This window comes from Zingiber officinale, chromosome 2A (genome assembly GCF_018446385.1).
Source record: "Zingiber officinale cultivar Zhangliang chromosome 2A, Zo_v1.1, whole genome shotgun sequence".
In the NCBI taxonomy this organism is placed as follows: domain Eukaryota; kingdom Viridiplantae; phylum Streptophyta; class Magnoliopsida; order Zingiberales; family Zingiberaceae; genus Zingiber; species Zingiber officinale.
Window position 1 is genome coordinate 154,708,331 of NC_055988.1, and position 59,352 is coordinate 154,767,682.

Below are 59,352 nucleotides of genomic sequence, written 5' to 3' on the forward strand. Positions count from 1 at the left end.
CACAGAGAAAAGTCCAAGTGGGTCAAAGGGATTGACCGGACACTTGGTAAGGGAGTCCTAGCAGGTCAAGGGAGTGACTAGATGCTAGGCATGACATACCAACAGGTCAAGGTTGACCGGATGTTGGTTTGGGAGGCATTGGGACTTGGTTTTGGACAAAAATCAAGTGCTGGATCGATCCGTGGATCGATCCAGGCTCTGGATCAATCCAGACCTGTCCCAGCGAACAGAGAGCCTCTGGATCGATCCGTGGATCGATCCAGAGGTCCCAATCGATCAGTGGATCGATTGGGACGCGGCTGCTTCGCGCGATAAGCGCTGGATCGATCCGTGGATCGATCTAGGCGCGTTTCCAGAGCACAGAGGCGCTCTGGATCGATCCGTGGATCGATCCAAAGCCTCCCCGATCGATTGGGAACATTCGAATCGATCGGGATCCGACCGTTGGCGTCGTTTATAGCTGCAGGCGTTCGATAGCTGCGGCATCTCTTCTCCGATTCACTCCAGAGCTCTAGCCAACTCCTCCACAGCGCTCACAAAGCTCAGATCGCCAGTTCTTGAAGGATCTTGGAAGCTCTCCAAGTCAAGAGGCGGATCAAAGCCAAGAAGAGAAGCTAGGGTTAGGGTTTTGTACTCATTGTGAGCTTGTAAGCTTGTATTTCTTGTATCCCTTCCCTCTCTTCTTGTATTGAGGATTGTAGGGCTTCTCCGCCCTTGGTAGTTACCACAAAGGAGAGTTTTATTTAGTGGAGGGTGTGTGTGTTGGTGTGGATCCTTGGATTAGTCACCTCTTGTGAGGTGGATACCAAGTAAAACCAACCGTGTTAGCGTTGTGTGTTTGTTTCTGTATTTTCCGCTGCATATCTTTGAAGGAACAAGCAACGCCGAGCACCGAGCGAAGCGCGACGAGCTATTCACCCCCCCTCTAGCTACTTTTGGTCCTAACAGGATGCACCCTTAATCAAGAAAGTGGAAGCTAATGCCAAGGCAACCTGCACCCTCCAGTGTGGCCTATCAAAAGAAGAACTCAACCGTGTCGGCCCCTTCAACAGTGCCAAAGAATTGTGGGAGAAACTAATTGAACTTCACGAAGGGACATCCGACACCAAGGTAAGTAAAAGAGACCTAATTTTTAATAAATTATTTAACATCAAACTGCAGGAAGGTGAAACAGCTGCCCAACTCCATGCCCGGATTCAAGACCTGCTCAATGGGCTTCATGCAATTGGACAAAAGGTAGACAACCGGGACATAATAAGGTATTCTCTAAACGCATTTCCAAGGAACACCTTGTGGGCATCCATGGTAGATGCCTACAAGGTCTCCAAGGACTTATCTATCATTAAATTAGATGAACTGTTTGCAGAACTCGAACTTCATGAACAGACTAATGCATGCCCGACCGAGAAAGGGTTGGCTTTGGTTGCAGGAACAGGGAGATCGCGTGAGTCAAAAATCAAGCGAAGAACCGAACCTGAATCAGAAGAAGAACCAGATTCAGAAGACGACGATGAACTTACCACCGAGTTCGTCAACTTAGTAAAGAAGCTCTGCAAAAAGAAGGGCTTCAACAAAAAGGATCTCAGAAAGGCCATCCAGTCTAAAGAAGTCCAACCAAGCTCGAAGGCTAAATTCGAAGTGACCTGCTACGGATGCAATCAGAAGGGTCACATCAAGGCAAATTGCCCGAACCAGAAGGATCCAAAGAAACCCAAAAGAAAGAAGGCATTGAAGGCAACATGGGACGAGTCTTCTTCCGAGGAATCCGACGACGAAGAACTAGAACAGACGAACTTTCTCGCCTTAACAGCCCGGGACTACACCAACGGATCCGGAAGTGAGGACGAATCAGAAACTGAGTCCGAAAGAAGCCACGGATCTGCATTCGTTTCAGAAGGACCGAACCTCTCTGTAAGTAAAAATCGTTTATATAGCTTAATTAATTATTTAATGCATAAAGTAGCTAAGTCCAAGATTCGAATCAAAACGCTTCTAAAGGAGGTAACACTCCTTAAATAAACGCCAAACAACGAATCCTTAACTGATCGAGTCCAGACTGGAACCTCAACTCAAGTTCAAAAACTTGAGGAAGAGAATTCCAATCTAAAAAGTCAGGTAAAGGATTTGGAAACTACCCTAGAATGATTTTCCTTGGGATCCAAGAACCTTGACTTGATTCTTGGAACACAAAGGGCAATCTACAATCTAACTGGACTAGGATATAAAAAGAAATATAAATCTTACCTATCCTTAATAAACAAACCAAATAGAAAAATGGTCCAAGCATGGGTACCCAAGTCCAACCTGATCAATCAAGTTGGACTTGGACACTATTGGGTTCCTAAGGATCAAATACATTACCTCAATAAACCTTATCGAGGCTATGATCCAGGGGGAGCCAAATCAATAAAAATTCAAAATTAATCAAAAAAAAAAAACTCAAATTTAAAAATTCGAAATTAATCTAAAAAATCAAATTTTAAAATTCGAAATTAATTTAAAAACTCAAATTTAAAAATTCGAAATTAATCTAAAAACTCAAATTTAAAAATTCGAAATTAATCTAAAAAAATCAATAAAAATTCGAAAATAAGCTAAAACTCAAATTTAAAAATTCGAAATTAATTTAAAAACTCAAATTTAAAAATTCGAAATTAATCTAAAAACTCAAATTTAAAAATTCGAAATTAATAAAAAAAATCAATAAAAATTCGAAATAATCTAAAACTCAAAATTCAAATCTAAAATTCAAAATCCAAAATTCAAAATCCAAAATTCAAATCTAAAATTCAAAATTCAAATAGAAGGAGGGTCCAGAATAACTGGCAACTCCGAAATCTATTTTACCCGACAGGGTAACCAAACTTAATCTACCCGAAATGGGTAAACAAGAGTAGATTACCCGGATGGGTAAATAAGGATAGATTAAAAAGGGTTAAATTTTAACTTGAAGCACAGTATTGGTGAAATTTTTGGATGATAGTACGTTGGGAAAACTTGGGCATCGCATGTCTAGGAAGATATGGCTTCGACCTGGTGCATTTGACCAAGTGGAACTAACCGAAGCTACCCTTAAATGGATCCTAACTAGTTAGACCAAGGTTTAGTATTAAGCTCAATGGGTAGGACTATTTGGGAAACCTCGAAGGCATGGTTACTTTAATGAGCTCCGTGTGACTCACCATAGCCCAGAAGTTTATCCAAAGAACGCTTACTTGTTGAACCCAAAGCTAAACCCGAATCTAACATAAAGTTAAACAAAATCCTATAAATTGAACTAATTCATCTCACAGAATAATAGGAGCCCCTAATTGAAAACATAGATCGGGTGAGATGACTAAGCAAACTCAATTTTAAATCTTACTTAAGTTAAGTTAAACATTTTTCAAAATTAAATTAACTCAAAAATCTCCAAACTACTTAACTTAAACATTTGTAAAATCAAATTAGATCAAACATTTTTATTAAACATTTTTAATAAATTTAATCAAATTAAATGTTAAATTAACCAAAAAAAAACGAACGAAACAAGGTCAAAAACCGGGGGAGGGCGCCCCCGGTATTCGGACTCAGGGCGCCCGCAGAGAACCCGGGCGCCCCGCCTCACACGACCCTGGGCGCCCGGAACAGGTCCGGGCGCCCGGACTCTCTTATATATAGGGGGCAGGAGGCGCCCCCTACCCTTGCACCCAAGTCTTCCTTAAGCTTCTTCTTAGCTTCCCTGCGTAGACTTTCAAAATTAAAATTTTTTTCTGCGGTTGATACGAAGTCGTGACTCAACCGAGATCGTTAGTTCTAAAATTTCAAACAATGGCTCCTCGGTAAAATTTCTATCCCCTCCTAAACTTTATTTCTTATAATTTTTTCTTAGTGTAATATTAGTTTGAAATTTAGGAAGCGTACTAAATCTGGTGCTGGGCCCTCTACACCTAGCATTGACCCTAGGTTTCCCACCGACGAACTTAGGATTAAGTTTATGTCAACAAATTACATGGCCATTAGAACCAAATGTATAGATAGATCGTTCTTTCTACGCTCTTGTATTCCAGTCTCCGAGGCTATAATCCACTATAGGCTGCGAAACCTTGTTGAGTGCACCAGCCCAGTAAACATAAGTTTATGTACCGAATTTTACAACAACCTAGTGAAACTAGACGACTACTCCTATACCACTAGGGCAGCTGGCACGAATATCACATTATCTCCCACTACCATTCGTGAGTTTCTAGGGTTACGAGAGTCATCCTACACCTTTTTATGCTATCCTCCTAGGGAGCTACCTTTTGGAGATCCCTACTCACATATTACCCTCGATACAATCTATTCGTACTTCTTTGAGGACCAACGTGATCCCACTGAGACCCAGTTTAGGTCACTTAACCTTAGAATCCAGGACTACGCCCTTTATAGGGTTCTAGTGCTTTGTATTCTACCGCTGACCACTCACGACATTGCGGTGATGCGTCCATTTCACTCCTTTCTTCTCTATGCCTTGTGTCATAGGTTAGACATAGACATCAGCCTACACATCTTTTCCACTATTATTTATGCAGCTGGATACGTGACCAGCAGACGAGTACATATGCCTTACTGTCACATTCTGACAGCTTACATGTCCTCATTGCACATTGATGTCACCGGAGGTGACATCCGCCACATGACCGAGTTTGACATCATAGGAGCTAGGAACTTTTCCCTAGCAAATATCCATATAGACGATGAGGGTACCATGTCCTGGCGTAGGGGGGCACAGCACCAGCAGGCGGGGGAGGCAGAGCAAGATGAGTTCATGTTGGCACTATTTCCTGAGGAGGCTGCTCCGGCCCCACCACCACCTCGAGCACCACACCCAGCTCCCCGCACTCTAGCTGATCGAGTTTCCGGACTAGAGAGGGCTATGTCGAGTCTCCAGCACGAGAGCTCCGAGTTTCATCAGTCCATGCGGCGAGAGGTCTCTGATCTTCGACGAGAGGTCCGACAGGAGGTCTCCGACTTACGACGAGACGTACGGCAGGAGCTCTCCGACCTACGCCGAGATCTACGAGAGGACGATCGGGCTCGTCACACTGAGCTCTTGACACTACTCCGGTCGCTGGGTTCCGGACCACCTCCCTCATCATCTCAGTAGCTCCGACTGTAGCTCTATTATGACTCTAGTACAGCATGTAGCAGCTCTATTATGACTCTTTTATCTATGTCGACTGTTTAATCTAATAGACTGTTTTACTTCAGACTTGATTGACTATACCTTAATCTAATAGATCAGTCTTTTAATAACATTTTTAAAATTCTAGGCAAAACTTGATTTTTCAAAATCCCTACTTTACTAGACGTTCAAAAGTTGGATTTAGCCTAGGATTTCCCCTAGAAATCATGTTCCCCCATGACTCAGCTAGAGCATCTCACAAACACCTAGGTATACCTTGATTGTGTATGTAAAATATAGAACGGTGTGAGATGCATAGGGTATAGCCTGGACTCGAGAATGCTTATTTCTGTGCATCAATATGAGTCTGGGCGTTAAATACGTGATTAAAAGTAATCAAATCAAGTCTTCCAACCTTAGTCAAATCTAACTGGATCTATTGACTTGACTTGACTAACCAAGTGAACACTGTTGCCCTCTAGGCAATCAGCAAGTAGCTAAACGGTTAGACAGTTGGTGAAGGAAATAATAAGTCTCAGCATGTCTGTACTTAAAAGATCTGATACCTGATCAAAACAAATCTTGACTCATGCTTGGACTTTAAGGCTCTGATACCTTACTAAAACAAATGGCAAGCTATTTAAAAATAAGGTCATCGCTTCTCCTTTGCCTTAAGTATTCTTGAAACATGCCTTAAGCAGCTTTCTCAAAAACTTTCTCCAAATTTAAAACTTTCAAGTGTTCTCTACTTTAAAACTTTAAATTTTTTTTTAAGTATTACTTTCTTTAAAACTTTTAAAAACTTTTAAGTTAAAAATCTTTAAAGCAGTATTATTTAAAACTTTGAAAATTTTCCTAGGAAATTTTCTTTAAACACCTGAATAGTTTTCTTGAAAATTTTTGAAGTTGAAAATCTTGTTTGAAAATTTCTGAAGCAAAAATTTTTTTTGAAAATTTTTGAAGTTGAAAATTTTTGCTTGAAAATTTCTAAAGTTGAAGATTTTGGTTGAAAATTTTTGAAGTTAAAATTTTTGTTTGAAAACTTTTCTGTGCAAATTTTGAAAGCTCCTCAAAATACACTAAGTTAAAAAGAACTCCTGGTTGCTAATCTCTTCAAACAAAATCAATTGATAAAATTTTGAAAAATATTGCTATTTTAAGGTGTTGTCTTTCACTTGCTCCTTGCCTAAGTTAAAATGGTTTCTGCTAAATTTTATTTTGAAAAATTAAGTTTTTCAAACCTAGCTCATTTTTTATATATGGAAAAGGGGGAGAGTAGAGAAATTCAAAGAAAGATTCAAAGAAAGAAATAGAAATTCAAATAGAAATTCAAATTCAAAGAAAATAGTTTAAAGGGAGCTTGTATTAAGGGGGAGCTATGTTTATCTTGCTATCACGCTTATCCTGTTTCTTGTGCTTATACATAACTGCATATTTTTACTTAACATTGAATTTCGGTTGCCATTATCAAAAAGGGGGAAATTGTTGGTGCGGGAAGCATCCGACGATCGAACCTTAGTTTTGATAATGGCAAAGGATTCAAAGTTAAGTTAGTCTGTGATCTAACATGTTTGAATGAGTGTTTCAAGAAAGTCCTAGCTGCGGTTAGGCAGGTAAAAAACCTAAGGGGTGGTAACCTTAGGTCCTAGGGGCGGTAACCCTAGGTGGAGGAAAATCCTAAGGGGCGGTAACCTTAGGTCCTAGAGGGTGGTAACCCTAGGTGGAGAAAAACCCTAGGGGGCGGTAACCCTAGGTCCTAGGGGGTGGTAACCCTAGGCGGGAAGTCCAGTCGGTCTGGAGGACCGGACTGGCATCAGGTAATCTCTCCTGAGGGGAGTAGGTGAGGACGCGTTCCCCGTAGAGGGAACAGTAGGCGTCGGGTCGACCTAGGGTTTCCGGTTGGGAATTCGAAGTCAGACTCGGACAGTCCGAAAACTGTCGTTTATTCCTTACTGTGTTTTATCAGATTCTAACACTATCTTGCAGGGTATTTTGCTCGGACTAACCTTTGTTTGCAGGTGAGGAACCTGCTGGAAAAAGGTGGTCCGGGCGCCCGGAACAGGTCCGGGCGCCCGGAACAGGTCCGGGCGCCCGGGACCAAACTTTATCCCCTGCGCGACTTCACCACGTGGAGCAACCTAGTTGGCTGGCCACGTCACACTCCAGGCGCCCGGAAAGGTCCCAGGCGCCCGGAACCTCATATAAAAAGAGGGTCGAGGGTGCAACCAAAGAACAACGATTCAACAAGCTTTCCTTCTGCTGTGTGCTGCTCAAGAAACGACTCTAAAGTGTTGTTACAGTCGCCGACGACCTAAAGCTTCAGTTATTATTTTGTTGTCGGTATTATTTCAATTCCAGTTGTACTTATTTCCTTGTACTTATTCACGATATTATAGTTGTTGCCCACCGGAAGAGATCAAGGATCGCGGACCTTCGAGTAGGAGTCGCCTTAGGCTCCGAACGAAGTAATTCCCTGTGTCTCTGTGTTTGACTGTCTTTATTCCGCTGCTTATTACTCTATTAGTTTCACGTACGATTTACGGATTTCGAAAAATGAAATAGCCACGAGCGCTATTCACCCCCCCTCTAGCGCTTTCGATCTATCAGATAGTCCTTTATGGTATGCATCATCCATAATAGTTGAGATGCATATTCCCCTAGGGCTATGTACTCAGCTTCAATAGTGGATAAAGCAACACAGTGGTGCTTTCTGCTTGACCAACTTACTAGGCATTGACCTAGAAATTGACAGCTACCACTTGTGCTTTTTCTATCTAATTTACACTCGTCATAGTCTGAGTCTGAGTAGCCGATTAGGTCAAAAGTGCAAGTTCTAGGGTACCAAAATCCTACATTTAGAGTTCCCTTAATATACCTAAGTATTCTTTTAACATTTGTTAGGTGCGACTCTTTTGCATAAGATTGGTATCTTGCATACATACCTACTACAAATAGTGTCCGGTCGACTTGTAGTTAGGTAGAATAGACTTTCTATCATACTTCGATAGTATTTTAAGTCTATTGATTTTCTTTCTAAGTCAGAGTTAATTTTAACATTTGTAGCCATTGGACTATTTATATTTTTTGAATTTTTCATTTCAAATTTTTTAATTAATTCCTTGGCATATTTTGTTTGAAAGATATAAATTCCATCTTTGGTTTGTTTAATTTGTAAGCCTAATAAAAAATTGAGTTCTTCTGCTAGGCTCATTTCAAATTCAATCTCCATTAATTTGGTAAATTCTTTTAAAAATTTAGTGTTGGTTGAGCTAAAAATTATATCGTCTACGTAAATTTGGGCTATAAAAATATCTTTTACTAAGGTTTTAACAAATAAGGTTTGATCTATTTGATCTTATTTAAAACCTTTAGATATTAGATAATTTGATAGTTGTTCATACCAAGCCCTAGATGCTTGTTTTAGTCTATATAGGGCCTTTTTTAGCCTAAAAACTTGGTTCGGGTGGTCCAAGTCCTCAAATCTAGGGGATTGACTTGCATATACTTCTTCTTTGATAAATTCGTTTAAAAAAGTGGATTTTATATCCATTTGGAATAACTTGAATCCTTTGCATGCTGCATAGGCCAGCAGCATCCTAATGGATTCAAGTCTGGCTACGGGGGAATAGGTCTCATCATAGTCTAATCCTTCTACTTGACTGAACCCTTTAGCTACTAACCTAGCTCTATTTCTTACAATTTCACCCTTATCATCCAATTTATTTATAAATACCCATTTAGTGTCAACTATGATTTTGTTATTGGGTTTGGGTACTAGTCCCCATACTTGTTTTTTTTTTCAAATTGGGCTAACTCCTCTTGCATTGCTAACATCCAGTCTAGGTCCGGTGGGGCTTCTTCTATAGTTTTGGGTTCAATTTTTTATATGAGAGCTATCTGACTTAGGTTCTTATAAGATGATCTAGTTCGAACTTCTAGGGTTGGGTAATCCAAAATTTGGTCAGATGGGTGATTGGTACTTGTTCTTGATGGTCTTATGCTAGAGTCAATAATTGGTTCTTGTGATTGACTAGATTTTATTTGAATATCTTCATCATCTTCTATGTTTCTTGAATTAATATTTTCTATGTTTTGATTAATATTTTTATTTATTAAGTTAGGTAAATTATTTTCTTCATTAAAAATTATATTAGTTGTTTCTTCAACTTTTAAGGTATTTTTGTTATAAACTCTATGGGCCTTACTAGTTGTGGAATACCCTAAAAAGATTCCTGGAATTGATTTTGATGTGAATTTTCCTAAGTAGTCCTTAGTGCTTAATATATGAACTTTACAGCCAAAAACTTTTAAATAATTTAAGTTAGGAATCCTGTTGTAATATAATTCATATGAAGTTTTATTTTATATTTTATTAATTAAAATTCTATTTTGAATGTAACAAGCTACATTAATTGCCTCATCCCAGAATTGATTATTTAAATTGTATTAATTTAACATGGTTCTAGCGGCTTCTTGTAGGGTTCTATTTTTTCTTTCTACTAGACCATTTTGTTGGGGGGGGGGGGGGGTTCTAGGGCATGAATATTCATGTTTATATCCATTAATCACGCAAAATTTAATAAATTTTAAGTTTTCAAATTTCCCCTATGGTCACTTCTAATTCTTTTAATTTTAATATCTTTTTCATTTTCTACTAAGTTACAAAAAGTTTTAAAGATTTCATAGGTTTTATTTTTAGATTTTATAAATTTTACTCAAGGTTTTATTACTAAGCAATATTAATTTTTGCTTAGTAACTTAGCCCCATGTGAGTCAAATAGGTCTAAGTGTAGAAGCTCAAGTATTGAGTTAGTTCTACTTAAGTTGGTTGATTTATGAGTTGACTTGGTTTTTTTACCTTGTTGACATGCATTACAAATTGAATTTTCAGTAAATTTTAATATGGGCAAGCCTCTGATTAAGCCATTTTGACTCATTTTTGAAATGAGTCTGGTATGAGTGTGACTCAGTCTTCTGTGTCACAACTTAGTTTCCTCTTGTTGTGTCAATGGACACTTAAGTGAGGAGGTTGATAGATCAATTGAATAGATATTCTTTTTCCTAATTCCTTTAAGTGTGATTTTAGGATTTTCAACATTTTTAATTAAGCATTCAGATTTTGAAAATGTGACTAAGTACCCTGAGTCACATAATTGGCTAATACTTAGTAAATTAAAATTCAATCGATCAACCAATAAAACTTTTTGAATATAGAAATCGGAACTTAGTTGGATATTACCTATTCCGATTACCTTGAGTGTTCCGTCGTTGCCGAATGCGACAGACCCTAGGTTCTTGAATTTCATCTTAGTGAATTTTAATCTATCTTCAGTCATGTACCTAGAGCATCCACTATCTAGCATCCATTGATCCAAATCTTTATGTTCCTACACATAAAGTATTTGATTTGGTTCAATTTGACGGATAGAAAGATAGTTTGATTGAAATTAACTTTTAATGTTCCATCTCACCCAGGCTAGGTTATCAAACATGGTATCCCTATGAGTGATTGTGAGATAATTTTATTGAGTTAAACAATTTTTAGTTCGGAATTGGTTAGATTAAATTAATAAATTAATTGATTAGTTGATTTATTAAGTTAAATTGATTAATTAAGTTATGTTAACATTGATTTAATAAATAAGATGAAATAGATAAGTTAAAATTGATTTATAACTTTAAAATTGATTTAATTAAGTTAAAATTGATTTATTCAAGTTATGTTAATATTGATTTAATAATTAAAAATTTATTTATTAATTAAGTTAAGATGATTTATTAATTAAGTTAAGATTAATTGAAATTTGATTAATTGTTTTTATTTGAAATTGTTAATATTGATAAGTTGAAATTGATTAATTGATTTTAATTAATTCTAAATTATACCTAGGTCCATGTCACCCATTTCTAAGTTATCAATCAGGGAATCTTATGGATTTTGTGAGATGATTAATTTTATCTTTGATTTAAGTTATGTCTAAGGATTAATTTACATTTGAGTTAGACTCAGATTTTTCAATTGGTCAATTAAATACACATTTCAAAGATTAGCTTCCAGGCTGTGGCGAAGCACTAGGCCTTCTTGGGTATGAGATCATCCACCACTTCTAGACAAAGCCACTCAAAGAAATTGGATATTTAATTTTTCTTTTGAAATCCTTAGGTCTAACTAATTAAGTGTAAATTATGCCTAAGTCCTTATCTAGCCTAATCTAAGCATGTATGATAAAAGTAGTAAAAGCAATCATCAAATAATTCTAAAAATGGTCTTCCTATTGGCTCCCCCTAGATCATAGCCTCGATATGGTTTATCAAGATAATGGATTTGATCCTTGGGGACCTAATATTGTCCAAGTCCAACTTGATTAACAAAGTTTGATTTGGGGACCCATGTTTGGACTAATTTGTTATTATTTCTATTAACCAGAGATAAATACAACTTGTATTTTCTTTTAGCCTTGAATCCAAGTTCGGATCAGTTGTAAACGGCTCGCTGTTTTCTAAGAATCAGATCAAGATTCTTGGAACCCAGAGTAAACCATTCCAACGTGTCCTTTAGTTCATTGACTTGATTTTTCAGGCTAGAATTCTCTTCCTCAAGCTTTTGGACTTGAGTTGAGGTTCCAGTTTGATAAAGATCAGTCAAAGAGCTAGGGTTGGTCACTTCTTTAAGGAATGTTACTTCCTTTTGAAGTGGCTTGACCCGGACATTCGATTTAGCTAGCTTACGTAATAAATAGCTAACTAAATTGTATAATTTATCTAATTGACAAGCACTTACAGTGGGTTTTGGCCCTTCAGAAATGGATACGGATCCGTGGCTTCGTTCGGACTCAGCTTCCGATTCGCTCTCGGTTTCTGATTCGTCGATGTGTTTCCGGGCCGTCAGTGTAAGGAAGCTCGTCTGCTCGAGCTCTTCGTCAAAATCTTCTGAAGAGGACTCGTCCCATATTGCTTGTAGTGCTTTCTTCTTTCTCTGCTTCTTTGCTTCTTTTAGGTTGGGACAATTGACCTTAACGTGCCCCTTTTGATTGTATCCGTAGCAGGCTACTTTGAACTTTATCTTTGGACTTGTCTGTACCTTCTTGGACTGAACTACCTTCTTGATATCCTTCTTTGCGAGTCCCTTCTTTTTTCTGTAGAGCTTGCGTACTAGGTTGACGAGCTCTGCTTCTATCTCATTATCGTCATTCTTTGAGTTTGGTTCTTCTTCGGACTCGGGTTTGATCTGATGCTTCTTCCTTGCATCCTTTGTCTTGCTTGTACCTGCAAACAATGCAACACTTTTCTCGACCGGCCGAGCATTAGTCTATTCATGTAATTCGAATTCAGAAAATAACTCATCTAATTTAATTAAAGACAAATCCTTAGAAACTTTGTAGGCATCGACCATGGACGGCCACAAAGTGTTCCTGGAAAGACATTAAGCGTGTACCTTATAACGTCGCGGTTCTCCACTTTCTGTCAGATCGTGTGAAGTCCGTTCAGTAGATCTTGAATTCTCGCGTGAAGCTAACTAGCTAGCTCTTCTTCTCGCATTTTGATGCTATACAATTTATTAAAAAGTAAGTCACGCTTATTTACCTTTGTGTCGGACGTGTCCTCGTGCAGCTCGATCAATATCTCCCACAATTCTTTTGCGCTTGAGAATGGGCCGACTCGGTTCAGCTCCTTTGTAAGGCCACATTGAAGGATATACATTGCTTTTGAGTTACCTTCTACCTTCTTTATTATGCTAGGGTCCCAGTGTTCACATGATATGGGTTTTCCTACACCGTCAAGTGGGAGCGAGATGCCAGTCTTGATGATCATCCATACCTCGAACTGGGTTTAGAGGTAGGACTCCATTCAGCCCTTCCAGTAGCCAAAGTCTTTCCCGGAGAAGAGCGGTGATTGGGTTGTGCTATACCCTTCTTGATGGGTCATTATAGCAACGGAAATCTTGCATAGACAAAAAAAAAAACAGAGAACTTGTTCCAAGACTTAATCTTGGATTAGTAGTGCGGGATTAAAAAAATTAAAACACGAAATCGAGTGGTGTTGCACCAGCTTCGAGCAAAAATTTCTATTACAAAAAAAAAAAACTAGATTCGAAGGCGGCAATTCTACCGATTTCGACCGATTCCGAAAAACTAAAAATTACGACGACCAAAAATATGCTTGAATGGTGGTTGCACCAATTTAAAGCAACTTTGCTCTGGTACCAATTGTTGTATTGAAAGCGCTAGAGGGGGGGTGAATAGCGCTCGTGACTTTCACTTTTCGTTTCGGAAGAATAAGAGTAAACGCAGCGGAAATAAAAACAAACAACCCAAACACCAAGATTTACTTGGTTCGGAGCCTTAGGCGACTCCTACTCCAAGGTCCACGATCGTTGATCGCTTTCGGTGGTCAATCACTATCAATTCGTAAATTTTTACAACTTTAAAGTACAATCAAATGCAGTAAAATATACCAACGACAAAAGAGAACATCGATCTTGAAGTTTCTAGTTGTCGGGGTCGAGTTGCGGCTTTGTCGGAACGTTCTTTAAGCAGCACACGGAAGATGCATGGATCGTGTTTCTGATGTTGTCTCAAGATGCTAGTCGAATCCGCAGTGTGGATGAGCTCTGACCACTTCGTAGTTTATCCGCCTGAGGCTGCCCTCAACCTCCATGAGGGCGCCCTCACGCCAGTGTTCAGGGCACCCTCAAGCTCCATGAGGGTGCCTCAAGCTCCATAAGGGCGCCCTCGGGCCTGCTGCGAGAGGGTCTTTTTCGTCCTTGAAAAGAGTATTAGTCAAGAATACAAAAACATATCCTACAAAACAGAGTTAATACAATCAAACACAATAAATATGATTATTTGATAGTCGCCGACTGTCCGATTCTGACTTCGGATTCTTTATTGGAAACCATAGGTCGAACTGACACCTACTGTTCCCTCACCGAGGAACGTGTCTACACCTACTCCACTCAGGAGAGTTTACCTGCTACCAGTTGATCCTCCAGGTCAACTGGACTTTTGCTCAGCGTCCGAGGCTCCAGGACTTTCCGCTGGACGTCCGCTCCACGATCCGCCTAGTCTTTCACCTGGTTCGCGACACCAGGACTTTTCACCTAGAGTGCTCGACTCTATGACTTTTGTCCGAAGCCCTCGACTCGCCAAGACTTCCCACCTAGGGTTACCATCCCCTAGGACCTAGGGTTACCTCCCCCTAGAGTTTTTCACCTGCCTAACCGCAGCTAAGACTTTTGTCTAAGTACACTTAGGACTTTCCTGCAAACTCATTCACACACATTAGATAACAAATAACCTTAATTTTGAACCTTTGTCATTTATCAAAACTTAAATTCGATCGTCGGATGCTTTCTGCACCAACATTATATGTATACAATAGGAGTTATCAACTCCATGGGTCTAAGAGTTACATAAGATCCAATTGATAGAAACTACCTAGCTAATCAACCCTGTACCAACTTGTTAGCCTCTGCCAATGTTGGGACTTGGGAAGATGAGATTGTAGACCGCCAAGGAATTTGATTTTTCTAACAGGGTTAGAGACTCATAGAAAATATTAGGAGGTGAAAATTAAATTAAATTGCATTGATTAGCAACTTAGAATGCAATGACTGATAATTGCTATTAATTTCTTGTGATAGATCGATGAATATATATTATGATTGAAAATGTATCATTTGCTCAATCAACAGAGATGACAATGTGTTAAATGGAATGAACTTATTCATTTGAGTGATAATCTACTTTATACAATAGAGCAACCTCTCGTCCTCTGTCAATCGAGACTAAAGGATGAAGAGAAACTACAAGCACACTTTTCTCTTGTTTTAGTGAGAAATTTAAACTCTTAGCTAGCACTATGTTAAAATCATATGAAAACAATTAACTAGAAAAATTGTTTGAAAAATAGTCATATTTATTAGGTCCAATATATTGTTGAATCTAAGAGCAATGATTAATATATTATTTTTATCTTTAGTATTAATTATATATTTTATCATGCAGATCATTATTTCATTCATGCTCCTCTTGCCGCCTTTAATATTAGTGATTACTGTGCTAATTGTGCAAGGATTGATTAAATCACTCAAAATGACATCATGAATACTTCTTCTCCTGCTAAAATGAAAGGCCTAATTCATATGTAAGTGAATTAGAGCTCCGAGAAAAGCTTTGATGATGTCAAATTTGAAGGTAGTTTTATTCGAAAGAGAAGGATTCAGCGTAACTGTGCTACGTAAGGCTGGACATGTCTAGATCGAAATCGACAAACTGAAATCGACAAACGGAACTAAACCTCTCACCGTGGAAAGTAATTTCCCCTCGGCAAACCTTACAAACATGAGTTGGCCTCGTATAAATTACATAAGCAGTATTTTAGGTCAAACAATTTAAAGATTAATTGTGTTGTGATTGTTGGGAGTGTTTCTGGCAGCATGGGCAGACAGATCTTGAGAAAGAGTCAATGTTGAATAATTCTTCAAGTTGCATGAAAAATGTGAAGACAAGAAGACAGAGAAGACCTACAACCTGAAAATGTCATTCACAATTAGGGTTGGTTGCATCCCTGTGACCTTGGTATCATACATATTCACTGTCAGGATAATGAGGGAACGACTTTCATGTGACTGTAGGACCATCTTCAGACAAAGAATATTCTTAGCTTTTAGTTTGAATTATACTTATGGTTATTCTTAGCTTTTAGTTTGAATTATATGCTTAAATCTTCAGACAAAATGGGTCCATTACAAATTTATAGCTAACATAAAGTAATATAACAAATTAAACTGTTTAAAGGCATTTAGATGGGTGACACATTTACTTTCATGTGGTCAACATTGGGAACAAGATTTAATCTTAATTTCGTGTAATGAGCTTAATTAGAAGTTGACTAATATGTCAAATGACAATTGGAAATCATTATGAAGATATTTCCTAGGTTAATGAAGGAGGAGGATGGAACTAAAGAGGATTCTAGAGTAATGGGAGAACTAAGAAAACATTATTAAACTAATAGAGACCTAGAGTAATTTTATCAACATCTAAGCAAAAGGAAGAAGAGTGCACCGAGGGTGGGAACTAGGTGAACTGAAGGGGAATAATGTGTAGAAGGGAAGATTTGAGGAGACTATAAGCGAGGTGCTCAAGGATTAGAATGCCTTTCATCTTGGAGAAGCAAGAAAATAATTGCAAAGATTTTTCAAGTTTTGAATATGAACATTTATGATGAGAGCATATACCCTTCAATATGTGTTTTTATTTAGTTTTCACTTCCCAAGTGTCTTTATATGATATTTAGATGCCCGTGCATGTTTTCCGACAACATTTTGTGGGGTAATTCATTGTTAGTTATGGGACTATTCAAAATACTAGAAAAGACTTAGCTTGTAGGTAAGCTATTGTGTATGAAGTGATGTGAGTTAAGGTTGCAGAGATGAAGCTTCTTAGGATAAAATAAGCCAAGGAGATTTTGGCAAGAGACGTATATTGTTTCTGATGAATTTTGATGTTCGATAAACATATTAAAGTGAGCAATTTGTGTTTGATGAGTCAACTAAGTATGTAGATTGACTTCTTTCAAGCAGGTTGAAGAACTTTTTTGGATCAAGTATGATGGTGTTGAAAACCTTTGGCCTTGAAAGGATACTATTAGAATGGACCTTAACGAATTAAATACATTTTTTTACGTAATTTAGGTAGGTTGTAATTGAATGTAAATGATGTAACTAGGTAGGAGTATGTTTATCTAGAGTCTTTCTTTTTAGAAGCCCTGTCACACTTAAGATTATGACAAGTCTCAATTTTCAAGTATCGAAGAATTGCCTATGGTTGAGTTAGCTAGGAAGTCCTAAATAGATGGTTTAGACTTGATCGAAGATAATGTTAAGTTGTTTAGTGTCCTATCTCATTGCACAAAAAGTATATATCCCTTGCCCTTTTTTACTTAAGAAGTTGACTTTCTTTAACTTCTCTTTTTTCTTAGGTGTCATGGATTCTTTGTCAGACTTGGATAATTGTTCTCTATTTTCTTTTATAGCAAAAGTTAATTACACTCATCTCATAATTTATCCCTCTATCATGTGAAGAGAGGTAAATTATGAAATCAATTTATAACCGACCGTCATTGTTCTCTCTTTTCTTACACTTAGAGTAATAGTGTGATATTTTATTTTTACAAATTAATTTTTTATGCCTTCTTCTATAGGATCTTCAATTCCTGAAGAGGTAGAACACTCCTCCATATGGCTTGATAAGATTGAAGGCTCATCATTCTTGACCTTAGAAGTTGATACTTCTTGTTGTTTTGGTGTTAATGATCTCTCTTCTTCCTCACATTCAGATGAAGAGGTGGATGCCGCCTCGAACTTCATTTTGGGTGGTGAGCACATGTCAACCTCCGAATTTTCTCGTCCTTGGATCAATAAGTCATTTTCCTTGGGCTATTGCACTCATTGACATTCATATAGCACAATCAACGTGCTTTATAATTCACATGCATCATTGTATCTAATGATTTGAACAAAATATCATTAGACACAACATTAATCAAAATCTTGATCACTTTACTATATGACTCATGTATTTGAATTGTTCTTTCATCCATTTATTTTTCTTTAGGGACCTTGAGTATTGAAATTCCTTCATTAAGATTAAACAATTTTCAATGCATGCCATGATGAATTACTTCATCCTTGACCTCCAAAATGTAAAATCTTTCATTCCGAATAGTGGTAGTACTCGAATGTCAAAGCCGTAATCATCTTCAAATCGATACGAATTTGGGAAGATTCTTCCTATTTGTAGTCTATGTTCCTTTGACGATTAGTCCCTAAAGAGCAGTCTCGCTTGGGTTCCAATTGTAAGTCCATTGGATGTGGCTAAAGAGGGGTGAATAATGACTTTCGATTTGCTTTTATATTCATCTACAACGAGTTAATTCATACCATGAATAATAAAACAATATTCAACACAATTTGGCGTGTGGTTCTTAATCTTTATTTGTTCAAGTTTGACCTCTATCATGGTGGCAAACTTAGAATTAACTTTGAGATGGTCAATAATTGAAAACTATTACAAGGATAGGCTAGATCAATTTGTGCATCTTTATTACATGGCACTTGGCTATTGGACATGTACTCACTTTAATTTGAAGCCAATAAAAATAAAAGGTATTGAAGATTTGCTAGAATTCTCCATATATATATATATATATATATATATATATAACAACTAATCACCACTTCCCTTATAATTGGAGTAAGTCTAACTATTCATAATGCTACAAAACTGAAAATAACCACATAGGCTACAGTGCAATGGAGGGTCTTAAAAAGGAGTAGAATTTGGTGCAAGTTGCACCACAAAGGGTTGAGGAAAACTAAGGAAAGAGACATGGAGAATAATAGGGTTGTGGGAGAGGACAGTGGGACAACTTTAGATTCGACTTGGTATATATAGTTGAGAAGAAGACACCAAATAGCTAGTCCATCATATATATTATATTTGGTGTGATTGCCATCCAATAAATATTTGTGATACTGCAAATCTCAAGCACAAGGTGGTCCTGTATATGTTTCTTGGAGGACAGCTAGCTAGCCTCTTAATTATAGACCTCATAGAGACATAAACACCCCAATAATGACATCAAAGAATTTCCAAGGAATATAAGTCATTATTCATGTAATTGTTTTTTTTTCCAAAAAATACAAATTTATGATACGGTCTAGCCAAGCCTCTCGCATCGATCGGTTTGTGTCGCGAGTTTTTGTGGACATAAGCCTAGCTAGGTAAATAGATATATAACTACGGAAATATTATGTTGCTTATTTTTTTAGGATTTAGGGTTCTTAAGTAATTTATTATGTGTTTTAGTTTTTTTTTAATAATTCATGTATTCAGCTCGAGGTTGGCTTTAGGCATAGTCTATGCCTAGGCCTAATTTTTATTGGAATTCATTATTTTTAATATATTAAATATATTTATATATATATATATATTTAAATGAATTAAAAGGAATAGGGCTCATATAAAAGATTTGCATGATCTTATTCTCCGATCAACATTTTAGATTTCACAAAAATCTTGTTATAGTTCCGATGTATTGGGCCATAAAGGAACTCTCTTTTTAACCTTCTAAATTTATTTTTAATTATATATTTGTTATTTTATAAGATATAATCTATTTCTCTTTACTATCTCTAAACCCTAGCATTCTCTCGTTACATTTCTCGATGATGCTTTCTCTTTTGATCAGTAAAAATATGAATTAGAAATTTTTTATTCATACAATATAAAATAAAATACTATTTTTTCCGCTTAAAGTCTTAAATAGGTTTGAGCCAATTCTGATTCAGCTATTCGAATCGATTAATCTTGAAAGTGACTAGTTCAATCTCACTGAAATTGCATATCGACCATTATGATAAATTAGATAATCCTTACAAAAATCCATCTAAGCAATCAACGTTGTTAAATTTATCATCTCTTGAAGAAATTTTTCTACAATGCTTCATAACTGAAATTCAAATCTCAAATATTTGATTAACTATTTTTTTTTTAAACTTGACTGTTGCACTATCACCCTGGGGCACATCTTCCAAACATGCAACCCATTACAATAATAACATGTGTTTTGGGTGTTTGCATTGGGAGTTACTGGTACATGCGTGTCATTTGTCGCCATGCACGTAGAATATGTGACTTTGTAATATATATCATGATACTCTTGTACATCTTGATGTGAGTATATGTGGGCAATGTCTGACGTGTGCAATTTAACACCATCAAAATCATCTTTTTTTAATTCCTCTCATATAAATTTATATATGTAACTATCTTCTCTATCTAAAGTAAAATGATGCTAATTTTTAAAAATTAATACCATGATGAAATTGATTTTTCTTCTTCGTTTATAAAGATCAACATTAACACATTAGAGTTAGTTTGTATAAACTAACACTAATACATTGGAGCTGATTTTAAAGTTCCTCTCTAATGTGTTGATTTTTAAAGACAAGCATCATCATGTTAGGAGCTAGTTTCTACAAACTAGCTTCAACATAATACTGATTTATACAAACTAGCACTACTTTACATGCAGGAGAGAAAAAAGAGATATAGATGAGAGAGAGATTAAAAAAAATAATTTTGACCATGTCAAATCGCACATGTCGGACGTCACTCACAGACCGTCAGTGCGCAGAGTATATATATCTTACTATTTTTTTAAGAATCTGGATCTTTTAATAACTACTTTCAATTAATTTGGTGAAACCCAAAATTAAATTATGTTAATGTCTTTTTTTCATATCGAAAATAATTTCAAGATTTATTAATAATTTCCACATATGCGTCAATCAAGAATTAAGAGACTCAACTATGGTATATTACTGAGAATTTTTCTCATTAATCAATTAAAGATCTAGAGTTGAGACTCAGCTTGACCTATTATTACAAATTTTTCTCATTAATCAATCAGGATCTAGAGTTCGAAACTCAGCTGTGGTGTATTATTGAGAATTTTTCTATTCATTGGTTCTCTTCAGTCCCATATCTTAGGATTGATAATACTACGGGTGGAGAAGTTTTTATAAATATCTTGGACTGACGACATTAGAAATCATACTTTTCTCGGCTCTTTGGCTAAGATCGAAATATGATATTAAATTAATTTTTTATAAAGGGGAGTTCATTATAGTAACTTATTATTGGGATTCTTGGGTGTTACCCTTGTATTGCACTACATGGGTTTGATTGCATTATTGCGCAGTCATATAAAGAATTAAATTCCCTTACAGACGGAAGGATAACACTCAAGAATAAATCATATTATCATTAAATAATATTGTTTAATTACTGACATAAAATTTTCATCATTAAATAATGTTGTTTAATTACTGACATAAAATTTTCATTTTGTAAAATTATCATATATTATATTATATATATGCAACGCATGTGCATATTTTATTAAGAATATTGATCATTTACTAACTAACTTTCAATTAATTTAGTGAAATCCAAGATTAAATTATATTAATGTCATTTTTTCTTTTCATATCAAAAATAATTTTAAGATTTATTAGTTATTTCTACATACATCTAGAGTTACTTAACTGCAATATATTATTATGATTTTTTCATTAATCAATTAGTAATCTAGAGTTTGAGACTTAGCTAAAAGTATCTAGAGTTCAAAATTCAGCTGTGGTAATTTTTTTCATTAATCAATCAAGTAACTAGAGTTCGAAATTCAGCTGTGGCATATTATTGAGAATTTTTCTCATCAATAATTTTTTCTGAGAATTTTTCTCATCGGTAATTTTTTTCTAATTCTCTTTAGTCCCACATATTAGGATTGATAACACTATGAGCCGATAAACTTTTATAAATACTTTAGGCCGATGACGTCAGAAAGCATTATTTTCTTTGCTTTTTGGCTAAGATCAAGTATAATATTAGAGTATCCACATCAGTTACCCTATCCAAAAATTTTATCTTAAATTTTGGATAGGGTAGCTAAAAAACTTTTGCATCAGCTACAAGGGTGGAACTAGAAAATTTTTTACAGGGGGACTGAATCCATCCTACACAGGCCATCCATCATTGCCGCCACCGATCACATACGCAGACGCGTTTTAACGTGTCCTTTTGGATGGGAAGAAGGATAGGGAGGAGATGGAAGGTCTGGAGCTCAGGTTGACTCCATTTCTCCACCAACACCACCCGCTTCATCATTTACTGCATAAAAATCTATCGGAGAAGAAGATTGGAGAGCTGCAAAAGCAGCCCCCATAATCAGGAACCACCATACTAAACAGTTCCGACGAACTCGGGGAGGGGGGGGGGGGGGTGCGCTAAAGCTCCCTTAGCCTCTTCTTTCAGTCCGCCCCTGATTAGCTACCTTATTCATTCCCTAAATTTAGATTTGATGAATAGCCGTGATTCTCTAAATTTAGGGAATGAAATCTCTACACTAAAAATAAAATAATATTTCTTTTTAATCTCTCTTCTTCCACTCAATCTTTTCAATCTCTCTCCTTCCACTCATTCCATAAATATAATAATAAAAAAATTTAAGAAAGAGAAGAAAATAATAAAAAATTAAGGATGATGGAAATTTTAGGATACTTGATGTAGTGTATAGTGAAAAGTGATTCTCTACATTTAATAAAGTGAGTTGTTTATCCTAAATTTTAGATATAGTAATAGGGAAACTGATGTGGATGCTCTTAAATATTTATAAGGGGTAGTTTGTTGGGATTCTTGAGTGTTACCCTTGCATTACACTATTGCATGGGTCTAGCGTACCCTTACCTAATTTATAGGCAGTCTTTTGGCAAAGATTAAGTGTAGTATTTATTCTTATCAGTTTAATATCTGATATAAAGAGTTAAATTAATTCCTTATGAATGAGAGTCCCTTACAAATGAGAATAAATCATTTTATCGTTGAATAATATTGTTTAATTACTTGACAAAAAATATTTATTTTATAAAATTTATATGTATTTATCTATTATATTATACACGTAACACGTATGCACGGGAGATACTCAGGTGATATTTTTTTAAAAGTTTTCGGTTATGCTAATAAGTGTTTACCTTTAAGGTTTAGGGGTTGGATTATAGTATTAAACATAAAAAAAAATTTAAATCAAAATTTTTTTAGTGTGCACGAGGTGTGTAGGATAAGATGTGCAGAATATAAAAACCCTATATATATAGACACACATACAAACACAGACCGTTCACTATGGAACAGTCCACGACTGCTTGGTCGAGATGCATGTAATTGATCTAGCGCTTTGATTTTTTTTTTTAAAAAAAATAAAAAATTTCTTAAATTGCAAACTCTAAACATCCTAAATACATATATTATATTTCGTGAGTATCTAAACTTTTTAGTTTTAATTTTTTTTTAACTTAAACATTATAACCAAACCCCTAAACTCTAAAGGTAAAATTTAATTAGCTTAACTTGAAACTAAAAAGATAAACAAGAAAAAAAACAACTACATATTTTAATTCGAGTAGCTAGATCAATTCTAGGCATCTCCATAAAATAGTCACAAATCGTTCTACAATGGATGGTCCACATGTTATATATATATTAAAAAATTTGGCTCCATCTATAATAAATATAAATATGTCAAAAAAAATTCAATATTAAATTCTTTTACGCCTCTTTTTTAGATTTTAAATTTTATATTAAAAAAATATGAGAATTTCCAACATAAACCAGATTTAAGTAGTCATAAACTCACTATTTTCCAATTATTTATTGATCTATATATTATATGTTCTTTTCGAATTCATTAAAAAAATCTAATATTTATAAATAAAAAATTGTATTATTTATTTTTGAAAATAAATTATCTTATCTATTTATGCAGAACCTCTTTATATATATATATAATATCTTTTTTTTAAAAAAAAAAAACATAAACAAATGTGGAGTCGAGGAACCCGCAAGATTTGGACGAAACCGTTTCGCCATCAGCGTTGTCACTGTTCTTCGGCGGGAAGCATAATCATGCCGATTCCGTTCTCGGATACCAGGAGGGTGGCGTCCCGCTGCCCCCGCCTACATGAAACCTGCTTCAATCCTCGCCGGAGAAACCCGACCCAATGACGGGCTTCGATTCGATCGTCTTCTTCTCTTCTACCGTCTTTTCTTCGATCAATCAGGTAGGGAAGAACCTTTTTCGCCCTTACGATTCGGTTCTTGAGATCAATTGACTTTTTAGTGTGTAGTGTTCAGTCCGGGTAATCGGAAATTTCAATTGCTCCTCAAAAGGAGCGATCTTCAGTTCGAAATGGCTGCGACCGGCCTGCAAGTCTATTGGCGACCCAAAGATTTAGGCTTTATCTCATTACTTCAATCCTTCCCTCACCTCTCCTCTTACTTGCAAAACGGCTTCGACTTCTTCCTCTTTTTCTTATCATTTTTCGGTTGTGGCCGGATCCTGTGGTATAGTTGTGCGTTTCTACCCCAGAGAGTGGTCTTCTGAAGCGGAGATTTTGGATTCTAAATTACCCTCCTTTTGGTCTCACCGAAATTTCTTTCTTATCTTCCTAGTCTGTCGAATCTCTGTGCGTGTGGATGTTGAGTGCCCTGGTATGTGTTACCTTATTTGACTCCGAGATTTCATCGATTTGGCTCGTCTGAAAGGGGGTATAATCGATCGGGAGCTTGGAGATGTTGACCTGCAAGTCAAATTAGAGGATCAAGGTTTGCAAGATGGACCGCCGTAATTGGCTATGGAGGCGAAAGTCGTCAGAAAAGAGCCCTGGAGTGACTGAGAGCTCCGGTTCTGCATCTTCTGAGAGGCACTCTGGTGAACAGGTTTGCTCCATGTCTTGATCTTGTGGTCCAGTTTCAAATAGTTTGCTTGTTTCCATCTAAATGTGTGCTGAAAGTCTTAAAACTGGGTGTTGAAAGGCCAAACTTATTCAACAAAAGGATATTAAATTCACATAACGAGTAGTAAAAGAATTGTTTTTCTTTTTTTTTTTAAGATAATCTCTGATGTCTGCAGTAAATTCAAACGTTTAAGCCACTAGAAATTCATGTCTTCTACTGTCAAATTTTTACAGTTTGAATTTTTGGTGTCAGCATCCTTGTCAAACTTTAGTACTTTCCCGAGTCTATTGTTCTTTAGAAATTAATAGACTTCTGTGCTTCAATTGGGATGATCAAGAAATGCAATTCATTGATCTTTTCTCCAAAGTGTTACCATTCTTAGGCAAGATCTTTTTTCCATCGACAAGCATGATAGTTATATTCAAAAAACAAGTCTGCTGCTCTTATCTGAATCCTTTAATTTTTTATGGTTAGTGCAGAGAATTTAATGCCACAAATTGAAGGTTTCCTAGAATTCAGATCCCATTCTTAGGCAATATCCCAATTTAACGCACTTGACTCAAATTAGGGATATATTGAAAGAGAAAATTGACTACAGGAAAAATAGGGTCACAAGGGATATTGCCACTTACAGAATTCCCACATAGGGATGGAGATGAATAAAAGAACACTCTATACTCTCTTGTCCATTGATTCTTTAGTAGCTAATAACAGCCTGTCAAAGCAGCTAAACTTACAAGTCGGAATGTTAGTGTTTCATATAACTTATCAATGTCTCAATAATTTGGTAAGGCAAGTAAAAATAATTTACATTAATTCTCAATTCTTCCAGAAACAAATAAGAGATGAAGGCATGTTTTTTGGTGACCATACTTTGTTGTCCTATTGTCATATGGAAAAGCTTTCTCTGTTTCTGACTCACCATTCAATGCAAGTGGGATTAATTATATCAGTTGGGAGACAAGTTTTTCTTTGATAAACTCAAAGTATTATATCTTCTAAGAGAAAGTTTCTTTAGTAGATAGATTTTATCATTGTTATCTTCACAACTTCACCAATACAAAAAAAATCTATCGTAAATTTCAAAGTTTCATTGATATATAAATGCACCAAGATAAACTACCTATATATTGTCCGAGGTAGCATGATAATAATATGGATTTTCGCTAAACTGTTTAGCAAGAACAGTGGACCATTTATTTTTGGCAGAAATGTTCAAGATCTCTGTGCTTTCGCTCTGGCACTCTGTCATACTTGTGATAATCTAATATGCCAGGTAATGTGCCTCTGGGAGCTCTAAAAATAGTTTTGCATTGCTAGAGTTCTTTAATCTCTATGTATGAGCTTTTGCAATAGTATTTTTACCTCGTCTGAATAACTAATTGATTCTTGTTCAATAGGAGATACTGGGGACTTCTATTAGTTCCCCAAAGCATCCTCAATCACCAGATGTTTTCTCAAAGGATCTTAATCACGAGGCCTATGAAACTATAAAAGCATTGAATGACAAACTATCAGCTTCTCTTTTGAACATTAGTGCCCGAGAAGATTTAGTCACGGAGCATGCCAAAGTTGCGGAAGAAGCAGTTTTAGGTATCAAACTCATTCGATTTTCTTTTTTACATTAGTGTTTTAATGCAAACATGCATCATAAATTTACAGAAAGGTTTTCATGCATCAGCTGAGATGTTCTTTGTTTCTAGAAGGTTAAGCTTTGTACACAAATGAACTCTTGGGAAATAACACTGACCTTCACAAAAGATTTGATGCCCAATAAAAATGAGGTATCTCTAAAGCTCAATTGTCAAAGCCCATAAATGAGTTTAAGGTGTGCTGTTTAATTTCCTTTTTTGATCTTTATTCACTAGAGCAAGGACCCTAGATCCATCAGCTTCTAGATTTCAGTTTAGAGGCTTTTCTTAACATTTTTGTGAAGTGAGTTTGGTACTGCATGAAACTGTACCAAGCAATATGCCTCTTGTAACAAGTCATATGCAGATTGTACCGCCAATGTCTACTGTTCATACCAAGCATACTATTTGATACACGTGATTTCCAGCAAACAACTGCAAAACATAGTGGCCAACCTACATTATTCTCAGATCACTGAATAACATTCACACTGAGCACTACAAAATGATTCAGACCCTTTAATTTATCCATTTTTTTTCCTACACAATCAATTTACCTTGTATATTTATGTAATACGTTAAAGTTCCCTTGCTGATTAGTTATTTAAAAGCTTGAGCTATTAATAAACAGACTAGTTTTTCATAACCTAAATGCTCCCTTAAATATGAGGGTGGACAAACAAGGCTGGACTAACCAGTTCAATGTGTGGACTGTCTCAACTTAACTGGGGATATATTACTAACACCAAAGGACACAAACACAGGATCTTATGCTCTGCTACTGTGCAAAAGTTCACTAGCAGACCACTAATCTCTAAAACTCATTGGTTGCCCCCTAGGGCATAGTGCTGACGGTGGATGCATGATATCTCTGGTGTAATGACCAGGGGTCGATTCTCAGAAATTGATGACCTAGGGTTTACCCCACCATGCATCTAACGCCTGTACCTGTATTTACCTTCCTCCATATCCGTATGACCGACACTAGGGGGGCCGTTAAGGTAGCGGATCTACTTTTTTTTTTTTCTTCTAAAACTCATTGGTTAAAAACAACAAAAAAAAAATCAGTTATTACATTTAATTCACGGGAAGGTAAATCCTTCAGGTTTTGAATGAAGTACATGATGATATTGTAGATGTAAAATATATTTTCTGTAACCTTATGATAACTCAGTTACTTGTAGGTTTTTCATCCTCTTAGCACTTTGTTATGCATTTAACTAGGTTTATACTTGAAGTTTAATAATTAGATATACGTCAAGCCTCATAGAATCTGCTTCATGATATTTTTGTAATGGTGTTGTCTTGTGGGTTTATCTTGTTGCATGCATGTTGAAATTCTGCAAATTGCTTGTCAGGTTGGGAAAATGCAGAAAAGGAAGTTTCATTTTTAAGGCAGCAGCTTGAAGCTGCAACAAGGAAGAACTCCTTTCTTGAAGATAAAGCTATACATCTTGAAGCTGCCCTCAAGGAGTGTGTTAGGCAGCTTCGGCTGACAAGAGAAGAGCAAGAACAGAAAGTCCAAGATGCCATCCTTAAGGAAACCCAGAAAAGGAAATCTGAAAAATCAGAACTTGAACTTCACCTCATTGAGTTGCAAGCTCAGATGGATGTTAAAACTGAAATTTCAAATTCCATTAACCTGGACCTTCAATCAAAAATTGAAATTCTCACCAAGGGGAATTCTTCTCTCAAAGCGGATCTTGTTACCCTCACTGAGGATCTCCACATGAAAACACTAGAGTTGGAGCTAAGCACTAGAACAGCAGAAACAGTTAGCAAACAACATTTGGATAGCATAAAGAAAATGGCTAAGCTTGAAGCTGAGTGTCATAAGTTACGAATTGCAGCAAGGAAATTGCCAATAGCTAATGAGCATATTTTCTCTCCTAATTCACATTATGTTGAATCTGTCACTGATAGCCAATCAGATGCAGGGGAAAGGTTGTTAAGTATAAAGCATGAACAAATTTGTTCTGATTCAAGGGCACCAACTCTAAGTTTCGAGCTCAGTCAGTTCAGAAAGGGAAAGGATAGTCCAAGAAATCTTGAATCTTCTGTTGAAATTAGCCTAATGGATGATTTCATCGAGATGGAAAGACTTGTTGCATTACCAGAGATTGACCATGGAAATTCTAGCATTGAGCATGATGCCTGTTCAGATCTCACTGTCAGTGTAGATAGCACTTCAAGGAAAGAGCTTGAAGTTGTCAATCTGCATGTATCTGAGTTGGATAAGATGATTGGGAAGATGAACACAGAAAAAGTTGAAATGGAAGAATCTTTAGCTGTAACCAATATTCAACTGAAGGATACATGCAAGCAAGTGGAAGCAGCTGAAGTTAAGTTGGTAGAGTTGCAAAGGCAGCTCAATTTGATTAATGATGAAAAGCATGCTCTTGAGCTAGAACTGGAAGTCAAAGAAGGCAAGAAAAATGAAATGGAAGTTCAGCTCGAATTAGCACATGCAAAAAATGTGCAGCTGACAGAGAGAATAACCATATTAGATAGCAATTTTGAGGAAGAGAAAAAATTGTCTGCTAAATTGAGAGTGAGGTGCCAAAATATTGAGGCTACAGAAGCTAAGAGGAAGGAAATGGAACTTCAGCTTGGCTCAGCAGTTGGTGAAATTGCCGAGTTAAAGGGAAAGATTAGATTGTTAGGACAGGTTGAAGGAGGGAAAATGATGTCCACAGAACTAGCATCTAGGTGTTGGAAAATAGATCAATTGGAACATAATAAAGAATTGGAAAGTCGGCTTGAGTTTGCAAAGTTGAAAATTGGTGAGCAATATGATAAGGCTAATATAACAGATAGGAAACCAAAGGAGGATAAGCCATTTTCGGAGGGACTTTTTTTTGAGTGCCAAAATGTGGAAGTAATAATTGCAAAGAATAAAGAACTCAAATGTCAACTCTGTTCCCAAAAAATAGAAGTAAACCTGTTACGTGAAAAGGTGAATGTGCTGGAAGCGATTGCTGAGAAGGAGAGGGTGCTTGCCTCAGAAATTTCAGCTGATCTTGAAGCCGCAAAGGTGAAGAGAAATGAATTGGTTCTGCAACTTGAATCAGCACATATGGAAATCAAGAATCTCCAAGAGAAGTTTGGCTCCTTAGAAAAACAATTTGAAGAGGAGAAGTTAATATCTGCAGATTTTGCAGAAAAATACCACAAGTTGGAGAATGGAATGTCTAGCAAGCAGCAATCATTTGGATTACATTCAACTGCAATCTCAAATAGAAAGCTGATAGTTGGACAGGTAACTAATGTGTCTTGTACAAATTGCTCTTTCTGCAATTCTGCTTGAAATAACCATGCTAGTTGTACTTTCATTCTTTGCTCCAACACTCAATACATGGAATTTAGTTCTGAAAATGGAAAGCGGAAAATTAATATTGCCCCAAGTATGTTTCTACTCCTTTTCTGATTATTACACTTTCTTTCTCTGTTAACAGGAGAAAGAGATTGTGTTGGCTGCTGCAAAGCTAGTGCAGTGCCAAAAGACCTTAGCTTCTCTGAATCAACAATTGAAGTTGATGTCAAATTTTGATGTTTTGATGCTTGAAATAAATGAGCCGGGGCACTGCTGGAGCTAAATTGGATTATATTGAGGAATCTAAGGCACTGGGTTCTAGCTTCTCACCCCATATTTCTTGGTCTCCGCCTAGCAGCTCCCGAAAGCTGTCAAGATTCTCAGCTAGGCATCCAGAATTTCCATGTTCATCTAGAAAAGATAATGTCACAGAATCTTAGTAAAACCATATACTGTTAATAAAAGAAACCAAATTTGTAAAGTATATGTCAACCACCTAAGTAAAGTTGCTTACATTTTGAAAGTTGCTTGCCTACTTTCACAAAATCTTGTGAAGCAGCAAATATTGAAAATGTTCAAATATTTCTTATTGATGCAGTTTGAATCAATGTAGCCATAGGCACAGAGGTATCTGATTCCTATCTCTAGATCTGTGGAGTTGATTGAATCAGTAAAAAATAAATTTTTGTGGTTATTAAGAAGCCAAGAACATTATTAATATATAAAATATTTATATTTACGCTGAAGCATTTGATATAAAATATTTATATAAAATATTAAGCCTTCCTAATAAATATATAAAGATTTGTATTATATACATAATTTGGCATCTTAAAATTTTATCTTGTGGAGAACCTGCAAATTGCAAGTGATAAATCAAAAATGAAAATTTGAAAATATAAATTACATGTGCCCAAGAGCTTAGATTATTAATTTAATCTGATAATTGATAAAGTGTGCTTAAATTATTTATTTAGTCTGATAATTGATAATCGCTGAAATAATTGCTTCAAGTTTTTTTTATTTGGGTTTTTTTATAGGTTTAAAGTGTTCAGACTTGAGATGCGGGTGTTCTTGTACAAAGGTTCAAGGATTTGTTTAGAAGCCTTAGTCATGGATGAGGATAATAAAAAAATTACCTAGAAGATCCAGATTAGATATAGGAAACAAATCTAGAAATTTATAATTTGAATGAAGATGAGTAAAGGTAGAAGGATAAGTTCAAAGGCCTAATCTATTGATGATTTTATGCTAAAGTTTAAGGATCTAGTTAAAGGCACGAGACTTGAGCAGATAGAAGTAGCAACTATAAGCATGTTTAGAGCGTTAAAATTCAAGATAAATATTAAAAAAAAGCAGCTCGAGGTACGAAACTCCTGTGAATGTAGGATCCGAAAAAGGATTAGATTATATTGGGTCTATAGTATACAACCTTAATCTGCATTACAAGAATCTATTTTTATGACTCAAACTCATAACCACAAGGTCACACAATAATAACTTTAATATTGCGCAAACCTCCCCTTCTTTTCATAAATATAAATAAGAGAAAATATATAAAGGTTTAATAGTTTTTATAGTTTAGTTTATTGATGTCTACATATGTAGATCTCTGATCTTGATCGAGGTTTCAAAAAAAAATATCAAGGAAATAATTTAGAATCAAAATAAGGTATTAACTGCTCTTTGTTTTATTTTTAGTTGACACAATGTATCCAGCTTACACCGACTATTCTTGGAGTGATTGGTCTGGTCTTATAGAAGTTTCTCACTGGCCACTAGAATAAATCAGAAAGTGTTAGCAGCTAGCAACCCATCAACCCAATGGTCTTAGGTCAATCGTCCATTAAAGGAAATTCATCAATTAATTCGTCGAAACTGAGACTCGACCCTTAGATGCCTCAAAACTGAGAAGGTGCCCTACAGCTGCACCATTGTCTAGCAACTATTAAATGCCCTTTGTGAACTTTGAGAAGTAATTTTAAACCAAGTTTGATAGAAGAAAATTGAATTTCTCAAAGTTATCGATTGCTTTAAATTCAAGGGGACTAGGCAATTCTGGGATTAAGAAACTAGAATTAGAGAACTAAGTTTTGAGGTCAAAGCTGAAGAATTTGAAGAATACTCTAGAAAAATTTATAAATGGGTCTAAAAATCTAAACATGACTTTAAGAAGGCAAAGGCCTGAGAATAATTGACCGGGTTTGCTAGGAAGGCAAAGGTGTAGATGTTATCCTATCATAGTGTACCATTTGATAATGGTATGGGGAAGCTATTAAGGGTAAGGAATGCTATAATGTGGTATTTGAGCCTAGGAAGACATTTAACGATGAAAGCTCTACAAAGAGCTCAATGAGCCAAGATGGGACTCATGGTCTTTGGATCCCAAGGAAGAGATGCTGGGATACTAGAAAGGGTCCGTAGGATGTGTCAATAGGTGTGGAGATAAATAAGAGTCTCAAACTTGGAGATTGACACATTAAGAGTGAGTTTCATACAAGGAACATATGGGAATTGTTCATAAGGCATTAAATTGAGATTCAATTGTATGAGATGCCATATAAATCGATACAATGAGTGCAATTTAGTTTTTATTTGACAGTCATAATGAATGAGAACCAAAACTTAGCTATTTTTAGATTTTGTGTCAAACTTGGAATTATTAAGGATTTTTTTTTTTGGATAAAATCCATTTTTTCCAAGTGGATATAAGTTAGACAAATCAATCTATAAATTTTGAAATTTTTTGAAAGTTTATAAATTTTTAGAGAGTGGTAGGACTACAATTTTTAGACATAGACGGTTGTTTTAGAAACCAGTCAATTGATATTGTCATCGATCGACTAGTAGCTATACTTTGGTTGTGTGATCAATTATAATTAATTGTTTTTTGAGAGTAGTCGATTGCAAATGGATTTAAGTTAACTAAACTTTTCTTATGGGGTTTTAGTTTGGGGGATTTGAATACAAATATGTTGGATCAGGATCGCTGGATGCCAATGTGGTAGATGGGAGTGCATGTCACTCTTTGGTTGTAGTGTTAGTTTGTAGACACAATTTAAATAATAGCAAAAATTAAAAGATTAAGGCAAGTACACCAGTGGAATACTCTCAGATTACTTGGTTCATACTCCCACGATTGCTACATTTAAGGCTTATACACCCTGGTTCACTAATTTTCTCCTCTTCAATAAATCACGGGAGGAGAAGAAACCTTTTACAATCAGTTAAGTGAATACAGTAATAGAAGAGCAATGAAAGATAAACACAGTAGAGCTTGGGCATAATTTTATTGGTTAAGACTTATTGTTCTCGTATCCCCTTGAGTTCCTTTTATAGCCTTCATCTTGATTCTGGCCATTAGCTAATTTGGCAACCAATAGTTAATTGTCTATTACCACTAATTGGTTGATATTCAAATTCTATCCGCATTGTGTAATTGATCTTTCCATTTTGACACCAATTCAAATGGTCGTTATAGCTGTAGAAGACTAGTATGACACATCAGTCGACTACTCTGTATCTAATTGATTGCTTAAGTTGATTCTTGAACTTACTGTGCCTTCTGTGAATACCAATTGACCGTGAATAGAACTTTCTATCTTGGTTGTCTCAACCTTGCCATCAACAGTCGATTGATCCTTACCAATTAATTGACTAACACACAAACATAATACCCCACAAAGCTTGAAGTTGGAGTATTTAGATTATCAATCTCCTGAAAGTCACCCATTAGTTGATTGATACATCCTTAATACCCTAATCAAACCAAACTTGGGGTATGGACTACTAGTCAACTGAGTCTTACGCATGACTATGAAACTTTCTATTTGGCTTGTCGCAACCCTACCATCAATAGTTGATTGATCCTTATCAATTAGTTGAATGATACAAACTTATCCCACCCCAATAGCTTGAACTTGGGGTATTCAAATTATTAATGGGCTGGAACTCACCCATTAGTCTACTATACAATCTTAATACCTAAACTAGACCAAATTTAGAGTATAGACCACCAATTAATCGAGTCTTACCCATCAATGACTATGAAAATTTCTATTTGTCTTGTCGCAACTTTGCCATCAATAGTCAATTGATCCTTACCAATTAGTTAACTAACACAAAATTAATACCCCAAATAGTTTGAACTTGCCATATTCATATTATTAGTTGAGTGAAAACCACCCATTATTCTACTAATACATCCTTAATTTCCCAACTAGACCAAATTTGGGGTATGAACCACCAGTCAATTGAGTCTTACCCATCATTCGACTAATGTGTTACTTCAACCAATTCTAAGGTTGAGTTTGCCTACAACACTTGTCTTTGATTTAAGTGTATAGTTTACTCACTCATTTGACATGAAGTACCTTTCAATCATGAGGCCTTCTATTGCTAAGTCACGTCCCTCTCATGCTAAGAGCCAGTGGCTTCATTTTATGCATCATTCTCGCCTTGTATATGTTTCCTCCTTGACTTGTCATGCTCCGATGCTCCTCGTCTTACGGTCCCTTAGATGCACTATCCTTCTCCAATCTTATAGATCTTGAGCCATCCATCCTTCAACACTTGTGTACTTTGCATAACTTAGCAAATACATTAGATCACCACAAACACTAAGTTAAATCCTTTGCCAATATCATCAAAATCTTCAAGACAAGGAATAAGAGTCCTAACAATCTCTCCCTTTTTTATTATTGACAATTCATTTAAGTTAGGTAATAACTAAGAATATGGATAAATGAGAGTTAAACTCCCCCTTCATTTAAGCTCACCGTAAAGTTTAAAAAATTTCAACTTATGACTTAAACAAAAATTGACTAACTTAAATACTAAGTTCTCCCCCTTTGTTACTCATGAAAGATATAAAATGGGATTTAGGTAACAAAATATTTAAATTGATTCAACCACTATCAATCTACTGAAGATCTTGTTTTGAGAGATCTGACATAGTTGATTATGACTTAAAATATGTTATATTCAAAAATTGAATATCTACATTTCATCAAGAAATAATTGGATATTTATCATTCATACGAAAATAATTTAGAAGATTATACTATATGAATGCCTTATATGAACTTGCAATCACCACAAACATGATTTGCAATAAATTAAATGTGATTTCTACAAGTCAAGGGGATTGCACATTGTATATCAAACATTCTTTTCTAAGGGGAGTCACAATGCTCTTAGTATAAGTTGATGGTAAGAGTGATGGAAATGGTATGACTCTCTCTAAGCAAGATGTCATTATCTCCCAATAGAAATATGTTGCAAGGCAATATGCAAACAAGTAAGTACTCAAATAGACCCAAATCTAAAACTTGGAATGGTAGAGAAAGATGACATAGTAGATAAGGAAATATATCTATGACTAACAGTAGGAAAACTTATTTATCTATCTCATACACCACCAGACATAACAAACATAGTTAGTGTGATTTTTTTTTAAAATTCATGAATAAGATAAAAGAATCTCATTTGTAGGCAACTCATTGAGCATTATAGTATATCAAATGAACACTAGGAAAGGGAAATCTATTTAAAAGATATGAAGGAGCAATAAACAACATGTGATAGTATAGCTGAGTGTATAAATAGAATTTTGAGAAATGACTCAGGGTGTGTGAACTGCGTTGGTTAAAGATCAACTTATAAGACTCGAGAATCAACTAGGAAGTCTCAATGAGACTTTATTGTGATGATAAGTTTGCTATTAGTATAGGTCACAATTCAGTACAATATAATCAAACAAGCACATTGAAATTGATAGACATTTTATTAAGGAGACTAGAGAGTTAGTTAATTTAGGTATTTACACATGGACAACTTGCAGACACAATTACTAAAGAGTTAAGTAGCTCAATATTTCAAAGTATTGTATTCAAGTTGAAAATCATAAATATCTATTCAACACCCTGATGGGAGTGTGGAAAAATATATTTTGTAACCATTGTATAGGCTAAAAATATTCTATAAAGTTTTTTAATGTTTTTAAATTATTAGAAAAATGTATTATTTAATAAAGAATAAGTCATATTATTAATCTATTAAAGGGATTAAGATCCTATGCACTTGACAATCTTTTAATTAATGCAAATTCTGATTTTCCTCTAGTAATTAGAAAGAATGTTGGTGATGGGAGTATATGTTATCAATATTACTAGTTTTAAGAAGAAAACAAACAACATTTTACCTAAGGGTGTACCCAACTTTTGAGAATTACCAAAGGGAGGACCAAACTTTAGTTTTTACCAACAGTTGCATTTCTTAAAATATCCTTCCAGCCTATTTTAGGCCTAACTTAAAGGAAAAAAAAGTAATTTTTCATATTTAAACCAAACCAAATTGAACATAACCGAACTAGATCAAGGAAAACAAACTTAATTATTTCATCAAGGATTTTCATACAAAAGACCCCAAATTGCTTAATTTTTAAAAAAATAAATCATGTCAATGAACTCATAACCATATTTTTATTTTCAATTTTTAAACTTTAATAAAAAAATTTAAAAAAAATAAAAAGAGGGTTAATAAAAAGTAAAAAATCTTTAAAATATTTATTATTTTTCTATATTTTAATATCTAATTACAAGAGAATAAGGAAAATGAAACAAGATTAATAAAAGAAAAAATAAACAATAAAATAATAAAATAAAACTTAGTTATTTCATCCATAACTTTCATACAAAAGTCATTAATGACCTTAAAAACCTAAGATTTTATATCAAATTAATATTTGTTCAATTTGAATAGCTATATAAGTTTTGATCAAAAGTTTTTGATGACCTTAAAAGATATATTTTATTTTAAATTTACATTGTTACACTCATAGTGATCTCCTAATTTATATATATTTTTATTTTCAATTTTGGATCTTTAAAAATAAAAAATAATTAAAATTACAAAATTACAAAAGAATGTTAATAAAAATAAAAATGTTAAAAAATATTTTTTATTTGTTTAATTTTCTATCTTTTTAATAGCTAATTATATGAGAAAAACAGAAATTGAAACAAAACTAATCTATAAAATAAAAATTTTAGTGATGCTTTGAGGTCAAAGCAACTCCACCTTGGTGTCTGTGAGGTTATGGTGCAGTGGTAGAGTATCCAAGCTGTCACCTAGATATCCGTGGTTCGAGCCTCAGCTATGTCGAATTTGCAGGAATGTTTCCTTCAAATGGGGCATGCAACTAAAGGATGCTGGGCTCTTGGGCTGCCCGCTACGAGCGCTTCCCGATTTACCCTGGTGACCAGTGGGAAACTTTCGTGGGACCAGGCCGGTCATCCCAGGCTCGATGTTACCCAACCTGATTAATCATTTTTTTTTTTGGTCATAGCAGCTGTACTTTGCTCCCAAGGTGGAAGATCAAGAGGTTTGGTCCAATTTATTTCTTCCATTCTCTTGAGTCTCACCATGTCCAAAAACTCTTAACCCCTATTAGTTTGAAGAAATTGTTCAAAAAAAATAGTTTTTTATTTTACTTTAGGCACAATATTATATCTGGAGATAGACACCTCTGATTCACTGATTCACTATATGATAACATTCTTGCATTCTCCTTATCTTGTCCATGCTAAAGTTTTAGGATTCAAAAATCATTTAAATCATTAATGAGTTTTGATCAAAACTCATTGATAGACCTAAATAAATCATATTAAGTCCAAACCATATCTAATAGATTCTTTCCACTCCCTTGAGTCTTATCATGCCTAAAAATTCTTGACTCATAACCCTCATCAATCTAGAGAAACTATTCATAAAATTTAGTCTTCTATACTTTTAGCACAATGTCATACATGGACCTAAGACCTCTAATTTACTTTAAGACAACACCAATAACTTCTTTACACTCTCCTGATCTTGTCCATGTTAAAGTTTCAAAATTTTAGAAGCATTTAAGTCATCAATCTAAACAAGTCCAAGTCTTATCTAGTAGGATCCTTTCACTCTCCTTGGTCTCACCATACCCCAAAATTCTTAACTCATGACCCTATCAATTTAGAGAAATTATTTAAACAATTTAGATTTTTTTTTTTACTTTTAGCACAACATTATATTTAGATCAAACACCTTTGATTCACTCTAGGGCAACATCAATATAATAAAGTTTTTTTGCATTCTCCTGATATAATTCATGGTAAAATTTATAGATTTAGGATTTCAGAAGCATTTGAGCCATCAAGGAGTTTTAACTAAAACTCATTGATAGACATAAACAAGTCAGATTCAATCCAAACTAGATATGATAGGTTCGTTACACTCCCTTGAGTCTCACCATACACAAAAAAAAACTCTTGATTCAGTATTAGTTTAGAGAATTTTTTTTTTTTAAAATTTAGCATTATTTACTTTTATCTAGATATAATAGGTTCTTTACACTCCCTTGAGTCTCACCATACCCCAAAAAAACTCTTGATTCAGTATTAGTTTAGAGAAAATATTTTTAAAATTTAGCATTATTTACTTTTAGCATAGTGTTATATTTGGACCTAGACGCCTTTGATTCACTCTAGGATAGTAAATAATTTTCTTGCGCTCTCTTGATTTTATCCATGCTACAATGTCAGATTCCAAAAGCATTTAAGCCATCAATGAGTTTTGATTAATATTTATTGATAGAAAAGTAAAGAAGGTAAATCTTTTACATTTTGTCTAAACTGATAGGGGTTATGAGATAATACTTTTTGGTCGTGGTGAGACTCAAGGGAGTGGAAGTAACCTATTCGACCACATTTGGATTGAATTTGTGACTTATTTAAAACTATTAATGAATTTTGGTTAAAATTCATTGATGATTTAAATGCTTTTAAAATCTTGATATTTTAGCATAGACAAGATTAGAAGAGTGTAAGGAAGTTACTGGTGTTGTCCTAGATATGATATTGTGCTAAAAGTAAAGAAGGTTGAATTTTTGAATAATTATTCTAAATTGATAAAGGTTTTGAGTCGAGTTTTGGGCATGATGAGATTCAAGGGAATCTATTGGATCACATTTGGGCTGAATCAAATACAATTAATTCAATCAATGAGTTTAGGTTTAAACTCATTAAGGACTCAAATGCTTCTGAAATCCCGACCTTATAGTATGCACAAGATTAGGAGACAAATAAGTTATTGGTGTTATCCTATAGTGCATCAAAGGTGTTTTGGTTCAGATATAATATTGTGCCAAAAATAAAGAAGGTTGTTTTTTTTTTTATAAAAAAAACTAAATTGTTAGGGGGCATCCATGAGTCAACACTTTGTTTTGGCAGGTTGAGACTCAAGGGAGTGAAATAAACCTATTACGCTAAGTTTAGAATAAATCTAACTTATTTAAGTTCATTAATGAGTTTTAGCTAAACTCATTAATAAATGAGTCTAAAAATCATTCCCAAAGAATAATAGAAATTTATAAACTAACCTGATTAAATTTTCTTTCATAGGGAATGAAGAGAAACGAAAACGGAGTTCGAAGAATTATTCCCAAAGGCATCCCAGATAATACTGGATTCTGGTAAGGAGTACATTGGCAAAGGAATGAACATCTTCAGTAATCATCGGTCTAGTCCCATACTGCTGATAATTTGAAGCCATAATCTCGATAAGTTTTCTAACTTGAGTAGATGTCTTGTTAACTAGAGCACCTCCACTAGCTGCATCAATCATACTCCTGTCCATGGGAAGCAATCCCTCATAGAAGTACATAATCAGAAGTTGCTCGCTTATCTGGTGCTGAGGGCAACTATCAACAAGTCTTTTAAATCTATCCCAATAATCTTGAAACGGTTCTCTTGTGAATTGGTGAATTCCACAAATACTCCTCCGAATAGTTGTAATCCTAGAAGTAGGAAAGAATATCGCCAGAAATAATTTCTTCATCTCGATCCAGCTGTGATAGAGTTGGGTGGGAGATAATACAACCAATCTTTTGTTGAATTTACTACTATATATGGAAATGCTCTAAGTCTAACATCTTCTTCTGATATGCCAAGTGGGTTCCATGAAGAGCACACCATATCAAGTTCTTGCAGATGTCTGTTAGGATCCTCACCAAAAAGTCCATGAAACTTCGGTAATAGATGAACAATTTCCCATAACTCGAAGTCTGCATCTAAATCAGGATAATGAATGCAAAATGAATCAACTGACAAATCTGGTGTCCAAAACGCTCTGAGAGTCTTTTCAGTGTTCTCCATGTTGCTTATCAAGTCTAAGGTTTTGATCACACTGAAACTCTGAAACTGCTAATGATATAGAAGAAATTTTCTAATCTTACCTGAAACACTCATGCAAATATCATCAAAAAACATAGGAAAATAGACAAGATAGCACACATGCATATAAGAGATGAAATAATTAAGTCCCTGACAATATTTTTGAATTTTTTTTGCAACCGCAAAAAATATAAACAAGAAAAGAGAGAAAATAGAGAAACAATCCTAAGATTATCAAACACCGCTACTTGTTCCCCGGCAACGACGCCATCTTTTTCTTTTTCTTTATTTATTTAGACTACAAAAAAATTTATATGATCTAAAATAAACACCTAGGATTTGGTATGATACATTGTCAATCTACATAGTGTCAAAAAGATTTAAACAAGTGCAAATTTATTCAACTCTATTTGTTAAAACTCTTTTAAAAAAAGGGCATTCATAATCCAAATCTACCTAGATAATCTAATTTTGTTGTTCAACCAACAAAAAATCTTTTAAAAAAAATTATAACTCTAATGAAAAGTAAATTTAAAATGAGATTAATTAGTAGAAGATCTTTTTAGGATTATAAATAAAATAAAGATGGAAATTATATATCTCAAAATAAATATGCTGAGCAATTAATAAAAAAAATCTGTATGACAATGCTATGACAATAAATATAAAAATTGGTAATCATCCAAAGAAAAATTAATAAATCTAAAATATTAGAGAAGTATTATAGATAGACAACTCTACTTAATTACAAATCCATCAGATATCTTATTTGCCATAAATATATGATGTACAAAATTCATAAGTTTATAATTATTATTAAATAATAAAATATCAACCATTAGAGTGATAAATCGTATTCAGCTAACACATACCTCTTTTGCATCTCTGATTTGTTTAATCAAATAATCCTTCTAATTCAATGCTGCACATGATGATTCTTGTCAGACAAAATGGCACAAGAAGTTATCGCCATGATAGTTCAAACCTTGTAATAATGACCTGTTTGACAGGCCAACGGGAAAAAAGAGTTTCAAGTTTGAATTCTTTGCGTTTGGGCAACAAACAAAACAATGGTTTGATTAAATCATGCAATCTAAAGTTCTAAGTTTGACCTATTTCCTGTTCTTTTATTGGAGCATTTTGAAGTTTGAACTATACCAATCGATTGTCAGACTGCCTTTGTGCATGACCTAAACATGAAATTTGTCAACAAAGCTGAAAATCATGGTACCACTGCAAGAGGAAGATGAGTGTCGCCATATGATATGCTTGTTTAATTTGACTTTTGCATTAGATGAATTAATCCACTTTGATATATTCTTCTATAAATAAATATGAACAAATATTTATTAAATATCTGGAGTAGTAGGTTTGAACTCCCCGAGTTAATAACATCTAGTTTTTGACGATCCATTCATGTGTCAGTGTGCAATTTTACTGATGCGCTTGTGGTTTCATCAACACTATTTGTATTAAGTTTGACTACAAATTAAATGCATAAGATAACATTGAATAATATTTTATTTTATTTTTTCATCTCAAAATACCTTTATTATAGTAGTATTTTAACAGCTTGGACAGATATTATTGCTTCATTATACTATTATAGCCAACATGTAACAATTTTAACTAAATTGTTATAAACAAGTTTAGTCAGATAAATCCAAAATTAAAGGTGGGGTGTTTGTATGGCACTCATTGGACCACGCTGCAAGCTCCAAGTGGCCTTGTCTCCACTCCCATGGCATCATCACCTCTCCACGAGGAATGTGTGCAAAAACAGAGCCGAATTCCAAACAGTAGAGATTGACTGAAAAGGGTTGGAAATGTTTTGAAAGTGAAATGCAAGAATAATATTAATTACTGTGGGTCATCGATCGAGCCTTTAAAATATGAGTCAAAGAAGATGAGGAAGTGGAACAGCAACAGCCTCCATCTAATATAATTGATTATTTTATAAGAATAAAGGCAGTTCGTTTCAATTGCACAATGTCGATAGGTGAGAATCTTATTTACCCCTGGATTATTTTAGCCAGATGCAAGATGTTCAATTGTCTCTAGTTTCTGAAAGTTCGGCTGCCACGTAGGACAGTTATATTTTCAATACTGAGGTAGACATTTCAGAATTTTAAATAGATAATTGCACCTAAATTAAATAAACAAGAATCACATTCCAAATTTTCCATGTCATTCGATCAACCGAATATGATTATGTACCATAAAAATATTAAATTTATATATATGGGAATTATTACGTCTTATTAGTGATATTCCTGTAGGATTATTTTAGTGACTAGAAAAGGGAGGATGAATAACCATGAGTTGAAAATTTAATTTTCAACTCAAAGTTATTGCTAGTTGCATGGTGAAAATATAGAAATAATAATATAAATAAATAAAACTATTAACACATTAATTTTATATGGTACTGATCGAACTCTAGTGTTTACTTATGTCATATAACTTAGCTTGTGAGTCATTTCCTGAACTTCCATTATATTTTCTCCTTCAATAAGCGAAAAAACATTGACAGTTCTTCTTCTTACAAATAAGATAATCATAAGGACAATTAAAAATTGAAAACAAGATCAAACTAAGTAGAAGTCTTAAACTTAACAAACAAATAAAAAAAAGAAAAAGGCTTTAGAATGATGAGTTTCAATAGTCTTCACAAGCTCCCCTTAGTACCCTATTTATAGCCTTCCAATAGGCTCTGCTTTACCATAGAACAAGTCTTGTGCATGGAAACAATTGACTCCTACATTTCCATTTGTAGGACAATAGCTTTATCACATAATCTACACATGCGCACAACAAACTTTATTAATGCACAATATAAGTCTAACTTAAATTTTTACTCAAATATCAAAGTCATTTGATTGAACTCGACTATTTGAGTATAATTATACCAATAATCTCTCCAATATCAATCAGTCAAACTTGACTACTTAAGATATAATTACACCATCAGTCTTCCCCTTTTATATTTTAAATATATTAAAATCAGAATATTTAAAAGTTATTTTTTAATGAAAGTTCTAATTATCCATTTTCTCTCCCTTTTGGAACATTTCTAACTTTTCTCTTTTCTAACTAATTTAGCCTAAGTTATGGAAGGTTTCATGTTTGTAATTTAAACCCTCTAATTTTTCCCCCTTTAATATACGTCAAAAATCAATAAAAATGTCACTTGTAAAACTAATAAGAAAAGTACCACTTTTAAAATTTCTTGCAACATCAACAAGAAAAATACCACTTGTAAACACATGCATATAAAAACTCAAGATTCAAATTTTCTTGGTACCAAACACTTGTAAAGACCAATTGTACCACTTGTAAAATAGCATGTATGCTACCAATTGATAGAATCACTTAATTATAAAACCAATTAAATCAAGGTATGGGACTTAAAATATATACACTTGGTACCAATTGTTGAAACATAGGCAAAATTCAAATTTGAATTTTGCCCCCCTAATCATTCAACAAATTTGAGTCTTTATACCATATGTTAAATCATAAATCAAATGTTGATGAAAAGCATATGTAAATGAAAGGAACCACTTTTGATGCCAGAGATCAGAGATTATATGTCAATTGTTATTATAAATCTTTATGCCAAGTATAATTATTTCCCTCAAGGTGGGTTATCTCCACTCTTGTTTCTGTTAGTGAAAAGAGTACTAGATAATCAAACCTATATTTTGATGTTGACAAAAGTTCAAAATTAAGCTTAATTATGATCTAACAAGGTTACTCAAGTGTATAGGTAGCTCTACTTGAGAAGTTCTAGTAGGTCAGGTTGAATGGATATTAGACAAGGTAAAGCCATAGTAGGTCAGTTGGATTAGATACTAGGTAAGAAAGTCTTAACAAAACAAGGATACTAGATGTCTAAGCCTAGATGAGTCAGTAGACTGAACATCTAGCAGGAGATACTTGATGGGTCAGTGAGGACTGGAGATCAAGTTGGAAAGCTTTAGGGGTCAACTGTCAGATGCTATGTAGGGAAAGCCCAAACGGACAATATAAGTCTAACTTAAACCTTTGCTCAAATATCAAAGGTTTAGCCAACGGTAAATTGAGGTAAACTCTTGGAGTAGAGTGGTTCTTCCAAAAGGAAGGATAGGTAAGGATGAGTTATCTTTATAGGGGCAACCTTAGGTGGTGGTCTGACTAAGGGATTCACTTGAATTTCAAAGTCGAGATCGGACAGTTAGGTAACTATCAAAATTCAATATGCCTTAAATCTTATATATTACTATGTTAACTCGGTTTTACAGGATTGGTAGATCGATCGGCCTGATAAGTAGGCCAAAAAGGTTCAATAGATCGATGGCTTGATTCAGTCGATCGAACGTTGATGTCGACCAAGTCGTTCCTGAAGGATCGAAAAGAATTTAGATATCTCCATAATAGTATGATATTGTACACTTTGAGTCTAAGCCCTCATTGTTTTGCTCTCGGACTCTACCCAAAAGGTCTCATACCAATGGAAATATATTTTTCTTATAAACTCTGATATTTTCCATGTGTTTTCAATATAAGACTATGTTTGCAATCTTGCAGTCCCAACAGTCCTGTGTACTAATATGGACTAGTTGAGTCTTAGATTACTGATGTGGCATAGGATAAGGATCATCGTGCTAATATAGTGAAGAGATAGAGTTTGACCAGCTAATGTGGCAGAATGATCGATTAAGGATAAGGATAACGATGTTGATGTGGCTGAGGATCCTCATTGACAAGTTGATGTGGTGGAAATAGGTTGGAGGACTGATAGATCGATAGACTGATCCCGAGGATCTATAGGCCGATCGACCAAATCTAAATCCATTTTCCAACATGATCGATATACCAATCAGACATATCAATAGGCTGATCCGAATCTATAAAAGAAGCCTTTAAGCCAAGTCTTCTTCATCCATTGCTCAAGTTCCCTTGTTGCGCCTCTCTCCGAAATATCATCTCTACACTGAGATGTTGCTCCAACAACTGAGCTCAAGCTCTGGATCGTCTTTTCGTTTGTCTATATATATTTAATGTATTCATTTTGTCTTCTCTCTTCATCTTATGAAGGAATGTTAAATGTGTTACCTTTTCATAGATTTTTGTAAGACCAATCTCTCAAACAATTAGTGGATTGTTTCTAGTAGCTACATGCTATGAACCAAATAAAAATAAAGGTATTATTGTGTTGTGTTTTGTTTCTATTTGTTTCTGCTACTTAATTTGAAAAAGAGCTAAAAGAAGCTTTAAAGCAAGAAAAAGTGACGCGCTATTCACCCCCCTCCCCCCCTAGTGCTTTTCAACCCAGGGCACTTTGAATTGGTGTACCACCATTCAAGCAAAAATAATTTTACTTTATTTCTCTCTTTTCTTTATTTTTTTTCTCCCGCACTACTAATCCAAAACTAATCCTTGGTACATTTTTTCTCATTTTTTTTCCTTGCAAGATTTATGAATGAACCATCAAGAAGGGTACAACATGGTCTAACTGCCTCTATTTTCCAGTGATGATTTTGACTACTGGAAGGGTCAATGGAGTTTCATCTAGTGGAGATGTGAATCATAATCCAAGCTAGATTCATGCTCCCCACCCATGATAAAGAAATACCACTCGGATGTGACAAGTGGGACACCGCCACCCAGGCCGAGACATGAGGTGAGACCTAGTAGGTGCTCGCCTCAGGCCCACTTTCTAGAGGGAGCCAAAAATTAGTCCATTATTTATATTAGTATGATACGTTAGAATTCTCAATTTGTTAAAAACTTTGTTAAATATTAAATTTTAAATTAAATAAACGAATTAAATCGTCAAACATGAAATGAAAATGTGGAATTTAAATTGGATTGGGTTCGGTCTAAATCCATCGAATAGACATGAAGAGAAGAATTATATTAGTTTAAATCAGGATTGATTTAGACTTAATTTGATCAAGTTAGGGTGAATCAAGTTCATAAGGGTGTTTTTGAGAAAACTTGGTCTTTCCTCTTCTTCTCCCCTCACACAGGACACAGCAACCCACTGCCTCATGACGTCAACTTTTTCTCCTTTTTCCTTCTACCTTTATTTTCTTCGTTATTCCCTCTACTCTATTCTTCTTTGATGATGACAACAACGTTGCTATTTTCTTCTTTTTTCAGCCAACCAACAACAACCAACTTTCTTCATCTCCCAGTCACCAATGACAAGCATCAAGAGTAGTAAGTTTTTGTTTCCTCTCTTCACAGGAGCAATTCCACTTTTCACAATAGTACAACGATTTATAGCAATCCCTTCGGCCTTTTTGCTCGCCTTACTCAGATTATTGCTTGTTGTTCAATGCAACAAGTGTTGCTATCCATCATTGCTCATTGTTGGAGCTAACATTCTCTTGTTGGCCAAACAAAACCAAGGAACCTTTTAGTGTCCTGTTCAAGAAAGTTATTGTTTATGTACAACTACTGATTGAAGGTAAAAATTGATAAATGAATTTTTTGATTATCCTTTAAACTTTTTCTCTTTTCCCCTCTTATTATTTATTTATTTATTTCTTACAAATGTATTATTATTTCTTAGTTCTTACAAATTGTTTTATTTTTTAGGCAATAATATATTATCATGACTCCAAAACATTTATCTGGATCTTAAAAATGAAAATAAAGAAAAGAGACACTTATTCAAAGTAGATAGAAGATATTAATAAATATTTTAATATTAATAACAAAATGGTTAGGGAAAAGAAGATTAAAAACATGATCGTGTTGAACAAAAAATTATGAATGACTTAGATGAAGAAAATAATGATAATATTTTTTTTATGTTCAGGTTGAAACTATATGCTACAAAAAAATAATGATTTAGTGACGAAATATTTTCATCGTCAAACTGTATTAAAATTGGTGACAAAAATAGAAATCGTAACAAATTAGCAATGACATTAGCAACAAAAACTTTTCGTCGCAAATTAGCAATAAAAACACTTTCATCGCAAAATTCGTTGTCAATTAGCGACGAAAATAAATATTCATTGCATATTTGTGACAAATATAAGTTTCATCACAAATTTTGCAAGCAATTTAAAATTTGTTGCATATTTTGTGACATTCTAAATTTGTTGCAAAATTTGCAACAAATTTAAGCTTCATCATAGAGGTTTGCAATGAAATCTAAATTCGTTACAAAATTTACAACGAATTTTATATTTGTTGCAAATTTTACAACAAATTTATAATTATTACAAACTTTTTCAATGAAATTGAAATTCATTGCAAAATTTGGCAACGAATTCTAAATTCGTTGGAAAATTTATAATGATTCGTTGCAAAATTCTAAAATTTTGCTAAAATAATCTCGCAAATGTTTACTAATTCTTTTTTTATTTTTAATTAATTTTTTAAAATTTGCGACGAATCCATGGATTCATCGTCAATTTCGTCGTCAATTTGCAAATCTGTGATGAATGCACAGATTCATCACAGATTTGGTAACGAATCCGTTGATTGGTCACGGATTTAGTGACGAATCCATGGATTCATCGCCAATCTGCTAATTCTTTTATTTAGTTTTTAGTTATTATATAATATCAGTGACAAATCCATGGAGGCATCGCCAAATCTGTGACGAATCCACGAATTCATCCCCAAATTCATGACAAAAGCTGGATTCATGGCAAATTTGCAACGAAAATGGTTTCGTCACAGATTTGGTGGCGAATCCATATTCGTTGCAGATCTGTAGCGAAAATGGCTTCATCCCATATTTAGCTACGAATCCATATTCATTGTAAATTTGAGACGAACATGGTTTTGTCCAAGATTTGGCCACGAATTCATATTTGTTGTAAATCTACGACGAAAATAGTATTCATCACCAAGTCTGGGACAAACATTGTTGTCCGCTGCAGATTTGCGTATGGTGAATTGTGCAACGAATTTTTTTTCTATTACAAACTTGCAACGAACTTGGTAATGAAAACATAATTCATCACAGATTTGGCAACAAATTTACAATATTTCATCTTAGATTTTGGCGATGACTTATTCCCGTTGAAAACTTTTTTGTCGTAGAATTCATCATAGATTATTTTTACAATGAATTTTTTTTTAAAATTATTGCAAAATTTGTTATAAATTTCCAATTTGTTTAGTGATAGAAGAAGAGAGTCTTTCATATTTGAATTTTGATGATCTTAGAAAATGGGCATAATGATCAAAATTTGAGAGATTTTTTAGTGAGAAAAGTCCAACTATTATTGATGGCATCTTGATTCCTAAAGATAAAGCTGGTAGACATTTTGATGCATTGCATTATGAGCGGATAATGTAAAATGAAGAAAAAAAGATAGAAAATGGCTAGTTATTGTTGTATAACAGCATAGAATAAATTAGAAAAAAATAAAGTAATTGATGATAGTATTCAGATAGAAATTAATAAAGAAAAAGAATATTGGAGATTAGTGTTAAAGAGGTTAATGATTGTTGCCTATAGACTTGCAAAAAATAATCTAGCTTCTCTAGAAAATTGTGAAAAGCTGCAAATGATTGAAATGATTGCTGAGTTCAATCTAATAATACAAGAGCATATATGACATATTTAAGCACATGAGACACAACACACATATCTTGGTCCAACAATTTAAAATGAATTGATTCAGATGTTGGTAAATGAAGTAAAAAAACTACAATTCTTAGAAAAAACAAAGAAGCAAAATATTACTCAATTATACTATATTGCACTCTAAACATAAGTCACGAGGAGCAATTGCCTCTTGTAATTGTAGGATCATAAGTACATGAGAGGGGAGGTGTATCACATGATTTTAAAACTCATTCTTTTTCAGCTTCTTAAAAATGAGTGTGCAGCGGAATATAGCTAAGTATAAAAGAGAAAAATAGAACGCAATCAATTTTTACTTGGTTCGGAGCCTTCCATGACTCATACTCCCACACCCAGACCCTTTGGACCTATCATTAGGTAATCCACTATCAAGTTGTAATTGAATACACAAATCAAAGAAGAAAGTGTAACAACACCTACACTTTTCTTTATACAATAATTAACTGTAAATAAAATGTTACCCAATACTTAGACGGAGATCTGAATATGCTCGTGCATTGGTGTTGGTCCGTCTACAGTAGTTGGGTATAGCAGCATCGTAGCACGGTAGTAAGACGATGTCAGAGCAGTCAGACAATCAAGGATTAGCATATAAAAGTTATTTCTTAATGTTGGCCGAAGACCTCTTTTTATATACCATTGGAGGTACCTCCAATGGGTTAGGGCGCCTCCAATGGTGCTTATCCAATCTGAGGTCTTCGGTTTCTATCCACACGAGGAAGACTCCAATGGCTTTGAGGCGCCGCAATGCGCTCCAAGGCACCTCCAATGTGCTTCAGGGCGCCTTCGGTCAACGAACTTCTATTCCTGAAGTTTATTCGCACGAGGATGCGTCCACCATGTCGAAGGTGCCTCTACTGAGCTCCGAGTCACCTCCCCACAGCTCTGAGGCATATCAAGAACTATTCATCCGAGGTTGAGTTATGCATTATAGCTCCTATAAAATTCGTTAGCCCAATAACAAATGTACCCTGCAAAACAGAGTTAACATAATAGAAATAAGAGAATATTATTAATTAGATCCTATCTTACTAAGGCTAGGATCTAGTCATAGTCTCGGCTTAGACTTCTAAAATGAATCTAAGATGGACTAGTGCCTACAGTCCCACTGGGACTCATCCTCACTGGATTACTCTCCTCCAGTGTTTACCTTACTTACCATTGCAGAGTTACTTGACACTTAACCCACCAGGACTTCATGCTAGATGCTCCATCTGGACTTCAGCCAGTTATCAGGTCCCGCAGACCCAACTGGACTTTCTACTAAATATAAACCTATCTTGTCTTCCCGTTCTAGTTATCAGGTCCTTCAGACCTAACTGGACTTCAGTCTATTGGCGAGTTCCATCAAGTCTTTCAGTACTATATACTTGGTAAACGGGTTAAAAAACATAACATCTAACTTTAAGTCATTTGTCATTCATCAAAATATGAGTTTGATCATTGATTCTAACTACACCAATAGTAATAAGTTGTGTAGATAATCCAACAAACTCTGTTGTGGTTGAAGAATACTAGGTAGCTTTTTTAAAAGTGGATGCCACTTCTAGATTTTAACTTTTTACTAAAAACTATATTGACTGATGTTGAGCTTAATATTGATGATATAAGAGGGTAGGGGTATGATAATAGATCCATATGAAAGGTAAGTATAATGTAGTGCAAAAAAACATGACTTGAAATAAATCATAGAGCCTTTTATACACCTTGTAGGTGTCATAGTCTAAATTTGGCATTATATTATATGGCTAATTATATTGGTGCAATCGAGCTCCAAGGTTTTAATGTCTGACAAATATGTTTAATGGAGCTTGATAAAGGGAAGTCCTAGTCGTAGCCGGGCAAGGGTGAGAAGTCAACCGACTGACTAGTTCTAACTGCGGTTAGGTAAGGGAAGTCCTAGTTGTGGATAGGTAAAAAAAATCTCAGTAGATCATGGAAGCTAGATAGAAGAATTCGATAGATCTAGAGGACCCGATATTGAATTCTTGGTGGGACAATCCAATGCTGAGTTTTGGTGAGTGAAGTCAGGTGGAGAATGTTGGGATATGCTCGATGTGGGTGCGTGCTAGAACACGTTTCGTAAACATGTGCAGCGGAAAATAAAATAATAATAATTCCTAATTATTACATCACACACACCACACGCATTCAAGGATATAACATGTCAAACATGATCACATAGTTAAAAGTTTACAGGAAATAAATTTATGTTAGGTATATCTTACAGATGTCCTGTAACGAGAAGAGCATCAACTGTAGCTACGTTGTCGAATCTCGCCTCTATTTGTATCCATGTCGAGTTCCTCAAGACAACTCCTTAAGTACAAGCCTCTCCTTCGAAAGTTACTAGCCACGAGTGAAGAAGAGGGATCAAGAGGAAAAAGAAGAGAAGCACGCAAGGGAGAGAGAGGAGAGGGAGAGGAGGATTGGATTTCCAAAAGTCAACCAACCAAATAATAAAACTTGTATCTAATTCTCTCCCAATTATATCTATATATAATCCTCTTTAATAAGTTAGATTAGAAAATCTAAATCCAACGCATTATCCCTTAACTAAAAATTAATTCATTAACTTCTTGGTTTGGTTCACAACTAAACCAAGTTGGTTCATGACTAATTCATGATTAAATCAAATATGGTTCAACTCTACCATAAGAGATGTAGCTCATCCGTGCTTCCATTATGACAAATATTTTCATATTTATCTTATATATAGTTCAACCAAATATTTATTTCTTTATCTAAGAATCCTATTTTTTAACTTGTTTCACGTCTTTTAGAGACTCGTTAGTACGTGTGACTCAATAGGTTATCAGTTTATCTTGGTCATCCATAATTAACTACTTAATTATAGAACAATCATGAATGACACCTAGTAGTACATCATGATCCCCAATTATCCAGAAAATCATAGTTGATCTTAAAACTAATTATAAATCTTTCAGTAGCTATAGTGAGTCATGTCTTGTTCCTTTCACTCGTCTTATACTCACTTAGTTCAGGACATGGTCTATATGTCTATCCCCACTAGACTGACTACATCACACCTAGTCCATATAATACTTCCTCGTTCTACGGATTCAAATTACTAGTACATATGTAAAAGAGTCTTGTACTCTTAACATGTGATGCTTTAGTCAGAGACTTTGAGTAATAATCCTAACGAATGACCATAGGGTATATATCTTCTCGCAAGGAGCAGTGAATCCTCTGTGGGCTATCCAAATATTTTTGGGCATTTCGACTTATACTCAATCATCTCGGGTCCACATCTCAATGAGGTGCTTGCTTAAGATGTCAAAGTATAAGTCTCCATGACCATGATGACTTGTATACCTCAAGTAGAAGGAAACTTACATTCGAGTTGTAGTAAGAACTTTATAGACATATCCATATATATAGATAATCATATGAAGTCTTACAATGAATCACTCTAATGAACTAGTTACCATAACTAGCATCCACGTTTAACTCTCGACATCCCAATGTCTCTAGCCAGTGAGAAAATAGCTGCTTGACGAACCAAGGAGTATAACTCGTGTTAGTCTTATAGAATTGATGATGTCTGAATGCATCAATTCGACGACTAGAAAAATTTCAATACATTCATAATTACATATGTAGAGATAATCACTTGTTATGATCCAATCACAATTTCTCTTATGCTATGAATTGTATTGCAGACATTTAGTAAATGAGTTTAATATAATCAAACATATAATATACACTCAAATAGTTAATATATATTTAGTAAAAATCGTAAGGTGATTGCCTTAGAACATCTCTTAAAATCTAATAGAGAAAATTCTAGGGGGAGATAACCTTAGGTCCTAGTGAGTGAAGTTAGGTGGAGAAAAACTCTTGAGAGAGGTAACTCTAGGTTCTGGTGAATAAAGTCAAATGGAGAAAATCTTAAGAGGAGGCGACCTTAGGTAACAAGAAGTCTTGGAGAAGTGAACTCCAGGCAAGGTTGATTAGATGGTTTTCGATTGACTGCACGCGGTCGACTGAACCAGCGAATCTTGGTAAATCTAAGTTTAATTTTACCATAGTATTCTGTATTACTATTATTGCTGCTGACTAATGTAGTATTACAAGAAAAGTCTTAGTAGATCAGGCGATCAAACACTGAGTAGAGAAAGTCTAAATAAGTCTGGAGGACCAAATATTTGGAAGGTAAGTTAAGGTAAATAATTGGAGAGGAGTTACAGTGAGGTCGTGTTCTAAAAGGGAGAAACCCCTAAGTCACTGATCCAATTGAAGAAACTGGTAGGTTTCCAAGTTGAGATCAAGACAAGTTTATTGTCTACTAATACTTTACTACTCATGCATCATACTATACTATACTAACCTTTGTTTTGAAGGAACATATTTTATTTAACTCTGTTTTGTAGGAATCGGCCTAATCAGTCGACCGAATAAAGGGATTGGTCGACCGAACCAGGTTGACTTAGACCAGAGATCAGACCAAAGTAGAGTTTGGTCAAAAACTTGATCGATCAACCAAATAAGTAGATTGGTCGACTGAACCATGATGACATGGTAGAGATCAGATCGAGCCGAAGCAAAGAAGAAAGCCAGGTTGATCGGTCAACCAAACCCAAGGATTGATCGACCAAACGATTAACACATTAATGAAGAATTAACTATGAATCTTAGTGAATAGGGAAAGTGCACTGTTCAGTCGACCGAAAAAAGTGATCGATCAAACGATCAATTAATGCTCATAAATATGTGAAGATTGGATCTCAGTAAGGAAGGAAACCATGGGGTTCAGTCAACGATAGGAGGATCAGTCGATCGAAAGACTTTTTAATTGATTGAACCATGCTTATAAAAAGGGAGCTCGAGGTCCGAGGCAAGGTATCAGTTTTTGTTTCATCTCTATGCTAAGTCTCTGTTCATGCTACTACTCTGCTACTCATCATCAAGCAAGCTACTACTCCAACCAAGTATCGACGATCTTCATCGCTATTCTTTTCAGTATATTTATATTTAGCTTGCACTGTACTTAATCTCATATAAGATAATAGGTTGTTACTATCTTATAACTTCATTGTACGAATTGCTTCTTTCCAAAGGTTTCGGAAAGAAGAGTTATAGTGACTTATCTAACCGTGTGATCAAAGATCACAGGTCTTAGAGTAAGAGTCAACATAGGCTCCGAACCAAGTAACCACCCGAGTCACTTGTCTTTCTTTTTTGATTCTATTTTTTGCTACTTATTCTAATTTTCTTTTACAAGAAAATAAAAAGTTTTAAAGAGTGATATTCACCCCCCCCTCTATTGTTCCCTATCAATCCTTCAAATTGTTGTTCTAAAGCTATATCTATGTTTAGAGTGATAAACGTATCTATACATTTTTTTTCCTCTTCTACCAAGCGTCAAAAAGTTTTTAAAGATCACGTAGAAGACTTGACAATTAAGACATTGTCACAAACTCATTGGAAAAGTCATGTTGAAACCGTGAAAACTATAAAAGAATAAACATCAAAAATTAGAGATGCTTTACTTGATTTGGTACAAATGAGTCAAGATCCAAAAATAAAGAGTGAAGCTGAATCATTGGCAACATATGAACTTAGAAATTTTAAATTTTTACTTGGCATGGTAATTTGGTACAAGTTGTTGCATGCAATCAATACGATCAGTAAATTTTTCAAGCAAAAATATGAACATTGATGTTGCAATTAAACAATTAAAATGAATTATTCTTACTTTTGAAGAGTATAGAGAGTTTGGATTTGATAAGTTCATGATGGAAACAAAGCAAATGACGGAAGAAATGGAGATTGAAGCTACATTCAAAGAAAAATGTATTATCCAAAGAAAGAAATAAATTGATGAAAGTAATAATATAAATGTGATGCAATTAGCTGAAGAATCTTTTATAGTTAGTTATTTTTTGGATCAAGCTATTTCTACACTAAAAACTCAATTTGGACAATTTTAGAATATGAAGAAACATTTGGGTTTTTGTTCAATCCAAAGAGATTGAAGTTTGCTATTGATGATAGCCTAATGAAATCTTATAAAAAAACTTAAAGAAACTTTGAGATATAATGGCAAATCAGACATTGATGGAGATGATCTATATATGGAGTTATCAATATAGAAGTAGTCTTTGAGATACATGATCTATAAAGACATTGAAGTAGTCTTTATCGATGGAAGAAAAAAAAGCATTAGATATTTTAAATTATCTAAAAAATATGGATAACTATTATCCAAATATTCATGTTGCCTATAGAATTTTATTGACTGTGGCATCTGTAGAAAGGAGTTTTTCCAAGTTAAGTTGATTAAAATATATCTTTGAGCAACCATGTTACAAGAAAGATTAAATGGATTGGTAATATTGTATATTGAAAAGAAAATAGTTAAACATCGTGATTATACAATCTTAATTGATATTTTTGCAGCCAAAATCACTAGGCATGTTCTATTTAAATGATTATTGGTAATATATATCTTTTTATTTGATTATATTTTACAATATTAAATGTTATTTAATTTCATATTTTAATTTACATGTTGTAGGCTCACTAAGAAATGATAGCAATATGCATTGTACTGTTGTAGATAAAATGAAAGAAAGACGTATTGTATTAAATGATTACTAATAACATTTATTTATTTTATTACATTTCAAAATACGCATGTTATTCAACTCTTTATTTTACTGTACATTTTCTAGACTTGCTAACAAATTTTGATCCCACGTCAAAAGGAAGACCATATTTTGAAGTGTGGATAATTTTTGTAGCTAAAATAGCAGTATGACATTGTAAGGGGGCCCCTCTTTATAAGCTTGACTCAGGCCACCAAAATCACAAGTACTACATCGCGCTACCAAGAAGAATATCAAAGTTGAAGACAAAGCCACTCAAAACCTCCAATGCACTTTGGTAAAGGAAGAGATCAACCGAGTCGGACCATTCATCAGCGTGAAGGACTTATGGGACAAACTAGTCAAATTACACTAAGGAACTTTCGACACCATGGTTTACAAGTGTGACTTACTCTTAAATAAATTGTATAGTATTAAAATGCAACAAGGTGAGTCAGCAAGTTAGTTATATGACCGAATCCAGGACCTCCTTAACAGACTCAACTCGATCAGACAATAAGTTGAGAATTGAGACATAATTGAGTACACATTGAAAGCATTTCTGAGAAACACATTGTGGGCATCTATGATAGATGCTTATAAAGTTTCTCGGGATCTTTCAAAAGTTAAGTTATACAAACTTTTTTTCAGAATTTGCATGACATGAGCAGTGTAATACAAATTTGTCCGAGAAGGGTATTGCATTAATTGCAGAAAAATCAAGAACAATGAGCCAAAGCTCAAGTCTTGACCTGAACCTGAATCCGAAGATGAATCAAATTCAAAAGATGACAAGGATATCACCTTTGAACTAGTCAACCTAGTTAGGAAATACTCAAAAAGAAGAAAGAGTTCACCAAGTATGATATCAAGAAGATGATCCAATCAAAGACCAAGCAACCAGGTTCGAACTGAACCACAAAGGTCAAGTCAGAGATGATCTACTATGGGTACAATCAAAAAGGATATTTCAAGGCTAAATATCCAAACACAAAGGAGACAAAAAAGCAAAGAAGACAGAAGACCCTGAAAGCAACGTGGGGCAAGTCTTAGACAGAAGAATCAGATGAAGAAGAACAAACTCAAATGAGCTTCCTAGCCCTAATGGCAAGAAAACAAGGGGTCAGGTCTGAATCTAAAGTTGAGTCCAAATTCAAGTCCGAACCTGAGTTCGAGTCAAGCCACAGATTCACATCTATTTCAGACGAACCAAACATCGAGATAAATTCTTCATTAATCAAAAAAATATATGATACGATTACATGCTGTTGGGATGCGTTGGTCGGTTAGAAAGGGGATTGAATAACCTGCCCAAATAAAAACAAACTACCCTTCACGGACTTTCAAAGAAACACTTGCATAAATTAAATAAAGAATTAGAAAAGTAGAGGCACCAGAATTTTAACTTGGTTACAACTGGAGAGGTTGTTAATCCAAGGAATGAACCACACTAGTATCTCCTTCCGGCGGAGAAGCCTCTTACAACAATGACGTACAAAAATAGAAGCTTAACTAAAAGTGGAAGTGAACAAGTGTTGGTTTGCTAATTGCTTGAATGAATTGAAAAGTTTCTGGACCAAGACTGTATTTATAGCCTTGGTCGGGGCACCTAGAGGGTTCATGCACCTGGGAAGGGGATAAAACTTTATCCCTTCGTATAGATCGTATTTGATTGTGATCTTAATGAAATCTCGGTCCGGGCGCTCGGAAGGGTTCCGAGCGCCCGGACCAAGAAAGTCAACAATGTTGGCTTTTTCGGTCCGGGCCCTTTGCTCTGGTTCAGCTCGCCTCGGTTTGGGTCTACCGCTCCGACTCCGCTTGCTTAGGTGATCTCGGCCATCCAGAATATGGCTCACCTGAACCCAACTTCCGACCTTCTCGAGCAACCTTCCGCTCCGGCTTCTCATCCCTTGGAAATGCTGCGTGCCTCCTTCTCATCCACCCGCGTACTCTTCCGCATCACCTCATCCCTCGGACGCACCGAATCCGTCAGCTTTCTCTCATATCGTCCTTCTCGCTAGCTGCATCTTTTGTTCGACCTCCTATGCTCCTAAGCACACTTAGGCACAAGGTTAAAACATCGCAGGACCCAACTTAACTTGTTGATCACATCAAAACAACTTTGGGGTTCCAACAATCTTCCCCTTTTTGATGTCAGCAACCTAAGTTAAGGTATGGTAAATAGACATAAACGAAAAATAAATAATATTGCAATAAAGTGCAAAAAATAAAGAAATTATAATCTACCCCCTAGACTTAACCTTTTCCTTCTCCCCCTTTGATCACATAAAAAAATGGGGTAACAAGAAAAACTCTAAGGGTAATAAATTTGAAAACTTTGAAAATTTTGAAAATTATCGATATCATCAAAAAAAATTTGCAACAACTTATTTCAATACTTAAAAAAATTCTAAGTTTAGACAACTTTGCAAAAAAAATATTCTAGAAGAAATTTTGCAAGCATAAATATTTTTGAGAACTTAAAAAAAATTAAAGAAAGAAAATTTTATAAGTTAAAAATTATATGATTAAAAAAAAATTAAGTCATTTTTAGAAATAATGTTTAAAAAAACTTTTTAAAGTATTATTTAATTTCAATTTTAATGCTTTATGTAAGTTAATTAAATATTTTATTTCAATATTTTGGCTTCCAGGTAGTGGCGAGGCACTAGACCTTCTTGGTTATTGGAGCAATAACCACTTTCTTAGACAAAGCCTCACAAAAAAATTTAACGTCTAATTTTCTCGTTGAAAGCGCTGAGTCTAATTCAAAGTTTTTAGATTAAACAAGACTTTGAAAATCAATATAGGTTCCAGCCAACTGGATTAACTAAGAATTTCTTAAGGACATATCTTTTTAGAATATTCCTAATTTGTCTCTTGTGATATCTATAATACCAATTTAAATTAGTGAATTTTCTATAGCTTGTATTTGATGAACATGTATGATTTTTCAAGTTATCTACTTGTATTTTCAAATTTTCATTTTCTAATTTTACTTTGTCTAATTCTTCTAATGGGCAAGATTTAGCTAGAATTACTTTTAAAATTTTAATCTCCTTTTCTAACTTACAGCAATCCTTAGTTAATAATTTAACAAACTTAAATAATTTGTCAAGAGGAAGAGATCGTACCTGACTTACCTTGTCGATCTCGTTATCCGTGTCTCCCCCTGAACTGCTGCTTTCTTCCAACGTAGCTCCCCCTTCATCGATGCTCTCGATGCTCATTTCGGATGAGCTTGAATCATAATCCTCGTCTTCATGACTTGCCATTAATGCAAGTCCGGAGAAGACCTCGACTTCCGATTCGGACGACGTATCGTCCCACGTCACTTTTAGTGTCTTGAATTTGTTCAGTTGGATAGGATTTTTTCCTTTGTCCTTGTTTCTTAGCTTGGGGCAGTTGTCTTTGGCGTGCCCTTCTTCGTTGCAGTGGTAGCATCAGATCGTCATTTTCTTTCTACCCTGCAGATGGTTAGTTTTCCTAAATTTACATAATTTCTTAAAATGTCTTGCCATCATTACCAGTTCTTCATCGTCGAGAGAGGATTCTAAGTGTTGTTCGTCTCTCGATGCCTTTATGGTGATGTTGTGCTTCGGCTCCTTAGTACCTACACATCTCGATTCATGCACTTCAAATGTGAAAAATAATTCTTCTAAGGAAATAATTTCTAAGTCCTTAGATATATAAAAAAAGCATCTATTAGTGATGCCCATTTAGTATTTCTAGGAAAAAAATTGAGTGCATACCTTAGCAAATCTCTGTTATTTACCTTTTCTTCGAGATTCGAAAGTTTGGTGATGAGCTCTTTAATTCTCGAGTGTAGATGTGCAATTGTCTCATCTTCTTCAAGTCGCAGGTTTGTGAGTTGGTTGCGAAGTAAATCCCATCTTGCGAGTTTGGCTTCGGGCGTCCCTTCGTGTAGTTCAAGAAACTTCTCCCAAAGTTCCTTTGCTGAATTATAGGTGTCGATCCGGTTTACTTCTTGTGGCGGAAGGGCGCTAAGTAGATGGAACTCTGCTTTGCCATTTGCCACGTAGTCGACCCTGCTCTTTTTTTGTCCACTAGTATTCTTCCTTACCTTTGGGTGCTACAAAACTCAATTTCATAATCAAACGTAACTCAAGGTCTGTTTTGAAAAATACCTGCATTCGCTTTTTCCAGCTAGCGAATTCCCCTTCGAACTTCGGCGGGTATATGCTTGGTCCAACCATTTATTTGTGCTTCGATCGGCGGTTAGTCCTCCTAAAGCGTCCTGGCTCTAATACCACTTGTTGGGACGCATTGGTCAACTAGAAAGGGGTTTGAATAGCCTGCCCAAATAAAAACAAACTACCTTTCATGGACTTTCAAAGAAACACTTGCATAAATTAAATAAAGAACTAGAAAAGTAGAAGCACCAGAATTTTGACTTGGTTACAATCGAGGAGGTTGTTAATCCAAGGAATGAACCGCACTAGTATCTCCT

The 59,352-nt window shown here is 34.8% G+C and overlaps 1 protein-coding gene and 3 pseudogenes across 1 annotated transcript; all 4 read left to right on the forward strand.

The window, feature by feature from the left end:
* The first annotated feature begins 20,769 nt into the window (after nucleotides 1-20,769).
* Nucleotides 20,770-20,912, forward strand: LOC122044535 (annotated as a pseudogene).
* A 655-nt stretch (nucleotides 20,913-21,567) lies between these two features.
* LOC122044533 lies at nucleotides 21,568-21,742 on the forward strand (annotated as a pseudogene).
* Nucleotides 21,743-22,464: 722 nt separating this feature from the next.
* On the forward strand, nucleotides 22,465-22,571 carry LOC122044536 (annotated as a pseudogene).
* A 1,027-nt stretch (nucleotides 22,572-23,598) lies between these two features.
* LOC122042841 (filament-like plant protein 3) lies at nucleotides 23,599-30,139 on the forward strand. The gene is made up of 5 exons (XM_042603173.1): nucleotides 23,599-23,837; nucleotides 23,904-24,495; nucleotides 25,914-26,106; nucleotides 27,503-29,403; nucleotides 29,600-30,139. Exons 2-5 carry the CDS (start codon nucleotides 24,391-24,393, stop codon nucleotides 29,738-29,740), a joined length of 2,340 nt encoding a protein of 779 aa, XP_042459107.1. The 5' UTR covers nucleotides 23,599-23,837; nucleotides 23,904-24,390; the 3' UTR covers nucleotides 29,741-30,139.
* Nucleotides 30,140-59,352: the final 29,213 nt, after the last annotated feature.

Bases quoted from the DNA above. Each gene is read 5' to 3' on its own strand.
- LOC122042841 (XM_042603173.1), top strand. From the start codon at position 24,391: ATGGACCGCCGTAATTGGCTATGGAGGCGAAAGTCGTCAGAAAAGAGC. The intron at 24,496-25,913 runs GTTTGCTCCATG...CTTGTTCAATAG, and splicing joins AGAGGCACTCTGGTGAACAG to GAGATACTGGGGACTTCTAT. The intron at 26,107-27,502 runs GTATCAAACTCA...ATTGCTTGTCAG, and splicing joins TGCGGAAGAAGCAGTTTTAG to GTTGGGAAAATGCAGAAAAG.